The sequence below is a fragment of the Aulonocara stuartgranti genome (genome assembly GCF_965226115.1).
Source record: "Aulonocara stuartgranti genome assembly, chromosome: 12".
Classification (NCBI taxonomy): domain Eukaryota; kingdom Metazoa; phylum Chordata; class Actinopteri; order Cichliformes; family Cichlidae; genus Aulonocara; species Aulonocara stuartgranti.
The window spans coordinates 30,828,166-30,900,254 of NC_138948.1; the positions used below are offsets into that span (position 1 = coordinate 30,828,166).

The window sequence follows — 72,089 nt, forward strand, 5'->3', positions numbered from 1 at the left end:
CGTTTTTTTATTATGTTGCTCTTTGTTGTTTGCTTTCTCTTCTGTTTTTTTTCTCCATACAGGTGACCCAGGTGTTTTGTTTTTTTTGTTTGTTTTTCTTTCTTTCTTCTCCCCCTTCTCACCGTCTCTTCTCCCCTTTGGTTTTCTTTCTCTCCCTCTCTTTCTTTCATTCTCTCTCCCTGTCCTATCCCCCAGTCATGTCTGTCCCGTTTGTAGCAACTGAAAATAAAATAAATTCATAATTATAATAAAGGTCAGTCAAATGGACCAATATGGCAAGGCCATGATGATCCACTTGGTAAAATAAATCCGCTTGGCATCTTTCTTGGCCTTAAGACAACAATTCTGATGGCTAAAGATCCAAACGGGACACAAAAAAAGAAAAAAAAATCTCAAGACTGATTTTTCTAAGGTTTTATGGACTGATGAAATGAGAGTGAGTCTTGATGGGCCAGATGGATGGGCCCGTGGCTGGATTGGTAAAGGGCAGAGAGCTCCAGTCCGACTCAGACGCCAGCAAGGTGGAGGTGGAGTACTGGTTTGGGCTGGTATCATCAAAGATGAGCTTGTGGGGCCTTTTCGGGTTGAGGATGGAGTCAAGCTCAACTCCCAGTCCTACTGCCAGTTTCTGGAAGACACCTTCTTCAAGCAGTGGTACAGGAAGAAGTCTGCATCCTTCAAGAAAAACATGATTTTCATGCAGGACAATGCTCCATCACACGTGTCCAAGTACTCCACAGCGTGGCTGGCAAGAAAGGGTATAAAAGAAGAAAAACTAATGACATGGCCTCCTTGTTCACCTGATCTGAACCCCATTGAGAATCTGTGGTCCATCATCAAATGTGAGATTTACAAGGAAGGAAAACAGTACACCTCTCTGAACAGTGTCTGGGAGGCTGTGGTTGCTGCTGCACGCAATGTTGATGGTGAACAGATCAAAACACTGACAGAATCCATGGATGGCAGGCTTTTGAGTGTCCTTGCAAAGAAAGGTGGCTATATTGGTCGCTGATTTGTTTTTGTTTTGTTTTTGAATGTCACAAATGTATATTTGTGAATGTGGAGATGTTATATTGGTTTCACTGGTAAAAATAAATGATTGAAATGGGTATATATTTGTTTTTTGTTAAGTTGCCTAATAATTATGCACAGTAATAGTCACCTGCACACACAGATATCCCCCTAAAATAGCTAAAACTAAAAACAAACTAAAAACTACTTCCAAAAACATTCAGCTTTGATATTAATGTGTTTTTTGGGTTCATTGAGAACATGGTTGTTGTTCAATAATAAAATTATTCCTCAAAAATACAACTTGCCTAATAATTCTGCACTCCCTGTATAGTGCAACATGTTAATAATGTGACACAGCTGTTTTAACTTTGTAGAGATTTAGGGAAAGGACATGTCTTTGGATAAAATTATTGTTGCGTCCACTTCAGTTGAATTACAGATAGAAATGAAAATCATGTGTATTTGGATAAATATAACATTGTTTTGCTTCTACGGTAAATTGTTTTTACTTGTTTGAACAAATAATTGCATAATTTTTCATGAATAGTACGAGACTGTGTCACAAACTATAACCTTGAGTGAGCTCTAAAAAAGCTTTGTTTTCCCGGTATTATGGGGAAATGAAGAGGACATTGATTAAGTTGACACTGAATGAGGAAGATAAGATAGAGGAAAAAAGAAAGAGGACAGAACTTTAGTAGTTGGTGCGTTAAAAGGCTGTGAAACACCTTACTGGCCTTGTGGATTTAGAATACTTGTTATGTTTTATGCTCTTTCCCTTGCTTGCTGATGGGCTGTGTTATCTATGCCAGTAAAGTACACCAAAACACAAGCCAACATTTCAAGGCACTTCCTTAATCTTATCTAAGTAACATAGCTTTTACATCTATTTTGATTGTACTATCGTCAGATGAAGCCACTTTGAGCATGACAACCATCATTTTTTGCTTACATGAAGCCCACTGCCATCCATCCCCACAAAGACACTTTCAAACATGCACATTCTTGCCGCCTGTGTTTCTGACTCAATACTTTACAGAAGGTAAAGTTTCTCAAGCACCTCATTAATTTGTTTGCCACATTGTTAGGATACATTTTTCTTGTCCCAACAAATGACACACTGGTCAGGTTCAGGTGAAATCGTAGAAGAGGCAGCTTTGGAGGTAATTCCAGGATGAACCGGGATGTTCGACTCCTCCTCAACACCGCCTTTAGGTCAGGAGTTGCACACGCCTACAGTACAGCCAGGGCTAATCTAAAGAAGGGCATCAAAAAAGCCAAACACCATTACAAAAAGAAGGTAGAAGAACACTTCTCCAACTCCAACCCCCGACGCATGTGGCAAGGACTCCAGACCATCATAGACTACAGGACCACCAAACCCTCCCCCGCATCCTCTGATGTTTCCTTCCTCAACGAGCTCAACAACTTCCAATCCTGGTGAACTTCTATCATTGCAACATCGAGAGCATCCTGACCAACTGTATAACAGTCTGGTACGGGAACTGCTCTGCCTCGGACCGGAAGGCGTTGCAGAGGGTCGTGAAAACTGCCCAGCGCATCGCCGGAGCACCACTTCCTGTTATAAAAGACATCTACAGGAAGCGGTGTCTGAAAAGGGCTGGGAAAATCATCAGAGACCCCAGTCACCCATCACATGGACTCTTCACCCTCCTGCCCTCTGGGAGGCGCTACAGGAGCCTCCGGACTAAGACCACCAGGTACCGGAACAGCTTCTTCCCCACAGCCGTCAGACTCCTGAACTCTGCCTCCTGACATCTGACCCACGTTAACTCATGGACTGGACATACACACACCCACAATGGACAACTGTACCCTCAAACACACAATAATAACATGGACTGAACCACCACTCACAACCACTAGCACTTTATATAGTCTCTGTAGAAATTATCCACATATGGTAAATGGTAAATGGCCTGTATTTGTATAGCGCTTTTCTAGTCCCTAAGGACCCCAAAGCGCTTTACACAACCTGTCATCCACCCATTCACACACACATTCACACACACACATATCTCACTTATCTTAACTGCACTGCTGTATAGTTCTGTGTAAATAATCATTCTGTACATACGATAATTTTTAACCCTACAACTGTTTACAACTTGCATAGTTCCCATTTCTGTATAACTGTATATCTCAGATTTCTGTAAAGTTATTTATTTCATATTCTGTATAGTTTTTCATATTTATATCCTGTTCATAGCCTGTACATACTTATAGTTATAGAATATTCACAACATACTTCATACCGTGTACATTATAACATACCATAATAGACCCATTTTTGTAATATACTTACATATCTATATTATTGCTAATATATATTGTAATATATCTATATCACTAAAGCACTTCTGGATGGATGCAAACTGCATTTCGTTGCCCTGTACCTGTGCATGTGCAATGACAATAAAGTTGAATTCTATTCTATTCTATTCTATTCTATTCTATTCTATTCTATTCTAATTCAACCTGATTTTTCTTTGTTTGTTTGTTTTTCCTGTATCTTTAAGTTGTTTTATATTTTTCAGGGCATTTGATGTGCAAAGTTACAGTCCTAATGTCCTAAATCCCAAAGAACGTCTGGACTTGCCAAGTATACTTTATATATCATTATACTGAGCTTCTTATTATAGTTAGTGTGCCTCAATGCAAGCACTGAACTATGTTGACACCTAGCTACAGTGTAAAAACTGTGACTAGAGGTTACTTAACCCTTTAAGACCTAGCATAGAACCAAGTCCGCCAGAGCTTATATTATATTTTTACATGGTGTGGAGCCATTTTTGGAAGCATTTCAAGTTGCTATACATCAATACAACAATTATAGCCCAGATTTTAATAATATGTATTCATTAAGTGCATAGTAATTACATAAATTGCAAAAAAGTGCAACAAACTACAAAAAAAGTTGAAAATCGTTTTTGCTTTTTTAACATATATTTCTAGTTAGAGAAATTTAAGAGGCTTATCCCTCAAAACTGTAAATACAAAAAAGTTGCACAAAATATTTTCCTACCACAGGAAATTTATTTTGAGTGTCTTCATAGTTTTATTTTTGAAATACACCAATTTTTATACACTGCAGGAAAAACGAAAATAAATATTATAGTGCAAAATTGCAAAAAAGCAGCATATGCATCAAAATTAACTATTTCCAGCAGTGCAATATGAGTCCTAAGCATCCCAGAAATGACACAGAAAGTCATAAAGTCAAACATAACTTTTAAAAAGACCAGCATAGGCCCTGAGGCCCTGATGGTAAAAAAGACTACATTTCCGCGAAAATGACGTCACTTCCGGTTTCGGGCAGGTAATGGCGGACATGCAAAAGTTCGCGCTGACGTCTATTCCAACGTAGGAAGTGTTATGAACAGCTGATCGGATCAGCAAAGCGTGTTTCTGGAATATTATGTTTTTGTTCCTGCAAGCGCTTTTTATGCAGTTTTTGCAAAGCTTTATGTGGAAGGAAACCGTGACCGAGGACAAGCTGATGGCATAAGATGTAAGTACAACTCCTCCGGTTTCATATGCAAAAAAAATTATTGCGCTAGCTTACGTGGTTGCAGAGCTACCGGGATTTAAAAATAGTTATGCAAAACAGAGCGCGCCCGCTCCGACCGGCTCTAAAGGGTTAAAAAACCTATGGCAACAAAGTGACACTTAATTTACAAAAGCAGATTTTAATTTCCAGCGATTTCTGTAAAATGTATATGAAATGCTAATTAAATTTAAACAAAAAACAAAAGTAGATATTAATAAAATTCAATTGTAAATATGTGTTGGATTTAGGGAGAAAATCTCAAATTGAAGGTTAAAATTGCCTAATTGTAACAAAAAATAAATTCGTTTGAAATAAATCTCTGAGAAAAATTACTTCGAATTCACTAACAATCTGGCAAAGGTTTAGTAAGAAATTACTAAAATATCCATTACAAAGAAATGAAATTTTTGTCAATTTTTTTATTAACTTTATAAAAAATGAATGAAATTAATTTAACTTCTTTTCTGAGTAAAATTAATCAATTTCAGAAAGAGAACATTCAAACAGTAATTGGTTTTATTGTGGAATATAAAACGTATAAAAAATGTATCATATAATATTTTTCTGCTTAATTTACGTTGTATGCACTGAAAATCTTCACTAGTGCTTGCCCCAAAATAATAGGAAGAATAGTCCATAATTGAAAATACAGTTTCAGCCAACTTCTCGAGAATATCAGCCTTTTCTTTGGAGGTGGGCAGAAGATTTCCTTTCTTTTTATACTCTCAGTGGCTCTTTCCAGTTACATTTCAGTTTCGTATGCAGACTGTGGAATGGGGAACAGCTTCGGCCAGGGCTCACAACGTTCTCTGAACTTCTGCCTTTTGAGAATAATGGTGTCCTGAGAAGATGTGATTGCAGCAGAGTCTGCATTGAATACAACTGGATTGGATGATGAGTCATAGTCAGTTGGCAATTGATCAGAGGGGCTGCCGAAAACTGGCAGAATGACCAGGGTGATGCCAACAACCTTCACAGCGTATTTGTGTTTTATCTGGTCACTTCTGCGAATAGTGAAGTAATCCTGAAATTCTGGGTCAAAACAGTGAAGACTGAAGTCGTTTGAAATCCCAAAGGTGTTCTTCACAACACTTTGCAGCTCCTCTACTGTTGGTGGGATCCCTGATGGAAGAACCAACTTCTCGATTTGGTTATGAATAATTACACAGAACTTTGCCTCCATCTTGTTCAACCTAGAATAAAATGTAAATGGGCAGAGTTAAGTTAGATTAAGTAGGGTCAACTTGGTCATTTTCTGCTGCTTTCAAAACTAGTAGTTTAATTTAATACAATCATCCATCACAACCTATTTAAAATGCGTAGTCTACATACTGATCAGCTGAATTTAATTTGAGGGATCTTCCAACAACTGAAAAGAACACAACATTAATAACAATCGCACTCTCTGAAGTAAAAATTTTACACACACAAATTGTTAAAGACAAATTAGAATTAATGCTAACATTTTTAAAGGTGAGGTTCACATATAAAACAATGAAACTCTTTATTAGATTAAAAAGGGGATAGACCCTATTTTCTGATCGTGACAGATCATAACATGAAATAACACTATTTATGTATTTATATACTGTATATATCTTCCCATACTTGAAAAGAGGTTCTTTAATCTACACAATGTCATCTCTGTATCCAAACACCATTGGGTGTTAAACATAGAAATTACGAAAGACTTATGTTAGATTAAAAACGTATTACTATATTATTTCCTGAATGTACCTTTGTCTTGAAGATCGTTCTACAGAAACATAAACATCGTGACTGAGCATGGGTCTCACTGATACACGACCAAGTTTAACTGAAAACTCGCATCATCCCTCTATGTGAGCTGTGCCTGCACTAAAGTCACAGGGCTCTGACAGCATGAAAATGAAAACCAGTTATGTCGCTCGACTGAGCTACTTTAGCTTAATTACCACAACTGAAAAACTGCATGGAGACAAAAGCTTCGAAAAACTGTGACTGACAAAATCCCACACAAATGATTTTAACTACATCACTCCACTGAGTGCGAAACTTTTTCATAAAATTAAGTAAATGAGGTTGACGAAGCTGGCATCTGTGTGCCCTGGCACGAAGCACGTAATCTCACTGACTTGGACTTCGCAGATGACATTGCCCTACTGGGCTCGACTCAGGAAGACCTCCAAAAGTTGACCGCGGCCCTGCAGAGGGAGGCGACAAAAGTTGGATTAAGAATCAGCGCCAAAAAATACAAGGTAATCCGAGTTGGCTATGCACGTGCCCGCATTCCTGTCATGATCAACCAACAACATGCTCCCTGAAGACCAACACAGAGAGACTGAGGAGGAGCTTCTTCCCGCAGGCGATACGGTCTCTCAATCACACCACCACACAGTACTGACCCACACATATGGTTCTTACACACACACTGGACTTTCTGGACATTGTTTTTGCACACATTGTTTTTTTGCACAACACTGGTCACTATATTCTTCATTTCCGGTTAATACTTGTACAGCTGCTGTTATTGTGTATATATTTATTTATATTTAGATTTCTTCATACATTCTTATATAGTTCTATATTGTGTATTTTGTTGTACAGTTATTTTATTTTCAACTTTAATTTATATATTTTATCTTATTCCTTCCCAGTTAAATTTACCCTTCATTCTAATTTGTGTTGTACAGTTATTTCATTTTTAACCTTAATTTATATTTTATTCCTTCTTAGTTAAATTTACCCTTTTTAATTGTTCATATTTATTTCCTATCTTATTCATAGCCTTTTCCTTTTTTGTTTTCTTTAGGTCACGAGCAGTTGTCCAAGCATTTCACTACATATCGTACTGTGTATGACTGTGTACGTGACAAATAAAATTTGAATTTGAATTTGAATTTGAATAGGTGGAGAATTTTACATATCTTGGCAGCATCATCTCGAATGACGGGGTCTCTGCCTGCGACGTCTCCAACCTATTTGGAACCCTGACTGTTAGGGTCAAGATCAGACTATTGAACTCTATCGTCTTCCCTACTGCACTTTACGCTAGTGAAACCTGGCGCTCAACAAGTGCAATTATTTAACACCTGAACGTGCTTCAACAACGTGGCCTGCGGCGAATCCTGAGAATTTCCTACCGGGACCGAATAACAAATGAGGAGGTCCTACGAAGAGCAGGCACCTGCCCATTAGCCGATGTTGTTGCAGAAAGGCGCTTCCGCTTTGCAGGCCATATTTTACGCCTACCTCCTCATCGCCCAGCTAAGATTGCCATGACATGGCTTCCACGCACTGACAAGCGAAAGCAAGGCCGACCAAAGACCACATGGCTTTGAACATTCATGGACGATCTGAGAACTGTCGACATTGCCTGGCACGAAGCTGAAGCAGTCGCTGCTGACCGACATCGATGGAGATCACTAGCTGCCCGATGTGCCGCCCAGCGTAGGAGGAACTAAGTGCTAAGTGCTAAGTAATCCTATTAAAACACTGAACCACTGCAAATCAGCTCACTTTAAAAGAAATCTTGATTGCCTGCATATGCTTTGTATTGTGGCTCCCCTGTGGTGCTCTGATCAGAATCAGAATCAGAATCAGAAAGGGTTTTATTGCCAAATGTTCGAGCAGGTTTACAACATTAGGAAATTGCTGCGGTGCTTCAGTGCAAACATGCTGTCATAAATTGCGCTTAAATAGACATGAAAAAATAGAAGTAAGAATAAGAATTAAAAGTGCTACATAGAAAGATATATGCATGAGATATACATGAGATATATACATGAGAATAAGAATTAAAAGTGCTACGTAGAAAGATATATACATGAGTGCAGGTGGTGATCAGTGCCAAAACATGGAATCATGCAGTGAACACAGCGTAGGGTCATGAGCTAGTGGTGGGAACAGTCATACGGTTATTGTTCATGTGACCAACAGCAGAGGGGAAGAAACTGTTCTTATGGCGAGAGGTTCTGGTGCGAATGGACCGGAGCCTCCTGCCTGAGGGTAGCAGGTCAAACAGACTGTGTCCAGGGTGAGAAGGGTCAGCTGAGATCTGAGCTGCACGCCGCAATGTCCTGGAGGTGTACAGGTCCTGCAGAGATGGGAGTCTGCAGCCAATCACCTTCTCAGCAGAGCGCACAACACGCTGCAGTCTCTGTTTGTCCCTGATAGTGGCTCCAGCGTACCACACGGTGATGGAGGAGGTGAGGATGGACTCGATGATTGTGGTGTAGAACTGCATCATCGTCCGTGTTGGCAGGTTGAATTTCTTCAGCTGCCTCAGGAAGTACATCCTCTGCTGGGCTTTCTTGATGACGGAGGTGATGGTGGGCTCCCACTTCAGGTCCTGAGTGATGGTGGTACCCAGGAAGCGGAATGAGTCCACAGAGGTGATGGGGGTGTCAGTCAGGATGATGGGGGGGAGTGGGGCTGTGTGCTTCCTGAAGTCCACAATAATCTCCACTGTCTTCTGGGCATTCAGCACCAGGTTGTTGTGGCTGCACCAAGACACCAGACGTTCAACCTCCCTCCTGTAGGCAGACTCATCCCCGTCTGAGATGAGCCCAATAACGGTAACGGTGATAGGAATACGCCTACAAATAATGTAATGAGGTCAACAGCAAAAATAAATGCCAATGGGCCAGATTTACTAATGCTTTGCCACAGAGCAAAACCTTCTTTGGCTACTGTCAAGATCTTCTAAAGTGTCACAGTGTCAGTGTTGTGACTGAAAGGGACACAGGTATTTTCTGTGGCTGGCCTTATACATATGTGTATTTGTAGGAGTTTCCCTTTCCTGCTACAAAACATTGGGAGAATATTTAAAATAATCATAGAAGCACAATTTAGTAAGGTTTGCATAATGACATTTAATGCTAAATTTAATAGCAGAAAGAATCATGATTTGTTTTGGCTGTGATAGCTAGTATAATTGAAATAGTTCAGGTGTTCGTTTTTTGGGACTTAGTGGGGGATTTGTTATCAGAACGAGTGTATAATTGTTACAGGTGGACAAATTGCTCTAACTTCCTCCCTATTCCTCTTTATTGAGTGCTAACCCTGAATGTTGAGTGCTGAGCCCCTTTCAAGTCTTTAATATGCTTCTGTTATTTTATTTAAACTGAACTGTGTTTCAGTTTTTTAGTCTCATTTTCACATTGACATAGGTACATAATTAAAACATCTCTCCACATCTTTCTCAGCAGTGTACACAGAGAGCTACGCTGAGTTATTTTCATGCAGCTATTAATAAGACTATGACAGAGTAACATATTAATGTCTGAATCTTAAAATATGTAATATCAACTTTAATGAAAACCTGCAGCCTCATGTAGCCTGCAGGGAAAACGAAAAACACAACAGCAATGTGCACGTTTACACACAAGGCACACACATAACACAGAAACAGCTCAGCCTCTAAAAGTAAATAATATTTAATGTTCTTGTACACAACACACAGATCAGCTGTTACATGGAGATTCTAGGTTTATACTGTGGAATAATTTGTGACTGAAAGGCAGCTTTCCTGGGGAATTCTGTGCTCCACCAAGGTTTGTAGTTCTGGGGACCACAGACAGCCTTCTTTTATTGATCTAGCTGTCAGGACATTACTCTTCTTGGACTTTCTCATTAAGTGTGCTGGTTTTTGAACCACTAATTTACACTACTCTGTGTAGGTAATTATTCAAATAAACTAGCTACATCTTTATACACAAATTACAGCACTGTAAGTATGCTAACTTGCTCTGTTGCTTTAAGTCGTGAAAATGGCACCAACCTCCAAAATAGCATTTTGATATGGTCCTAAATTTCATGATGATAGCTCTAACTCTTTGTTTTGTCTTTATAAGTTTTCTTGCATGAACTACCATTAAAGTGACATTTGTGTCAAAAAACAAGTATGATAGACTGACGTTAAACTTTATTTCTTATCACTAGCCTCTAAACTGCAGTCTAGACCTATCTACATGCATCATGGCTAACCAAAGTACTTCTGTATAGTTAAAATTATTCACTATTCTGTGGCTGCAGCCACTTACACCTTCACATACTGAAAGTTCTCTGTGCTTTCTGAGTGCTTTGAGCTAATACTAGCTTTTTTGTTAGGGTGTGTTACTGTGCCTCGACTCACAGGTGTGTCTAACGTTTGTGGATGGCATGAATCACTGGTTTAGCTTCATGATAGTTAGCATTCAAACTCTGGATTTTTTTTATGTTAGTGATAATATTTTTTGTGCTTTTTGCGTTGTTAAAGATGATTTGAAACAGTCTTTTTAAAGTAGTTTTTAACAGTTTAAATGTCTTTATATATTTGATTGATGCTGTTTTATTCTGGTAATCATATTTATAGATTTGATTTGACAGCTGTAACCACCACAACCCTTAACCCAGACTGCCTTTACATCAAACCTCTTGTTCCTCAAACATTGCAACAAATAAAATGAAAGATAATCATTGCAAATACTTATTGTTTAAAAAGTTAACACAAATATGAAAAGTTATCAATAAATAGTATATTTTCAAATCAAATCAAATCAAATCACTTTTATTGTCACATCACATGTGCAGGCACACTGGCACAGCACATGCGAGTGAAATTCTTGTGTGCGAGCCCCACAAGCAACAGAGATGTGCAAACACAACAACACAAACGAGCAAAATACAAGAATGGCCAACCTGAAACTAATAAATATATGTACAATATATAATAGTGTATGCATTTCTGGATGTGTATACTAAATATTTTCCTACGTGTGTGTGTGTGTGTGTGTGTGTGTGTGTGTGTGTGTGTGTGTGTGTGTGTGTGTATACACATTTTTACAAATTAAATAGTAAAATAAATAAATAAATAAATAATAATAATAATAATAATAATAAAATGTATAAAATATACAGAGTTGAATATGTGCAAAACAAGTGGCATTTATATACAGTGTGGAGTGCATAATGTTGAAGTTCCAGTAGTGAAGCTGAGGTGTCTATGACGTGTTCAGCAGTCTGATGGCCTGATGGAAAAAGCTGTCTCTCAGTCTGCTGGTACGGGACCGGATGCTGCAGAACCTCCTTCCTGATGGAAGCAGTCTGAACAGTTTATGGCTGGGGTGACTGGAGTCCTTGATGATCCTCCCCGCTTTCCTCAGGCAGCGCTTCCTGTAGATGTCTTGGAGGGAGGGAAGCTCACCTCCAATTATCCGTTCAGAGCACCGCACTACTCGCTGGAGAGCTTTGCAGTTGTAGGCGGTGCTGTTGCCATACCAGGTGGTGATGCATCCAGTGAGGATGCTCTCAATGGCACAGTGATAGAAGGTCCTGAGGATGCGGGGGCTCATGCCGAATCTTTTCAGTCTCCTGAGAAAGAAGAGGCGCTGCTGCGCCTTCTTCACTGTTTTGTTTGTGTGTACTGACCACGTAAGATCCTCAGCCAGATGTACTCCAAGGAACCGGAAGCTGCTCACTCTCTCCACAGCAGCGCCGTTGATGGTGATGGGGGTGTGTACTTCTCTGCACCTCCGGAAGTCCACTATCAACTCCTTTGTCTTTGCGACGTTGAGGGTATTTTAAAAAGAAAACAACCTTTGAAAGAAAAATCCAAATCTTGCCGTATTTTTCTGTAATACTAATAACAGAAGATTGTGCAACAAACCAATATAACTTTTTTTTTCAGAGTAAATGTCTTAAATAATTGTGGGTATAGCTAAAATTAAGTATTAAAAAGTAATAGCAACCACACATACATGAAGACATTTCCACACACAGTAGTAAAACGATGCCCCTGGTGGCAAAATTTGGGTATTCACACAACTTAATTACTTTTTGGTATCCCTTATTTCCCAATGAGTCGGTTCACCAGATGCAACTCGTACTTTGATTTGGCATTCGATTTATGCCAGATGCCCCTCATGACACATCCCAAGGACTTTAACTAGCTTGACCTCCTAAGCTGCTGTGTGTGCTTTATATTACAGTTACTGTCCTTTGGTGACATTAATCATGTAGTGAAAACCTGATAGCATAACACTTTAATTCCTGGACTTTTTTTTCTTATTTGTATTTAAGGTGAACTGGGGTTGTGCTGCTGGAACCATAATTTCTCTGAGGGGACCTCCCCACGGGATTAAGTTCTATTCTATTCTAACAACCCCAAAGTTTTACCAAAGTTTTTAGCTTTTATGACATTGTACAAGATGTGGTGTAACTTCTACTATGAATATAAAATTCCTCTGTTAAATCTGTTGCCACAAAGCTGCATGCTCACCTGCCTCAGAACAGCTTCTGGCCTTTGAGCTTGTATGTTGCCACTGAGGTAACAACAGTGAGTAACAGAACATTGTCTCATATCTCCAAGGGCTTCTGTGCTGTGGCTGATTACTGCCTTGAGGATCACGAGCCCAGCTGTTCTAATGTTACTATTCCTCAAAGGAAAGTGTGCTACTTGACTAAATGCATATATTAAACGTGTTAAAAATGGGAGCAATTATTCTAAAGAGCCATTTAGCTATCCAGGGGGGATTTCCTCAAACACATTTCATGGTGACAGCAGTGTGTTGATGCATATCTGTGAGATATTAGTGCGCTAGTGGAGTGGACTGGATGGCTAAGGTAGTGAGATTGCTCTGAAATGAACCTTTTGTTTTACTGACGCTGGATGTTGTGTTTTCCAGGTGATGGGGCATGCTCCCCTCAGAACAAATGCAGAACCATTCAAACATCTTATTTTTGTGCTCACAGGCCAATGTGTTACAGCTAAATGCAAAAAAATACATTTTCAAAATTCAGTCCTCTTGTCTGCTGCTACGAAGGTCAGACTTAACCAAAAAAGGACGCCTTAGATTGCCAGAAATTGAACTGCAGCTTTGTCCCCAGTTCAGGGAAAAGCGATCAGATGCTGACGGCATGTTTTGAAAGGGCATATGCATAAGCGTGCACTTGTCACTTAAGCTGGGGCTCATAAATGCAATCTCGATTCCCCTAAGATCCCCTGAGGACGACACCGAGCATACAATTCACCTCTCAGCAGACGAGGCGGCAAAGAACAATGGAGATGCAGAGGTGTGAAAAAAGATGGTGCTGACTCTCTGACAGGTGAGACAGTGGTGTCACACCGAGCATGCCCACACTGTGGAAACACTGATACTCATTGTAAGTACACTGTTTCTGTCATACAGTACATCTTTACAGAAAGCGGCTTTATTTTCTCACGGTGCTGTGGGCTCAAACACTATATCTGCTTTGTGAGATTAAAAGCACAAACCTACCAGGCTTTGGGGATTAACTTGTTTGAATAGATTAGGAGGCTACATCGGAATTGTTTTACACACTACTACTTCTTTTAACTCTGCATACTCATATCCAGAGTTAGCATCAGTAGTATAAATTATTCAGAGGTAGATTATCAGTCACAAGATTTTTCACAGTGGGGACCAAACCTAAAAACACAGTGTTTAAAAAGAACATATAACGAATTATGTAATCCAGTTTATATTAAGTATTTTATATTCTTCAATGTAAACACTTCTTACCTCAGCAATAGCTCTGCACACTGAAATGGGCTGGGAGGGGGTGGGGATTATGCTCTGTTGTAGGTGAGTAGTCGGTGCACGCATTGATTTATAATAGTTTTGAAAAAAGTTAATAACTTTTTTAATAATAACTTTTAATAATGCTTTTAATAATAACTTTCTTTCCGTAGTCATGGCAAAGTCTTAACATGACCATCAAAGCTTCATAGAAAGTGTTGGTTTTTTTTAACTTAAATTGTTTTTTGTTTTTTAGTTTTTAGGTTTTTTTATTTAATATTTACACAGCAGCACTGACTTTATTGTGCTCCTGTTTGCTTCTTATAACTACATATAGAATGCATTTAGTCCTTAAAGTAACCACTAAATTATGACAAGTAGAAGCATGAAGTACAATTACAATGCTGACAATACTGGAAATTTTATATAAACACAGGAAAGTAAAGTTGTTCAGCAAGCTTTTTTTTCTCTACACAGTCCAAGAAGAAAGTATCCTTGCTGCTTCCATAGGATGCATAATGATTAACTGATAATGAGCAAAAGTGAGGAACACTAGAAAAACAGAAGTTCTGCCAGTTTGCTGGTGTGGAGCATTCAGGGATATGCCTCAGTCTATAGTGCTCCACCCCAAGAGCTATATCTCAGACTCTGCAGGCCTCAGTTAACATTTTACATTTATTATTTAATTAGAAAAAGACTGAACAAGTATGGCTTGTTTGAAAGCTACCAGTCTACTGAACTGATATTATTTTGTCATATCTAGTGAAACCAAACCTGTTAATTAATTTGGTTTATTAGGTTTTTTTGTTCCCCCAAAACAGTACTATTATCCTGTTGGCATTAAAAAAAAGAGGTTGATTAATGTTCGTCTGTTCTTGTGGATACAAGCCTAGTATAAGTGACTTTGGGTCTCATGAAATGTCTTTGGTGATGGTTCTTACATGTCATTCTGACAGACCTAACATGCTCTCATATAACTGCACAACAGAACACAGTGAAACAAAGATCCAGCACACTGGTTACTTATCACCAGAACCCCCTCCTACCAGCACATCACCCCTGTTCTTCAGGAACTTCACTGGCTCCCTGTGAAATTCCGGATAATTTTCAAACTTCTTCTGCTCACCTTCAAGGCCATTCATAACCTCGCTCCTTCTTACCTTTCTGATCTGTTAACCACCACTTGTTCTGCCCGTTCACTTCGTTCTTCTTCTATCCAGCTTACTGTACCTTCCTTCCGCCTCACCACCATGTGAAGCAGAGCTTTCAGCTGCTCTGCTCCCAGGCTGTGGAACTCTCTGCCGCCAGAAATAAGAAATATTGGTTCTCTCCCCCAGTTTAAATCCCAACTCAAAACTCATCTGTTCAAATCTGCATATTCACTGTGAATCCACTGTTTGTTCATTTTATCTTGTGCTTTTGTTTTATTGTTCTTATATTCTGCCATTGTTTTACTAAGTGTTTTATCCTATTGTAAAGTGTCCTTGGGTGACTTGAAAGGCGCTCATAAATAAAATTTATTACTATTATTATTATTACTGAAAACTGTTAAAAAAGTAAGAAATCATGCAAGCATATGTAACCACTGAAACGTTAAAATAAAAATATACTAGACACATGTATTTACCGCACCCAGGGAGAAAGTACTCATAATAATTGGTTTCACAATAATACCTCCGCAAAGGTTGTATTTTTCTTCAACTGCAAAGGCTGCATCATTTTTATTCTTCAGAACACAGAGCAGTGTTCATTATACAGGGTGGGCCATTTATATGGATACACCGTAATAACATGGGAATGGTTGGTGATATTAAAGTCCTGTTTGTGGCACATTAGCATAAGTGAGGGGGCAAACTCCTCAAGATGGGTGGTGACCATGGTGGCCATTTAGAAGTCGGCCATCTTGGATACAACTTTTTTTTTTTTTTTCAATAGGAAGAGGGCCATGTGACACATCAAACTTATTGTCACGGCTGGGGCGGCAGTCGTGTGGAGGGTGAGAAAGGAGGATCCAATAGCAGACAATGGCGGAGGTGCAAGTGGGTTTATTTACAGTGCACAAAACCAAGGTGTGAGCAGAACCGAACATAAACCTAAACTGGGAAAACTAATGCAAAAGGGAGGACATGAAACGAGGAGCAGAGAGACACTAAGAAACATGGAATAATGCAGACTACATGGCCCTCCTGGTGCAAAACAGACGACGCGACAGAGAGCACAGGAAAACACAGGGCTTAAATACACGGGGAGTAATCAGGGAATGGGCCACAGGAGGGAGACACTGGGAAAACTAATGCAAAACTAATGCAAAAGGGAGGACATGAAACGAGGAGCAGAGAGACACTAAGAAACATGGAATAATGCAGACTACATGGCCCTCCTGGTGCAAAACAGACGACGCGACAGAGAGCACAGGAAAACACAGGGCTTAAATACACGGGGAGTAATCAGGGAATGGGCCACAGGAGGGAGACACAGCTGGGAGCAATAAGGCTAACGAGACAGGGGAGAGGTAAAACTGAACACACTGACATGAGACATGAACTTTCAGAATAAAACAGGAAACTAACAGACACAGAGAATCAGACAGGACACTGAACATGACAGGCAGACTCATGAGCAGACACAATAACACCATGGACAGACAGAAGGAACACAGAGAAGTGGGAGCAGGCAGGCAAAGAACAGAAACCTAACAAATGGCAAAATCACAACAGAATACACACTCGGAATGAACAAAAGCATAAGGAAACACAAAACACTGAGTCCTCAGACTCAGGACCATGACACTTATTGGTAATGTCACAAGAAAAAGAATGGTGTGCTTGGTTTCAACATAACTTTATTCTTTCATGAGTTATTTACAAGTTTCTCTTTGTTCACAGCCATTGACATGTCGAAGAGGTTAACACGTGAGGAGCGGATCAAAATTGTGTTGATATCTGGTGAACGCAGTAACCGGGTCATTGCAGCAGATTTCAATGCAAGACACCCTACGAGACCACCCATCGCCCATGCTACAGTTAGCAAACTGCTTGCTATGTTTCGTGAAACTGGTTCAGTGTTGGATTTGCCAAAATATGGACGCAAAAAAACTGTCACTAATGAAGAAACATCAGTGGCTGTCCTTCATTCAGCAAGAGCCCACAGCGTAGCACTCGCCGCATGTCACTGGAGAGTGGCATTAGTTGAACATCCCTTCAGTGGATATTAGCTACTCACAAATGGCACCCTTACAAACTCCAGATACTGCAGCATCTCAACGAGGATGACCCAGATCGGCGCACAGAATTTGCAGAATGGGCAAAACAAAAATTGGAACAGGACCCTCAGTTCATGCAGAAGATTTTGTTCAGTGATGAGGCAAACTTTTATGTGAATGGTGAAGTTAACAAACAAAACCAGCGCTATTGGTCTGACACTAACCCACATTGGATGGATCCCTCCAAGACTGTTGGAACAACAAAAGTCACGGTTTGGTGTGGTATATGGGGTACAACGATAGTGGGTCCATTCTTCATCAATGGAAACCTCAAGGCCACTGGATATTTGAAATTGCTACATGATGATGTGTTTCCTCTTTATGCACTGAAGCTGGCACTGAGTTTTTCCAGCAGGATGGTGCACCACCACATTATGGGTGCCAGGTCCGAGCATTCCTAGATGAACAGTTTCCTGGAAAGTGGATTGGTCGTCGTGGGCCAGTTGAATGGCCCCGAAGGTCTCCCGATCTGACCCCCTTAGACTTTTATCTTGGGGTCATCTGAAGGCAATTGTCTATGGTGTGAAGATACGAGATGTGCAGCACCTGAAACTACGGATACTGGATGGCTGTGCTGGCATTTCTCCTGCGGTGTTGCTATCAGTGTGTGAAGAGTGGGAGAAGAGGGTTGCATTGACAATCCAACACAATGGGCAGTACATTGAACACATTTTATCAGTGGTCAGAAACTTGTAAATAACTCATGAAAGAATAAAGTTACATTGAAACCAAGCACACCATTGTTTTTCTTGTGACATTACCAATAAGTTGGATGTGTCACATGACCCTCTTCGTATTGAAAAAAACCATAGTTGCATCCAAGATGGCCGACTTCTAAATGGCCCCCATGGTCACCACCCATCTTGAGGAGTTTGCCCCCTCACATATACCAATGTGCCACAAACAGGACTTTAATATCACCAACCATTCCCATGTTATTACGGTGTATCCATATAAATGGCCCACCCTGTACAATAATAATAATATGTTAAAAAAACTGACCAAGGTTGGACTGTACACTGGAACAGTACACTGGCACTTTTGTAAAACCACATCAGGCTAGGTCAAATTGGGCAAGGTTATTTTTTTAAGGACCTGAAATTCAAATTATAAAAAAGAATGCCTACATTTTCAGCCAAGTTGAAGTTCATGGAACTTCACAGGCATAAATCACTTAGTGTGATATAATTATTAAATTTTATATTATTCAGAAGCAGGAATGGGTTTGGCTCCTCGTACAAGTTCAAGCAGAGCACAAAAGACTGAGAAACCAAAAGCAATCAACCCCCTGAAGACTTTATAGAATGCTGCACCTGACTTTCAATACTATATGTGAACAAATACAGACTCCTTTAAAGAAGTCAGAAGTAGAAATCTCGCCTGAGAATTTATTACTGGAATTGTCATAATCACTATGCTACACATTTAGTGGGAAGCAAAGGGATAATATTAACCTTCAAAATGAACAAAGTTATCCTGTTTTGATGTGTTGATATTCACACCAGATAACATTAACGTGTTTGAATGCTTCCCTGAGCTGTCTGTCATGTTACATCCGTCTTTCATCTTCTGAGTTTCTCATACACCTGTAAATCCCATAAGCCTCACATGTGTACAAGTGTTATTTGGAGAGTGGCTGACATTTTAAACAAACTGTCACCTAATCTGTCTGGGTAAGGGCAGCACTTGATAGGTGAACTTGGAACTTTGAGGGAGATAGCTTTTGAAATGTCAGCCACAATGAAAAATAACACAATGGCTCCCAGATAAAGGAAAATATGCTTTGTGTTCCCAAGGGCTCAATGCACAGTCTGGCGCTGCCATGAATTAAATGCAGTAACTACATCACAGCCCTGGAATCTGAGAGATTCATGCTCAGTGAAACCGAAGTGGTTTTGAAACCAGATCCCATTTCTGTGCAAATTCCCTTTCCAATCTAGTGTGTGTGTGTGTGTAATATCTGACAAAAATAATCACATCATCTGCAGTTTGAAATTAGTGTGCACAATATTTTTCTTATGACTCTGCCAGATGTACAGCTCAACTATGGCAACAGTAATAGAAGTAAGAGGGATGAGACCATCCAAAGACTGATAATATACTGGCAAGTGGCCTCACTCTGGGACAGAAAGAAGAGCTGGCTGGTAATCTACTTCAAAAGTGGCTTGCACTGAGAAGCGAGACACGCCGAGTTAAAAGCAGGAACAAATCCACCCGCCCAATGACTGACAGTTGTTGCAGTGAAATACTGGGCTCCAGGCACTGCCAGAAGGAATAAAACCTCCACTGATTCTGATCCAATTTGTGCTAGCCAGGTTACAGACCGGCGCATTCATTGAGAAAGACAAGAGTTTTGGAATTGGCATTCTGTGAGGTGCTCTTGGATTGTGCAGGCGGGCAGTGTTGCATTTGGGAGATCGATGGCATTTTCTGGCAAGGAACACTCGTCAGTCAGCAGCTCTCCTGATTGTGGACCCTTTACTGAAGATGAAATCCAGCAGTCCACTGTAAAGCCACCGCCCTCCTGAAAATGCTCTGTTTTCACAAGTTCCTGCAGTAATTGGGATGGAAAGAGACCTCTGGGTGGTGGTTTGCACTGTTCTGCTGGGGAAAGTAATTTGCTGTTTCCACTGTGAACAAGAATATAGTGATGTAATTCAGGTCCAATTCCTCAATCATTTTACACCTTCTGTCTTCAGTGACTCTCCTCCTGACTGTAATTATTGCAGCAATGATGCAACATATACATAAGTGTAGCTGCTTATGCCACATAAAGCAGACGCTGAATACAGGCTATACTCACACTGTAAAAGGTTGTTGTAAATTTTACTGAGAGCTGGTAAATTGCTGTAAAATAACAACATTAATGTTGTATTTTCATGTATAGTATTACAACCATGTTTTTAATTACAACACAATAGCTGTTTTCGCTTTTTTAACCTTACAACTTTTTCTCATGTAAAGGATTATTACTGTATGCACTGTAATTAATACACATATTTAAGTAAAAAATACTCCTATCCTGTATCTCAATGTATAAGTACCTTTTGAATATGTGAATGAGCAGCAGTGACTGAATCCATCTCACACTGCTGCTTTTGCCAAAGCCAGTGGCACTTTCACCTGCTAATAAGAAGTCACAGCCAAGTACATCTACTGCATCTGAATCTCGAGGTTCAACATCATGAAAAAGAAATCATGATGTGGACAGGACAGGACAGGTTTTTTTTCCCACCCTGTCCTGTCATTGCTTAATTACAGAATTAAAAAGGAAGACCCTCTTCCCCTCATGCAGACGTGTATTTCATGCACTCTAACGATTTCTGGAGGATTCTTTCAAATGTCAGTAGTTTGTCAGGGTTAACACGTAGCAAAGTATATTTTATATTGCACATTGTCAGAAGCAGGTGTGGACTCAGCCCTACCCACAGGCAGGCATGTTCCACACAGTCAAATGACTTCTCGTATGTGCACATATCACATTTATCTTTTGCTGTATTTTTACCCACAAACTCACCGCTGACCTTTCAGGAAGCACCGACCCAGTCAGTAGCTGCTGCTGTGCCTGTTGAACAAACAAAAAAACAGAAAAGAAATGTAAAAGGGCCACATTTGCCATTCCTCTCATTTCTAGCCAGTGGCCACAGTTTTGCAAGCTGAGATGACAGCTGTTACTTTTACATATTTTATCAGCCAGACAGGTTATGCTGGCTGATAGTTTTCAGGCACCTCTCTGTTTTAGTGAGGTGGCCACCAGCAACTTTATACATTCTAGCCAGTTTTGTCATACTAGGATAATGCTCATTAGGATGATCTAAGCAGACAAAAACAAGCCACACTGGGATTTAATCACAAAGAAAGACACTTTAATTACCACTAAAATAGAGAAAAACGAGACAACACTGAGCTCGGTCAAAAATAACCAGAAAAAAGTCTACCTGAGACACAAAGATGATACAGGAACAACACGGAGACTTGACGTCAATATGTCACAGGAAATTACATGGTGGTTCAGAAAAAATATAAATATCTTTAAGCTTGGTCCTAATGCTTCTAATTCTTTTTTTCCCCTACTGCTGGAATTGTAGCTAATTTAGCACAGACTGGAAAATTGATCAGGGACAATTGTAGGCTATTTTTCCACAGAAAATACTTATTCAGTCAAAGCAGATGAAAAGAATATGAAGGAAGCAAGAAGTAAAGATTTCCAAACAAAATCATGAATCAACACAAAGCCCATAAAACCTCTTCTTTAAAAAACAAGAGAGTCTTAATTGTGACTGACTGAGATGTACTTCCTGTTATGATTTCAGATATGATCTGCATCATATAGATTAAAATGGGAATGCAAGCAGTTTGGATGCACCATGCTGGTATGCTTGGTAAGTGGTTTCTTGGTGATGTCCGCCTGCATATTTGGAATCAAATATATTAACATTAGTGATGTGCGATACCACTGATTTCCTTTACGATCCAATACCAAGTAATATTCAGGGTGGTATCGACGATACTGATCCGATACCGATAATTTGTACATAAACGTATTTAATTTATTGTATATCAAATTATAGCATCATAATGATTACAGGACATCAGATTACTTGTTCTTATAACTTAATAATGCAGAGTTCATCATATAGAAATAAAAAAACTGAAATTGTGCACTATTTGAACACCTTGCCTGCCTGCAGCACTAAAGGACTCCGTGAGAGACGTCTGTCTCGCCCTAGCAGCACCTGTCCCTGTCCTCCTCTTCAGTTCACCTCAACATATGCTCGTCATATTCTGTGATATGATTTACTCTGAGGTGTTTGACAAGGTTAGTGATGTTGCCACAACCTGAATTTCAGTGCCCCTCCCGAAAATCTCCCAGAGCCACCATTCTCCCAAATTTCTCCCGATTGTCCACCCGGACAACAAAATTGAAAATCCATATTGCAGAATTCATAGCGCGGCCCAGCCAATTCCAGTTTCCAACAATGGCGGAAACGACTTAATATTACTCTTATTTCTCTTTCTGGGTCGCAAAAAAACTTTTAACATATTTTCAGGTGAGAATGTAGCTGTGTAAACTTCAAATATCTGAGCCGACCGACACATGGAGTCATTGGAGTCACACAAACCACCTGCAACTCAACACCTCAAAGACTAAGGAACTGGTTGTGGACTTCGGGAGGTCCAGAGAAGGTCCACTGCCGGTTCAGATAGAGGGGGAGGAGGTGGAGGTGGTCAACAAGTACAAGTACCTCAGGCTGTGGGTGGACAATAAACTGGACTGGTCATGCAACACAGAGCACCTGTATAAAAAAGCCCAAAGCCGACTGTACTTCCTCAGGAGGCTGAGGTCTTTTAACATCTGCAGGAAGCTCCTGAGGATGTTTTACCAGTCAGTGGTTGCTGGAGTACTTTTCTATGCTGTGGTGTGCTGGGGGAGCAGCACAGCAAAGAAGGACTCATCCAGGCTGGAGAAACTGATCAGGAAGGGCTCTGTGGTCGGCATGAAGCTGGACACTCTGGTGACAGTGGCAGAGAAAAGGACACTAAAAATACTGCTGGACATTATGAACAATGCTGGGCGTCCTCTGCACACGGCCATTAACAACCAGAAGAGTCTGTTCAGTGACAGGTTGCTTCTCCCCAAGACAAGAACTAACAGACTTAAAAACTCCTTTGTCCCACATGCCATCAAACTGTTTAACTCCTCTCTGGAGGGGAGAGGGAGGGGAAACAGGTGGACAAAGGAGGGGGGAACAACTAAGCTGTAGTGCCTCTTCACCTCACTGTGCAATACCTTTTGTGCAATACTTTTGTTAATAGTCAATGGTGCAAATAGACCTCAATACTTGAAATGTGCAATTCACTTGTATTTTTATTTTTATTCCTATTTATTCTATTTATCCCCTTCGTATATTTTATTTATATATGTCTCTGTATTTATATATGTGTGTGTGTGTGTGTGTGTGTGTGTGTGTGTGTGTGTGTGTGTGTGTGTGTGTGTATATATATATATAATATTCTGTAACTGTAACTTCTGTCGGTGCTGTGCTTTTGGAAACCGAATTTCCCAGAGGAACCCACCCGAGGGATTAATAAAGTTTTATCTTATCTCTTATCTTACATCGTCTTCAAACCCCCGTGGTCTTTCACTACTCGGGTTAAACATGATATATAAGTCACTTTGATAACTTAAAAATTTTATTGTTTGGCTTTTTCAGTGTTTTATTTGTTCGTGAGTAAATCGTTTTGGCTGAGATTAAAGTTATTAGATTAGATTAAATTAAATTTAACTTTATTAATCCCAGAGAGGATTAAAAATAGCCTGTTTCATTCTGACGATGAACTGAAGAGATACATAAATGACAGTGTGAGACAATCTAACTTTTGAACACTAAATCATGCAAAGAAATGCCATTTGAGCCCAAAAATAAAAAATAAGAATATACACCAAGTAATATTATGTCTCCTTTTTAAATATATAACAGTCAGCATCCTCACAAGCTGATGACTCCTGTAGAAATTATGGAAATAGAGGAAGAGTATTCATGTATTGCAGAGTGAACAGGCATTTTTCTAACCTTTAACCACAAATAATAATAGAAGAGGTAGTTGATACCAAGTCTCTCTCCTGGTTGGGAAGATTTATTTCCTGTTTAGAATGCTGGCGTCCTCCATGCTATTACTCCGGTCTTTCTTGTCTGATTTTTCTTGAGATGAAAACTGAATTTGTGCTTGTTCAGCCATCCTAACTGAACCCAGTTTTCTTCTGTTTATTCCAAAAAACAATGGGCTGTCACTTCCATTAAGGTAGGTGGCCTATCCACAGAAACAGCATTTGCCTTGTGAATTTGGAAGTGTATTTTCTTAAAATAAGCTTAAAATACTCTGAAGAATAATGGATTGTATTTATATAGCGCTTTTCAAGGCACCCAAAGCGCTTTACAATGCCACTATAAGAAATCCAAATGCAGCTATAATGTCTTATACTCATGGACCTACTGGTATGTTTATCAGTCTCACGTGTTTCTGTTTTGTTGTCAAACAAAAATGACAAAAATGAACCAGTCTAAACGGAGTGACGCATAATCGAGCTCCACTTGCTGTGTTTATTATTTGTAAGTGTTTTGTGAAAGATGGCTGAGAGCCTACTCACCCCTGCCTGTAACTTAGACTTCTGGCGGCCCACCTTCTCATAAACATTGGTCATATTAGACGACATGCATCATATTAAAGGGACGGCATTGGTTCACTGGACATGTAAATATGAAGATAGTGAAGAATAACATCCTTGTGGCTGCAGTTTACCACAGGCTGAACTGCAGTGCAGAATGGGGTTAGGCTTATTCGCCGCAACTAATACCTCTTAAGGGTAGAATTATCCCTGTCATCTATTATCAATATCAATAATCCTCAATAATCCTTTTAGAAATCATAGAAAAAGAAGCTGACAATCTGACACTCATCTGGTTTAATTTTTTCTGTCTGCATGGCAACTTTGCAGACAGGTAAAGCTAGCTAATACATTAGCATTTGTCTACTTATAATAGCTTTAATTTGCCAAAGAATCTGAACAAATACAGGTATTAAAAAACCCATAGTAGTTTCAGATTTCCTCAGTTTGTCAGATTAACAAAAATATAAAAAATTACTTCATCCACAGTCAAGTAACAGTAAAATTTCACACTGGTCACATCAGAACAAAGCTGAACTGCAAGGATGCTGACACGGTGAGAGCAGAGAGTTCACAGAAAAACAATAAGTAATTGAGGTGGTAATTCTTTTGAGTTGCGGGTGAAAAAGTAGTCACCTGCGTCAATGCCACTTCCCCTTAAAGGCATTCACATGGTGTGAATTTGACTTAAGGTGCTTTAAGTATAAAGCTGAATCCTAAAAGCATAAAGCATAAAGAATGGAAGAGAATAGCATCTAATTATCTTACACCACACTTTTATTTCTGTACAGAATAAAAAAAAATCTGATTTGTTTAACCAGTGTTGTGATTACTCTTTCCTCACCACAAAAATGCTGTGATATTAATAAATCCATACTGTGTAAGCATTGTCTTTTACATCATGTCAAGTTCTGCAGCTGTAGTAGATGTCAAATGTAATGTTTAATTTAATGTAATCAAAATATTTTTGTCTGAGCCTAACCCATATTGTTACACCCAATTTCCAAAAACCTTGGAGCACTGCAGATTTGAAAAAAAAAAAAATATGGATATTATCAGTATTGTAAATGATAAAATATTCATATTTACAATTCTACGGTTCTTTGCAGATTCATGAATCTCTGTTCACATATGTTAAATCAGTCTTTAACACGCTTTTTTAAAGGGATAACTTGATAGGGTGCCAGAGAGGAATCCAATCCAATCCAATTTTATTTATAAAGCACTTTAAAATACCCAGCACAGGAACAAAGTGCTGTACAGAAAATAAGTTAAAACAATAGAATAAAACACATAAAACATAAAATTAAAACAGCCCTATATTAAAACAAAAACAAGATAAAACAGCATCGAATCACCTAAAAACAACTAAAATAAAAAATAAAAAACCAACATCTCACGTGGTGTCAAAGGCCAGGGTAAAGAGGTGGGTTTTCAAGAGTGAGTTAAAAACAGATAAAGAACTGGCCTGTCTAATCTCTAAAGGAAGCTCGTTCCACAGTTTTGGATCTCCTCTAAGTTTATGCCCAGTCCTGGGTATCTTCAGGAGCAGCTGATCAGCTGACCTGAGAGAGAGGGTGGGTGTATAAGGCTGTAGCAGCTCAGAGAGATAAGATGGGGCTAGGCCATGGAGAGCTTTAAAAGTAAATAAAAGAATTTTAAAATGAATCCTAAAAGAAATGGGCAGCCAGTGAAGTGAAGCTAAAACAGGGGAAATGTGCTCAAACTTTCGAGTGCCAGTTAAAAGACGAGCTGCGGCATTTTGCACCCTCTGTAGATGACTAATATATAATGCACTGACCCCAATATAAAGTGCATTGGTGTAATCCAGCCGAGTGCTAACAAAGGCGTGGATCACTGTCTCAAAGTGCTGCCGTGAAAGAATTGGCTTTATTTTTGCCAGCTGCCTGAGGTGAAAGCTAGATTTTACCACTGCCTTAATTTGATTATCAAACTTCCGATCACAGTCCACTTTGACCCCCAGGTTTGTGACAGTTGGCTTAACATACTGTGTCAGGGAATCTACATACACATTGGGGGTCTCAGTGGGGCCACCAAAAACCATCACCTCTGTCGTCAAAGGAGCTTGCAAAGAAAAGCGTCTGGACTTCTTTAAGTTGCTTGAAGACGTTTCACCTCTCATCCGAGAAGCTTCTTCAGTTCTAAGGTCAAATGGTGGAGAGTCCCAGATATAAACCTAGTGGGAGTAACCCCCCACAGAGGGACAAAAGGACCCCCTGATGATCCTCTAATCGCCTGAGCCAAGGTGTGAAACTGGGTGTGGGTCCCAATCAGCCAGAATTTCGGGTGTGTTCATTGTGAAACCTGGCCCCACCTTATCATGCGAATTCCTGAGGTCAGATGGCCCAGGATGTGTGTGGGCGTTAAGGCGTCTGGGAAGGGATCTCAAAACTGGATTATAGATGGCAGAGAGTTGGTGTCGTAAACCACCGCCTCTGTTCAAAGATGGTCGCTCACAGTGGACATACAGTGGGGCAAAAAAGTATTTAGTCAGCCACCGATTGTGCAAGTTCCCCCACCTAAAATGATGACAGAGGTCAGTAATTTGCACCAGAGGTACACTTCAACTGTGAGAGACAGAATGTGAAAAAAAAATCCATGAATCCACATGGTAGGATTTGTAAAGAATTTATTCGTAAATCAGGGTGGAAAATAAGTATTTGGTCAATAACAAAAATACAACTCAATACTTTGTAACATAACCTTTGTTGGCAATAACAGAGGTCAAACGTTTACTATAGGTCTTTACCAGGTTTGCACACACAGTAGCTGGTATTTTGGCCCATTCCTCCATGCAGATCTTCTCGAGAGCAGTGATGTTTTGGGGCTGTCGCCGAGCAACACGGACTTTCAACTCCCGCCACAGATTTTCTATGGGGTTGAGGTCTGGAGACTGACTAGGCCACTCCAGGACTTTCAAATGCTTCTTACGGAGCCACTCCTTTGTTGCCCGGGCGGTGTGTTTTGGATCATTGTCATGTTGGAAGACCCAGCCTCGTTTCATCTTCAAAGTTCTCACTGATGGAAGGAGGTTTTGGCTCAAAATCTCACGATACATGGCCCCATTCATTCTGTCCTTAACACGGATCAGTCGTTCTGAGATTTTCCTTGTTTGAGGTGACCAAATACTTATTTTCCACCCTAATTTACGAATAAATTCTTTACAAATCCTACCATGTGAATTCATGGATTTCTTTTTCACATTCTGTCTCTCACAGTTGAAGTGTACCTCTGGTGCAAATTACTGACCTCTGTCATCATTTTAAGTGGGGGAACTTGCACAATCGGTGGCTGACTAAATACTTTTTTGCCCCACTGTAGATGGCTTCTTTCACTCCTCTTTCAAACCATCTGTCCTCTCTGTCCAAAATGTGAACATTGGCATCCTCGAAAGAGTGTCCTTTATCCTTAAGATGCAGATGGACTGCTGAGTCTTGTCCTGTGGAGGTGGCTCTTCTGTGTTGTGTCATGCGCTTGTGAAGTGGCTGTTTGGTCTCTCCAATGTAGAGGTCTGAGCATTCCTCGCTGCACTGTACAGCATACACCACATTGTTAAGTCTGTGTTTTGGCGTTTTGTCTTTCAGGTGAACCAGTTTTTGTCTGAGCGTTTTGCTCGGTCTGAAATGCACCGGGATGTCATGCTTGGAGAAAACTCTCCTGAGTTTTTCTGATACACCGGCTACATAGTGTTACGGCCGAGAGGGCCAGGCAGTGGGTGTGGACTCAAATGCAGACACAGAGGGAGGCAAAACGGGCGTGAGCACAGAGTTTATTTACAGAGCTGAGCGAAGTTACAAAACAGAAAACTAAGAATGCTATAACCTATGCATGCTATGAACTGTGAAAGCTATGAGCGGAAAACTGTGAGGCAAAACTGTGAACGAGAAACTCTGAGGGCTGGATTCCACAGAGGGATCCGGGGAATGGAGAAAGGGGGCAGCGGCTTGGAGGGAGGTGTGAAGTCACTATGATGAGAGGAGGAAAGTAGTCAGTGGTAGTCTCAATGAATCACAGCTGGAGAATTAGGCTATGGTGGTTTGGGCTTACGCGTTGCAGATTTGAAGTGTCAATCGAGGAGGGAGTGTCCAGGGGGTTCCGGGTGAGGAGTGTCCAAAGCAGATCCAGAATAGGCTTGGAGTGGGGAGCTGAGCAGGGAGGCAGGCAGATGGGTCCTATGGCGAAAAAGGAAAGAAAACACGGTGAGGAGAAAAAACAGTAATCCAGAGTTCTCGCAAGGGCTTGGCGGCCTAGCACTAACATGTGTTAGCAGAAGATCTGGCAGGGGTCTGTCGTGAACGCTGGTCTTATATGCAGGTGACTTGATTGGAACCAGGTGTGGAAGCTGATTGGAGTCTCCGTCTGAAGGTGGAGCCCAGCAGAGTGGAAACACCCCGTATTCACCCGGACCATGACACATAGGGGATGACAATGTTGTTGCGTCTGTCCTTCTTATCCTCCCTCGCTGGTGTCTGATCTTCTTTTCTGTGCCTCTTTGCTGACTTTAAGAACGCCCATTTAGGATAGCCGCACGTTTTGAGTGCTTCCTTTACATGTGTGTGTTCCTTCTTTTTTCCTTCAGGCTTAGAGGGAACACGTTCTGCCCAGTGGTGTAGGGTCCTAATTACTCCAAGTTTGTGTTCCAAAGGGTGATGGGAGTCAAAGAGGAGGTACTGGTCCGTGTGTGTGGGCTTCCGGTAAACTTCGATGTTGAGTTTGCCGTTCTCTTCAATGTGCACAACGCAGTCCAGGAAAGGCAAACAGTTGTCCTTTGTGTCTTCCCTGGTGAACTTGATGTTTTTATCCACAGCGTTAATGTGCGCAGTGAAGGATTCCACTTCTTGTGTCTTGATTTTGATCCAGGTGTCGTCCACATATCTGTACCAGTGGCTGGGTACTCTTCCTTTGAAAGAGCCAAGAGCCTTCCTTTCCACTTCCTCCATGTAAAGGTTGGCTACAATAGGTGACACGGGGGAGCCCATGGCACAGACATGTTTTTGTCTGTAAAAGCCTTCGTTGTATTTTAAATATGTAGTGGTGAGGCAGAGGTCTAACAGTGTGCAGATCTGATCGGGTGTGAAGTTGGTCCTGTCCTCCAAGGAGCTGTCTTCTTGTAGTCGTTTTCTGACAGTCTCCACGGCCTCCGTGGTGGGTATGCAAGTGAAGAGAGAGACTACATCAAAGGACACCATGGTTTCATCTGGATCCAGGGTAAGTTTCTGGACCTTGTCGGTGAAGTCGGTGGAGTTCTTGATGTGGTGTGGGGTGTTCCCCACAAGAGGAGCAAGGATGGTAGCAAGGTGTTTAGCAATGTTATAAGTGGCTGAGTTTATGCTACTGACTATGGGTCTGAGTGGGACAGCTTCCTTGTGGGTTTTAGGAAGTCCATAGATGCAGGGTATGGCATCCCCTGGGTAAAGGCGGTGATATGTCGATTAGAGGATCATCAGGGGGTCCTTTTGTCCCTCTGTGGGGGGATTCTCCCACTAGGTTTATATCTGGGACTCTCCACCGTTTGACCTTAGAACTGAAGAAGCTTCTCGGATGAGAGGTGAAACGTCTTCAAGCAACTTAAAGAAGTCCAGACGCTTTTCTTTGCAAGCTCCTTTGACTACGATGACCTGGATGACTGAGAACCTTCACAGACCCATCACCTCTGTCTTTTTATCATTGAATTTTAAAAAGTTAACAGACATCCAAGTCTTAATGTCATCAAGACACTGAAGTAATGGCTGTGTAAGGTATCTGCCTTTTTTCTTTAGAGGGACATAGATCTGACAGTCATCAGCATAAAAGTGGAAAGGAATGCCGTGCTTTCTTAGTACAGAACCAAGAGGAAGCAGATATAAAGAGAAGAGGAAGGGGCCTAGAACTGAGCCCTGTGGGACACCACACAAGAGGGGAGCAGAGGACGACACATAGTCACCAAGGCTGAAACAAAAAGTTCGCCCCGTCAAGTAGGACCTGAACCACTCCAGTGCTGTGCCCCTAATGCCCACCCAGTGCTCCAAACGAGAGAACAAAATGGTATAATCCAGGGTATCAAACGCAGCTGTCAAATCTAAAAGCACAAGAACAACACAGTCCCCAGCATCAGTCGCTAAAAATATGTCATTAAAAACTTTTAAAAGGGCTGATTCAGTGCTATGAAAGGGTTTAAAACCAGATTGGAAAACCTCTAAAACATTTTGCTTTTCCAGGAAGGCCATTATTTGGCTGTAAAGAAAAGGTAGTTTGGAGATAGGCCTGTAATTTGTAAGAACCGTAGGATCAAGAGCAGGTTTTTTAATCAGGGGTTTGACTACTGCATGTTTAAAATCTTTGGGGACAACACCTGACATCAGACTATGGTTTACCAGCTCAAGAACCAAAGGACCAACTGTAGGTAACACCTCTTTTAAAAGTCGAGGAGGGACAGCATCATTTGGAGACCCTGCAGGCTTAAGATGACCAACAGTCTCCTTTAAAAAGGACAGAGTCACAGGCTCAAACCTGTCAAAGACAGCAGAGCAGGAAACAGAGACTGAGAGGTCATGAGCACAAGGAGAGATTTGAGCCCTTGTGGAGGAGACCTTCTCAATAAAAAAGTGTATAAAAATTTTCACAGGCTTCTGATGAGGGCTCAATACAGTCAGTATACGGTGCATTAAGAACAGTTAATAGTTTTAAATATAACACGCGGGTTTGACAAAATAATGTCAGATAAGTGTTTTCTTTTGGCATCTTTTACAGTTCTTTGATATTGACGCCAACAGTCCTTCAGCATCTGGAATGACACTTGTAGTTTGTCCTTTTTCCACTTGCGCTCAGCTCGACGGCAGTCGCGTCTGACAGCTCGGGTCATGTCGTTCAGCCAGGGCTCAGATTTAGTTTTAGGCAGTCTGGTTTTTAATGGAGCCACAGTGTCCAAAGCAGTCCGACAGGTAGAATAAAACCATGAGCTCAGTTCCTCAGTCTGGCTGCATAAAAAATCCGGGATCTTACAGATCTGGTCAAAGACTGTTGAATAGTGTTCAGCAGTGGAGGAGTTAAAAACACGACAGCGCTGAGCAGCAGCGCGAGGTTTAACTGAGGCACAGGCAAGAGGAACTTCAAACATCACAGGACTGTGGTCAGAAAACACAGCATCACAAATCTCTATGTTAAAAACAGAAAAACCATGAGATAAAACAAGATCAAGTGTGTGTCCACGTTCATGTGTGGGACCTGTCACACATTGCACCAGATTAAACGAATCAATAAGGTTTAAAAAGCCCTTCGCCATGGGCATATCAGGACAACACGTGAATATTAAAATCCCCAACAATAAGAACACGATCATATTTTGGCATGAATTCAGCCAAGAAGTCAGCAAAGTCACTCACAAAGTCCTTATTGTATTTTGGAGGCTGATAAACCACCGCACACAACACTGTGTGAGAGCAGCCCAGCTCAAACACAGACAGTTCAAAGCTGGTGAATGATGGGGTTGATAGCTGCTTACATTTAAAATGACTTTTAAAGATCGTAGCTATTCCTCCTCCTCGGCCCAACATACGTGGGGAATTAAAATAGCAGCAATCGCCAGGTAGAAGATCTGAGAAGATGCTGCACTCACCGGCGCCCAGCCACGTCTCGCACACACAGAGAAAATCCAGTCCTCGGGATGTGAAAAAATCCTTCAGGATAAACGTTTTGTTCGCTAGGGACCTAGCATTTACCAGGCCAATCCTAGCGGTAAGCAGTGGATCCCGGTCGCTAGCCGTCCTAGAAGCCCGACACAGAGGCCGCAGGTTCCGCAGATTCACACCATGCCGGCGGGAGCGAGGAGAGCAGGGTTTTCGGGACTGGAACATCCCATCCAGGCCGATGACAGGTACACAGGTGCTGCCGTTTGCCCTTTCTTCCTTGCCTTTCTTGTCCCTGAGTCTGCTTCGGCAGTAGGTTTCTCCTTGCTAAAGGGAGTTTTTCCTTCCCACTATTGTCAGTCTGCCCCAGGGCAGCTGTGGCTACAACTGTAGCTTGCCTTCACCAGTGTATGAATGTGAGAGTGAATGAATAGTGGTATTGTAAAGCGCTTTGAGGGGTCCCGAAAAGCGCTATATAAATGCAATCCATTATCATTATTATTATTATTATTATTGCCAAGTCCTTGAACTGAAGGGTAAGGGTGACATTACTTTGGCTCTGAGCCCATTCTTGTTTGCAGTGCTGACGGACAGATTGGCAGATGAGGTCTCTGTTGTGTTTTCTCTGTGTATGTTCACAGATGACCTTGCGAGCTGTACAGAGAGTAGGAAGCAGATAGAAGAGAGCCTGGGAAAGTGGAGGTATGCTCTGGAGAGAAAAGGAATGGACATCAGGGGAAAAAGACAGAATACGTGTGTGAATAGGAGAGAGGTGGGTGAAATATCAAGGGTCAACTGCCCAAAGCCATGTATAGTACACAAAAGCTGTATAGAAGCTGTATAATGTAGTGGTAGTGAGATCTGCTATGATGTATGGTTTAGAGATGATGGCACTGACAAAAAGACAAGAGGCTAAACTGGAAGTGTTAGAGTTGAAGATGTTAAGATCAGAATCTGAATCAGAATCTTTATTGTCATTGTCAGAGGTACAACGAAATTAAAAATGGTCCCTGATCATTGCATCATCCCTAACGATATCAAAATATAAATAAAACAATAAAATTCAATAATAAAATAAATAGAATACTTAAAGTATAAGAGGTATCAACAAACATTCACATACGTTCCCTCATACATGCTTCAGTCAGCGCATAGATTAATACAAGAGTGGCATTTGTTTTGTAGCAGTATTCAGACGTATTATTGCAGTTAGATAAAAGCTGTGTGTGAGTCTATTACTCCTTACACTAATTGCTCTGTACCGTCTGCCTGAGGGCAACAGTTCAAACAGGGAGTGGCCAGGATGTGAGGTATCTTTTATGATGTTTTGGGCCTTTTTAAGAAGCGGGTTGCAATAGGTTAGAACACTCTCAATGGTGGCTTTATAGAAGGACACCAGCAGTCTCTGTGTGATGTTATTCCTCCTGAGAATTCTCAGGAAGTACAGTCTCTGTTGTGCCTTTTTCAGTAGCTCGGAGGTGTTCCCACTCCAGGAAAGGTTCTCCTCTATGTTGACTCCCACACTGAAAAAATGGGAATTGGCAGGCTTTTGAATTTGCACAAATGAATTTAGTTAATGCTACACAAGCCTCTCATGTTTCTCTTATTTACATGATTAAATAAAGTACCATTTACTTGATTATAAACAATACTGAGACTACTCATTTTTCTTGCATTGATTTAAAGTGACTAAATTAGAATACTAAAACCATTGTAATCATGTTTGACCACAACCGGAAATGATGCAATATATTCAAAGACAACAACTAAATGCGATTGGATAATAAGACCTAGAGTCTTATCCAATAAGACAACAACATAATTTAAGGAGAGCGCAATTGACTGCCAGATTCTGGAAGACTGTTCAGCCACATGCAACCTTTGGCACTGAGTCAGGCATAGTGAGAAGGTAAGTAATTTAAATACATTTGTTTTAGTTGGGTACGTTTTCACAGAATTGTTGTAGTGCATGCTATATGAAACGTAATCTGTAATGCATCTACATGTTGTTTTTACAGTGCTAGCTAAAGTTGGTATTAGCTTTGTGGCTAAAGCTGAAAAATATTAACAAATTGCACATAGTCGGGAGAAAGCAGCTGTTGTCGGTCAGATATGGAATTTATGCATGTGACAGAGAGCACTGACGTTTTTGATGGCTTAGCAAGTTAAAACGTCACTGAGAGCGCAATAGTGTTTGTGTTACTCGTGCTAGCTATGGCTACATTGGCTAATTAGTCCGGCTGTAACCGTCAGAGTTTCAGAAGCTGGGAGGGCCACAGTGCCATACCTTAATTCTTGCTGATGACATGCACTAAGTTATAAGGAGGATCCTGCCACCATGCCCAAATAATACAGCAGCTATCTACAAGGAGATAAGTTTGTTCAACAGACTATGTCTTATTAAGTGATGTATAGTGAATTTTCCAAAATCGGCCCAAAACAAATTAGGACCCTTCCCCCCCCCCTCTTTTTTTCTAGTTTGTGTAGAACATATGTGAGCTGCTTCTCAAAACATTATGTATAAATGAGGGAAAGACTGGTACTTTAAAGAAACCATTGATGCTCTTCTGGACTGGAATACCCTTTTTCAATTAAAATTAATGTTTTTTGTGATGGTGGAATTTTTACCTTTATGATTACAGAAGTCAAAACATCAGATGATTATAGCTTACCATCTAAACTCCCCATCTCTTGGCAAGTCTGAATTAGAGAGCTCAGCTGTATCGGCCTTTCTAGTGGATTTGCTTAAAGAGGAGATAGCTTAAGTCATTAGGTACATATTCCCTGACATTCTAGAGGTCAACCTTGCACAGTGTGTGACATAAAGAGTATAACTTATAGAAATGGAATGATACTGGCCCAAAGGGCAGCAGGTGGATTGCCAGAATACTGAAAAACCATATCTGCATTGTACCACAGCATATTCTACATTGTCAGAGAGCTTGATGGCTGGTACAGAGAGCACGACAGAGCTTTTGAGCTCCGCCCAGTATCCACAAGAATATTCACTCTCGCTTCACTCTGTGAACTCCTTGATACTTATCCATTGGTTGACTATGAGATTGGATCAGTCCACATTGTGACTTTAAAAAGGCATATAGAAATAAAAGGTGTTCATATAAGTGTAATAGGTTCAGTCGCATGTATTTCATTAGATAAATTCTACTTTTTTATGTCTGATCTTTATAACTTTGAGTATTGGGTATGGATAGCTTTATGAAAACTAAACTGAAAGGATTCTTTCTGAATGTCTGATATTTAATTCTTTTTTTCCTACAGAGTCCTATGGGGAGTCCTATGGTCCTAAAGACTGTTTTGGCTGACGGAACCTGTCGAAGGCTCACTCTCTAATGAAGCGCCTGAATCAACTGAGGATCTCATCGTTGAAGTCAAGAGACAGTGTTGTCTTCAGGGCAGCTTCAGTTTATGGATTCCTTGTTTGGGAATGAGTTTCTTAACCTTACCTCAGTTTCAGAAGTAGCAGACAAGGGGACTCTTAAAGCTATTGACATGTCAAAGCCCACCACATGGACATAAAAAAGAGTAACAGAGTTGGTGAAACTCAAGATGGAAAAGACTTTTTCATACAGAAGACATGAAGTTGTTCGTGCTGCACCAATGGTGGAGGCTTTCATGGCAAGATGGCCTGGTCTATTTGATTTCCATGAGGTAAGGTTTGCCTCATACACGGTGTTCTTGTGGTATTAGCCTAAAATGGTTAAGGCACAGTTGTTATTTGACAGCCCATTTCTTCAGCATGAGTGATTGCGGCCTTCTTCCAGGTATTAAACCTTTGAAGCTCATTTCTCTGTGCTCATGTTTTCAGATCAACGCTGAGTTTAAGAGAATTGCCACTATCCCCCCTCAAACAAAGTTCCTGGCTCAGCTGGATCTCCACTTGGACAACCTGGTGAAGTTGGTCAACAGAAGAGGAGAGCTTGGACTAATACTGAAAAGAATTGTGGCATAAATGGATAATGTAAGTGATAAAGCCTCAACATTCACTTAACATGATCCTCTTTGGATGAAATTTTATAATTGTGGAAGATTTCAAATGTTTCCCATGATAAATTCTCTCATTTTGTATTTTTACATCTACTTGTTTTTTTAACCTTCACTTTGTCAACTTATTATTAATTGCCAGTAAACCTATTATTAATTTGTGTGCCTTTACTTTAAAAACATTCATGTAAAGTACACTATTAAAACTTAAATGAAGGACAAGAGCTGAATGAAGATGCTAATTACATACATTTCATTTCAGTGTGAAGATGTTGATGCTGAGTGTGTTAAGGGAGTGTGTATCTACATGGGTGAAGACCCTGGCATGCTTATCCAGGAGTATGTGGTATGTACTTGTCTTTTTTTTTTTTTTTTTTTGGACTTTCCACAGTGTGTCATATTACTTACTTGGAAATGACTAACATGGCTTCTTTTTTACAGGGCATGGAAGAACGTGCCATCAGTGAGACTGTTGAAGACACCACTGTTTGAATTTATCTTCTTAAAGAGCAAGCTTCAGCAGATGAACAAGAGTTGTCCTTGCAGGCATCAGGGTGGCGAAGACTTTGGATAATGTAGCAGTTGCTGTGATAATGCTATTTGGACTCATGTATGCATTAAACCTTGCCTACCCTGCTGACCTTTGCTACAACTTTGACGTTTTCCAGAAGGTTTTCATGGAACTGGATGGAGCTAAACTCTCTAAAGTTCTTGCTTTCAAAAACCATCTGTTTCATTGAGAAGTCAAAGACTGCACTTCTGCAATTCTTTGCAGTTTTTCATTTTGTGTTCAGTAATGTTATACTGCTTATGTTTTTATTGCTTTCCCCTCATGTGACTGCAATGCAGGATAATTTTTCCTTTTGGTATCATGTTGTAAGAAATTTTTACTGACGATTTTTAGCAATATGTTCTAAGTCAACCTTAATGTCCTGCTTACATGTTTAAAATGAAGATTAAAATTCATGTAGGTGTTTGGTATTAGTTATGTAACAATGTCATTTAAGGCTCAACTTAGTTGAAATCTTATACAGGTAAATACTTGTACAGAAGCTGAAACTGTTGTCAAATAACACACAAGTTATATTTGGGTAAATCTGTTTATTCATAAAAGCGTGTTGCTTTTTTTCAGGTAGTCTTAATTTAGTTTACATTTTCAATTGTGTAATTAATACAAATGTTTTATATGTAAGAGATGACAGGATCATCTATAAGCACTTTCTTTTATTTGCTGCTAAGGTCAGTTTTTTGTGAAATATTTGCAAATATATTCCCAAACTAACTTTTTCTTTTAGTTATTTCTGCAGGCTATCTTTAAAAATGTGTTAACAAGTTTACATGGATGTGATTTTGGACTTGTTCATGGCAGAATTGCTGCTTTCACTGCTGTTACAGTTTAATAAAGGTGAATTGTTCAGTAGCACTCACAGTCTTTGCCTTTTTTGTCAATAATAATCAGTTAATATTTCAATTGAAAAAATTAAGTAGGATTTAAAGCCATAATTTGTGTTGCAGGAACATAATTGCAATGTGTTTACATTACATAATATCATTGCGTACCACTGGCAAATAAAAATAAGTTGGTGTTAAACATTAAAATATATTGACATTATGCAATACATTGATATTATGATAATAGATTAATATTAGTACATCAAACATGATTTTTTAAAGTAATCTGATATAAATAAAATACTTTGATCTGACAAGCATTAATTACTTGAGGGAAAGTGGAAAATTAAGTCAGTCATACTTATTCATATTATGTGGGACCGATGTACACAATAAAATCAAGTAAATTGAAAGAACTTTTTTTTTCAGTGTAGGAAGCAGAAGCCTGCCACCCTTTCTACACACACATTAATGAATAGTGGTTGGATCTCTGCCTTTTTCCTTTTCTATTATGAGGTCTTTGGTTTTTGAAGTGTTGAGGAGGAGGTTATTGGCATTACACCATAATGACAGCTGCTCCTCCTCGTCTCTGTATGCAGACTTGTCACCCCTGGAAATGAGCCCCATCACGGTGGTGTCGTCTCACAAAGATGTTGCTCCGGTGGAGAGGAGTGCAGTCGTGTGTGTAAAGAGCGTAGCGCAGTGGATTAAGCATTGTCATGTTGGAAGACCCAGCCTCGTTTCATCTTCAGAGTTCTCACTGATGGAAGGAGGTTTTGGCTCAAAATCTCACGATACATGGCCCCATTCATTCTGTCCTTAACACGGATCAGTCGTCCTGTCCCCTTGGCAGAAAAACAGCCCCATAGCATGATGTTTCCACCCCCATGCTTCACAGTAGGTATGGTGTTCTTGGGATGCAACTCAGTATTCTTCTTCCTCCAAACACGACGAGTTGAGTTTATACCAAAAAGTTCTACTTTGGTTTCATCTGACCACATGACATTCTCCCAATCCTCTGCTGTATCATCCATGTGCTCTCTGGCAAACTTCAGACGGGCCTGGACATGCACTGGCTTCAGCAGCGGAACACGTCTGGCACTGCGGGATTTGATTCCCTGCCGTTGTAGTGTGTTACTGATGGTGACCTTTGTTACTTTGGTCCCAGCTCTCTGCAGGTCATTCACCACGTCCCCCCGTGTGGTTCTGGGATCTTTGCTCACCGTTCTCATGATCATTTTGCGTGCAATAATCCTTTCTGTCATCGTTGTATTTTTACTCAGTTGTATATAGTATTTGTATTTGTATTCTATTTTTATCTTATTGTATATTTATTTTATTTTATTCTACTGTATATAGTATTTTATTTTATTCTATTCTGTACAGTTGTGTACTGTATTTATTCTTATTGTATTCTAATTTTTGCCTCATAACTTTTGCACTGTCCACTTCCTGCTGTGACAAAACAAATTTCCCACGTGTGGGACTAATAAAGGTTATCTTATCTTATCTTATCTTATTTTGACCCCACGGGATGAGATCTTGCGTGGAGCCCCAGATCGAGGGAAATTATCAGTGGTCTTGTATGTCTTCCATTTTCTGATGATTGCTCCCACAGTTGATTTTTTCACACCAAGCTGCTTGCCTATTGTAGATTCACTCTTCCCAGTCTGGTGCAGGTCTACAATACTTTTCCTGGTGTCCTTCGAAAGCTCTTTGGTCTTGGCCATGGCGGAGTTTGGAGTCTGACTGTTTGAGGCTGTGGACAGGTGTCTTTTATACAGATGAGTAGTTCAAACAGGTGCCATTCATACAGGTAACGAGTGGGGGACAGAAAAGCTTCTTACAGAAGACGTTACAGGTCTGTGAGAGCCAGAGATTTTCCTTGTTTGAGGTGACCAAATACTTATTTTCCACCCTAATTTACGAATAAATTCTTTACAAATCCTACCATGTGGATTCATGGATTTTTTTTTCACATTCTGTCTCTCACAGTTGAAGTGTACCTCTGGTGCAAATTACTGACCTCTGTCATCATTTTAGGTGGGGGAACTTGCACAATCGGTGGCTGACTAAATACTTTTTTGCCCCACTGTAGCTCCCATGCTCATCCAGGTGTGTTACGGCAGCATTCCATGCTGCCGTAACACTGGTGAGGATCCAGGCTGCGGGGCAAGGCTGCTGTAATGTGTCTGCGGACCAGCTTCTCAACGCATTTCATTACCACTGGGGTGAGTGGCATTGGTCTATAGTCATTCAGGCTGGTGATATGGGACATCTTAGGCAAGGGGACTATGGTGGAGGACTTCAGGCAGAGTGGGACAGTCGCCTGTGCGAGGGATTTGTTGGGGATCCTGGTGAAGATCCCATCCAGCTGTTCTGCACAATCCCTCAATATTCAATCTGGCACACCATCACGACCCGCCGCCTTCCTCGAGTTAACGGGCTGCAGCGTGCGCCTCACCTTTTGCTCTTCCAGGGTGAGGGTGGTGCTGCTGTGGGCGGCATGTTGCTGCTGTGGCTCCAGCAGCACCTCCAGTACCATGGCCTCAAAACAGGCGAAGGAGATATTCCGCTCCTCCGCCTGCGCCAGGTCACCTTCCGCAGCTCCGAGATTGGGCTTATAGTTGGTTAGATGCTGGATGCCCTGCCACACCTGCCGGTTATTGTTACTCTCCAGATGGTCCTCAATCCTCCTCCTATTCTCCCCCTTCGCCTCTCTGATGCATCTCTTCAGGTTGGATCGGGCTGCGGTGTAGTGGCCCCTGTTGCCAGACCTGAACGCGATGTTCCTCTCCTTCAGCAGCTGCTTGACCTCCCAGGTCATCCAGGGCTTTTGGTTGGGATAAGCCCGGATACATTTGTCTACTGTAACAGTGTCTATGCAGTGTCCAGGTCCTGATGTTCAAAGATATCCTAGTTCTGTCAAAACAGTCCTGCAGCTGCTGAGGGGCACCTTCTGGCCATATGGTAATATTCTTTGTGTGTTATTCTGTGTGAGCTTTTCTTGAGGGGGGCATATGCAGGTTTTAGAAACAGTGACAAGTGGTCAGACTGACCCAGATGTGGCAGAGGTCTGGCCCTGTAGCCCATTTTGATGTTGGAATAAACTTTGTCCAGAATCTTGTCACCCCAAGTGGCACACTTGACGTGCTGGTGGAATTTGGGGATTGCTGCTTTTAAGTCTGCATGATTAAAGTCCCCTGCTACGATAAGTAAAGCGTCAGGGTAAATGCTCTTTTTATTATTGATGTTTGCGTGCAGAAGTGCGATCGCCAACTTAGCATTAGCATCTGGTGGTATGTAAACAGCTGTTATTATGACAACGGTGAACTTCCTAGGTAGGTAGATGGGCCTGCATTTGACAGTCAGATATTCATGTCTGGTGAATAGTGACGGTCTGTTATCACTGTGTTTGTACACCAGCTGTTGTTCACATACATACTCCTTTGCACTTACCGGAGTCCACTGTTCGGTTATGTCTCTGTGAGGTGTAGCCTGCTAGCTCAATTGCAGAGTCCGGAATGGATTGGTGTAGCCAGGATTCGGTGATAAGAAGGATGCATGAGTCTTTGATGTAGTTATTTGCTCCTATTTGCAACCTCAGTTCATCCCACTTGTTCGCGAGGGATCTAGCATTTGCGATGAATAGACTGGGGAGCGGTGGTTTAAGTGGCTGCCTCCATAGCCTGGCTAGCGCGCTGGCCCTGCATCCTCGCCTTCTCCTTCTCTCACGACGCCACCTGCGCCTCCACCCCGAAGGGATAACAATCCATGGGGAGCCTGGACTCCTCGCTATTTCCACCAGTATCTTGTGTAAGCGGACAAATTTGCTAGTCACACTCTCGCGGTAACTTACTCCAATCTTGAGGAGACCATGTCGGCTATAGATGTTATTTGCTTGGCTGGTAGAACACAAAAACAAATACAAGGTGTACAAAATTATCCAAACATAGCATCGATCGGTGGGACACTGAGCTGCTGCAACTACATGCGCCGCCATCTTGGTTCTGTCCAAGATGATTTTCAGTGGAGTGACCAGGAGGGACAGGATTATTAAGAAGTGCATCTGAGGGACAGCTCAGGTTCAGCAGGTTGGTGTTAAAGAGGCATGGCTGAGATAATTTGGACATGTGCAGTGGAGAAATTGTGGATATACTTGACAAAGAATGTCAAAGATGGAGCTGCCCGGCACAAAAAAAGAGGAAGACCCCAGAGAAGATTCAGAGGGTTGGTGTGATGCTGTGTCACACCAGGTAAGATGGAGGCAGATGATCCGCTGTGGTGACTCCTAATGGCAGCAACCAAAATAAAATAATTTTTTTTTTACATTTTTTCCTAAACAAAAGCACCCAGTGATACAACTTATTGCAAATTCCTGTGTATAAAGATAGTTTAAATCTTTCTAAAATTAACTAAAGCCTCCAACAAAATGTGACGGAACAACGAGTCTAAGTTTATATTGAAAATGTCTTTATATTGAGATGAGGTGATATGAGTTAAAGTTTAAATTTCCTCACTTTCATGCCGTAAGATTAAAACAGCCTTTGAAAGGCGCAACACTTGTGACCAATTGCTTGGGAGTTGCAGATTTAAGCCCCTGTCAATAACATAGACCTCATAAATATTTCCACATCAGCGTCACCACTGTAGGCACTAATTGAACCACTTATGTACTAAAATATATTCAGAAATCACTGGAGATGCATGTCTCCAAAACAAATCTCAAGCCTGGTTTTATAAATTGTTTAAATGTGCTGCAGTGGAAAGGTCGAGGGAGAAGACAGACACGAGGCCTGTTTGATCCCGCTAGTGTCTCCCCTCTCAGGGCTCACACCTGGTTGATGGAAGCTGTCATGTGCTACACAGATCTTTTTTTGGCCTGCCGCTTCATATGCTAAGGTTAGACTGTAGCCAAACATGCTATTGACATACTGTGCTCTAGACATCGACAGCCCCTACCCACCCGACCCCTCACCCACAGTTCCCTCCCTCCCATCACTTCATCTGACCCTTGATCTGCTGGAAGAACCTTGTTTTCTTTCATCGATTTTTTCTCCCCAATGAAAATGCATGTTGCTATTAGCACAAAATGGACAGCTAACTGCAAAAACTGAGCTTTCTGATGTGTGCTGCATACATCACTGCTGTGAACAGGATATGGTGTTAAATATTAAATAGGAGAACCTTGACAGAAGGCCCTGACTGCTCCTCTGGGAAAGGCCATTTGCTTCAATACTTGTGCTTCTATTCTACCCATTTGGCTCAAATTAGTGCGTTAGAGCTCTATTAAATGGAGGACAGAAAATGAAGATTTGATAAAGCCTGTGCCAGTGTCTCAACAGGGGCATGTTATATGGATGTGTGGTACAGCAGCTGAATTCCACCCTGCATTTCACTTTCTCTCCCTTTCTGGTTTATTCATGGCAGCCTGATGTTTTGCTGCTTTGCTTGCTGCTTACCTTTTTATTAGGGTGTTAATCTCTCCAAAGTGGAATGGCAGCATAAAACCAGTTAATTTGGTCCATGCAGGATGACACACTCTTTAGGCTTAGGCCTCATTTTACTTAATGTCTCAGAAAACAATGCAATATCATTATGGGCACAGACTAAGGTACAAACATTTGGAAATAAAAACAAAAGTGGCATTGAGGTTGATTCTCTGAGGGTGTAAGGCAAAATATAAACAGTAGGAATAGTTCAGTTCAGTTGTTGTTTGAACAACACCACTTTGCTTTCAAATTGCATAGTTGTTGTAGACCTGTGATATACTTTACCTGGTCGAATTTGCACGCGACCAGTTTTCATTTATTTTTCCTGAAATATCTGGCTCTTGAATTGACTGGCTTTCTGTTTCTACATGCTTTATCAGTCCTGTGCATAGACTGTAGATGAAAGATCGGTGTTGTCAGTCGTCCTCATTTTGAAGTGAAGCAACTGCTGCCATGTTTGTTTTTTGGGGATGGAAGAGAACATATTGGGATTTCAGGGCAGAGTTCAAAGTTATCAGCAAGCTGCTTCCATTAGCTTGCATATGTGGGTAAGTAGTGCAAACTAATAGAGTAGTAAAACACTAGACTGGCATGTGCTTTATTTTTGAAAATAAAGCACGCATTTTGAAAATAAAGCACTTTATTTTTGAAAATAAAGCACATACCATATGACAGGGCAAGATTATTTGCCATTAAAAATGTTTCAAAAGGGACCAATGTGGTGAACAAGATGAGTTCAATGACTTTAGATGGTGAAAGAAGAGTCATAAAACAATTCACTGAGTGTAATCAAAGGACTGGCATTTATTTAGTACTTTTCTAGTAATATTGAACACAGGATGAAGGTTTTCCAAAGGAGTTGGAGAAGTTTTATTAGTTGTACAAAGTTTCACCCCAGCAACAAAAAAACATCAGATGTGATATTTAATGTCTTAAAAAATCTTTTGAATATTTCACCTGCTGACGATACAGTGGCAAGGTGAATTATGCAAACCACCTGGAATGACTTGGGTTTCTTCATTAATTGGTGTTAAAGCGTGATGTGATCTTCGACACAGACTAACAAAGTTGAAATGTTTCCAGTGTTAGTCATTATCCCGCCACATTATCCCAGCTCCTAATGAGCTTCAGCTGGACAGTCACCCTGACACATTTCCCCCTCGTGCACCCTTTTTACACCATATGTAGCACCACAAGTTCTTTCTCAAACAATTCAACATTAGTTTCATGTGTGCATAAAACACTTTCTCCCACAGGCCCAGAGCAGCCGTGTGGTGTCCTGAGATAGACTCCATGCTGCATGCATGATTTGTGTATTACAGCCTGATAAGCACAGATTTCCTTAGCTGTTACTCTGGGCTTCCTTCACACCTCATTGAGCATTCTGTGTTGTGCTTTCAGAGTCTTATTAGATGGGCTTGAGAGAGCAACAACTAAATAGTCTCCATTTATAGATAAACTGTCTATAAATGGAGAGTTTATCTATAAATGTCCTTTTGTGGACTGAAGAATAAATCTAAATTCCATGAATGACTTTGTAAACATTTCAAGATTTATGTAAATCAACTTTCATTAACTGCAAGTCTTGACACATCTTCCATGTTGGACTTGTGTTACGATGTTTTCATAACTCAGAGACATCATGATACTGCGCCTGTCCCAGGGTTTTGAGTTCTTTGAAATTCTGAATTCATTGTGATGCCGTGTTCTTAGTTTTGTATTTTTAGGTTTTACTTCCTGTTGCTGTTTCCACTTCCCTGATTAACCTGCATGAATAAATATTCCTGTCCTTTCTTCATTCTCCTTGTCATTGGCATGTATCTACTCCCATGTGCTGTTTGTCTGTCTCCTTGTGAAGACTTGGATTTCTGTTTATTCCCTTTTGGACTTGGCTCACCCTAATAAAGATTAATGTTATGTTTGTTTAATTCTTGTTTTGGACCCATTCCTGTACAACACAAGACATAAGAAGCAGTAGCCCAAACTGATTTCAATGACTGTCCTTCAGAAGCCTGTACTATCTGGAGCTTGGCACAGTAACATAAGGTTTAACCTTGGATTTTCAGTCTTATGAAGGTGGTCCATTTCTTACTGGGGTATATTGCCATGGTAACTCGTGCTGCAGATATAACTTGCACCAGAGCAGGTCCTAGAGAAGCAATCAATATGTATAAAAGCCAGAGTTTACTAAAATGGTAAATGGCCTGTATTTGTATAGCGCTCTACTTAGTCCCTAAGACACTACATTCAGTCATTCACCCATTCATTCACACACTGGTGATGGCAAGCTACATTGTAGCCACAGCTGCCCTGGGGCGCACTGACAGAGGCAAGGCTGCTGGACACTGGCGCCACCGGGTCCTCTGACCACCATCAGTAGGCAACGGGTGAAGTGTCTTGCCCAAGGACACAACGACTGAGACTGAACCGGAGCTCAAACCTTCCTCAACCTTCCTATTACAATACGAACTCCCTAGATGGTTGAGCTGGTCTCCAGAGTGAAGGAAAAAGTAGCCAAGCTCTTTCAAGACTGATGAAAAATATCTAGGTGATGGTTTCATGAAGCTGGTTGAGAGAATGCCAACTATGTTGAAAGCCAAGTTGTTGTTTTTTTGTTCTCTTTGAAGAATCTAACATCCATTCGTCCATTCGCTTATCCTTTTCAGGGTCGCGGGGGGCGCTGGAGCCTATCCCAGCTGTCATAGGGCGAAAGGCGGGGTACACCCTGGACAGGTCACCAGTCTGTCGTAGGGCTAACACACAGGGACAGACAACCATTCACACTCACATTCACTCGCACATTCACACCTAGTGGCAATTTGGATTATCCAATTAACCTATCCCCACAAGCTGCATGTCTTTGGACGGTGGGAGGAAGCCGGAGTACCCGGAGAGAACCCACGCAAACACGGGGAGAACATGCAAACTCCACACAGAAAGACCCCGGCCTGATGGTGGAATTGAACTCAGGACCTTCTTGCTGTGAGGCAACAGTGCTAACCACTGTGCCACCGTGCTGCCCAGATTTAGACTTTTATTGTCGCTTTTGTTTTTCTGAGAGTAGATGAGAAAACTTAAAATTTACATTTTTAAAGTTTATTAAATGGTTCAAGTTACACAACGCCATGGTCTGACTGGGACTGGATAGACCATTAACTCCATTCCCTTGTGAACCAAGTTTTTAAATATCATACAAACAAGACATGAATATGATTGGTTAAAAACCTAATGAGAAGCCACAGTTTAGACTGGTGTTCGGTCCAGTTTCCGCTTTTCTCTGCTCCAATCAGATGCTTTCTCCCTGTAAAAATAAACTCTTCTTTATCGCCCTGATGCTATGCAGGTTAATTTTCCACAGCTGCTTCACCCTGACTGTCCATGCTTATGGGTTCTTCCCAGCACCCATCTCAACACCCAACACAATGCACAAATGTGTAAAATAAAGATTAAAAAAAAAAGTAAAACCTTAACAGCGTTACATTTTCAGCTGGGAGCACACTTATCCTTTTCACACCCCTGTGCAAAACTCACCATCTGCCTAATGAAAAGATGAGACTCTGAGGCAAAAAATAAAAATAACAAGTAACTGGTTCATGGCTTATTTTTACTAACTACTTTAGTTTAGTTTATTTTAGTTTTTTAATCATTGTTATCGTGGCTGCACTGAACGAGAGGCACAGCCTGAGGGGGCCACAGCCAATATGCTGTTTGTTGTTAGAATTAATCTACCTAAGTTCTCTGGTAAAGGTGTTAGAGTTAACTAAACATGAGTACAATATTTCAAATAAAGCAGAGTATTAAATGGACAGTATGTAAATTCATTACAGGCCATATTATTTCTCAGATCATGTCAGAAGTTTAGGTGACTCCTAACCTGCAGGGACATTTCTTATTATAAGCTACCAAATCAGTAACTCTAGTATCCACATGGAATTGTCAATGACCCCCATGAAGGGGGACATTACCAGTGGGAGGCCGAGGGGGGAAAAGTTCTTTAGTAGTGTAGCCTTGCGAAGAGGGGGCCGCTCTTTTGAAATTAAGACACCAGTTGCATATCTCCAGTTCAAGCACTGCTACAAGCAGCTTTATTAACTATTCCCAAAAAAATGTCATTAAAAATAGCGCACATGTTGGTTGAACTAAAAAACTCAGTTAAGAAACAAGGAAACAAACAGAGGTCGGAGCACGGTGTGGAGCACTATTGAGTTACTACTCTCTAGTTCTGTGATCACACACTGAAACCACTGCACACAATTCAGTTAGCTCACCCGGTGCCACCAAAAACCTGACTCCCTGTGTGAACACTGGCTGCTACCAGGAAACCCTACAAGGGACGGCCAGGGTTAAAGCACCACTGACACAATTTCTAAAATAAAACCGGAAACAAAAAAAAAAAAAATGAAGTTTAAAACTTGCAGGATGATAATCAGCACTTGACAAACACTTAAAGAAAACAGTTCAGGCAGCTACAGATTAAGATTCTTGAGCATGCAGTTCATTATCAGAAGTTATCAGTTAATCAGTTATAGTAACTCATTAGCTGATAATACATTTGCTGCACATAGCTTACCATGGCAAAAAGGCCTACCACAAAGGGTGCACGACCTTTTGCTACCTACAAATCTCCCACTATTTTCAGTCAATCTCCTATACACTACACCAGCTTTGTGGTGAGGGTTTTTACATGGGTGTATATGAGGACTGACTGAATTTTTGTATTCAGGGACGATTGTGGCTCAAGAGTTGGGAGTTTGCCTTATAGTTGGAAGGTTGCTGGTTCGAGCCCCGGCTTGGACAGTCTCGGTCGTTGTGTCCTTGGGCAAGACACTTCACCCGTTGCCTACTTGTGGTAGTCAGAGGGCCCAGTGGCGCCAGTGTCCGGCAGCCTCGCATCTGTCAGTGCGCCCCAGGGTGGCTGTGGCTACAATGTATCTTGCCATCACCAGTGTGTGGATGACTGGATATGTAAAGCGCTTTGGGGTCCTTAGGGACTAGTAAATCGCTATACAAATACAGACCATTTACCAGCTTCTTGTGGACTGTTTTTTGAACTGCCTTGCTATTTAGTCCATCCTCACTTCAACGACCACTTTGCCTAAATCTGCCGATGATGTAAATGGTAAATGGACTGATTCTTATATAGCGTTTTTCTACTCTCCTGGAGTACTCAAAGTGCTGTATACAACATGCCACATTTACCCAATCACACACATTCTCACAAGCACTGACTCTAACGACATTCACACACATTCACACTCCGATGAAGGCTGCTCTAACATGAACCAAACCTAGCTGTATGTCATAAATGTATGGGGGACTGTAGTTAGATAAAAGATGATTAATTACTGCTGGAATGAGGATGGGATTTTGAGCCGGAGCTGTGTGTGTATGACTGAATACATGGAGAACTGTTGACTATTTTGAGCAGCAGGGTAACGGTAGCTGAACTGAGCAGAGTCTAGACTGTGGTGCACTATGCCTTGCAAATAAAGAGTGAAATCCAAAGCAGTGCAGTCAAGCTGAGGAGGTGAAGCAGTGGGGACAGTCGATGAGAAGCTGCAGGGTTGATCTGGATGAGAAGTTATTGTTCTACTTTTACCAAAAATTATTTAAAATGTGTTTCTCTCTTTCACAGTGGCTGTGTGATTATGCCATCTTTATTGCGGGGCAGCTAATGTTACACATTATTCAAAATTAATTTTTAACTTTTTACAATGTTTTTATTTATTTTATAATCATTCATTATAATTATTTATTTTTATTATATTATTTGTTATAACTTTTTTTATTAGTTTGTGATTTGATAGCATTTATAAACCCACTAAAAGTTAGCCTTAAAAATGTCTTAATTCAAATATGAAACATTAGATGACAATAAAAGCTTTTTCAAGAAGTAATTTATTTCTCAAAATGTAAAAATACACCTTACATTCTGATCTGTTCCATTCAATTTTGTGATGTTTGCTGTTCACTTTGACACATTTCTGACACATGGCCTTGGTCGCTAAGAGAGCTACTATAGCATGGAGGAAGTCAAAGGCTCAGTGGTGCTAAAAGCTTTTCTTTGTATGTGTGCAAAAGTTTTTGATCTAACCACAAAAAGTAAGCGACGGTACTTCCCCTTACTGGCTTCTCGCTACCTCTTACTCTTGTTTTGTGGAGTACAACACTTGTTGGGTACCTTTTATTAAAAAGTTGAAATGGTGCATCCCAACAGTAAATACTCTGCTAAAGCATTGCTAGAGTCGAACATCAAAGATAACGCAGCTACTGACTTGATTTTTTATTACAGCTATCATCATGCTAATAATGTCCCCCGCCATTACCACCACTTCTGAAGCCAAAACTATGCCCTTGCATCCAGTGCATAATATATCATTCTGAATGTGTCCATTAAACTTAATGAGGTTAAATTTGGCTTCTAGTGGCGAGGCTACCTTTACTGTAGGAAATGTTGTGAGCCCCGCACCCCTACCACCACCACACACACAGATACAGTAGTGTGATAATGTGATTTTTAAAACAGTCATTAATAACAATCTAAGAACTATGCAAAACACAGAATCCTACAGTGAGGCATTAGGATTTATTAAGACAATACGAGGTCATGAATTTCTGTGTGTAGGCTTTCATTTCAGGAACTCGATAATGACCTTGATTCAGAGACAAATCTTGTGATGCAGCCATGAATAATTTTGTGCAGCACTAAATCTGAGAGCACTACATTTCCTGCTGGCAAATAATAAAACGCTTCTCACCTCATATATTATAATCTCACCTTCCATAATCTGGTTGATGCATCATCATTTCAGGGGAGGAAGTAAGTCTTCTGAGGTGTCTATTTTAGTTAATCATGCCAACTCTCACAATATGTTGCTACACACTCTTAAATGCATTATTCATCAGAGAATTATCACTCGTTTTTAGACTGGTCCCCCGCACGCTGTGGAAATCATGTTTCTGTAAGAATAAAAATCTCATTTAGCTGTACATACATGTTGAGGATGTAATTTAGGAAAGCCCGAGTTGCATATTTGTAGAGGACTCTCATCTTGTTTGTGCTGGATTAGCATCTGAACCCCAAATGTCATTATACTGAAGTAAACAATGAACTTTGCAAATAAAGATATTGACCTTTTGTTATCGATCTTCAAATACATCCCTCTGTTGAAATTAGATTTAATTAGATGCTCAAAATAACCTGGACTTTAATTAACTAGATCTTCTTAATTGACACAGTACACAAACATCTTAATTAAAATCGTTTTATCTATAGCGCTAAGATGACCGTTAATACTTCCTCCTCCACCACCTAATCGTCATTAAAAAGCAATACTGCAGTGAAAAGGGAAGCAGAGCAAAACACAAATGAAGAAAAGGGGCAAATATTGGAGAGAGGAGGGTTTGTTTGGTTGACTTGTAATGAGGATGGTGCTGCTGATGGGGGTGCGGTGTGCAATATGTTATGGATTAGTGTCATACAAGACAGCATTTCTGGCCTGCAAACATTCACACTGCATATTCAGTCGAGATGATGTCTTAATGATTTCACAATTGCTCATAGCCTCAGGCTCCCTCACTTCACTCGATTTATAGCTGTGGGCGTTCCAGCCTGTATATAAAACTGCGTTCAAGTTCAGTGTGGTTTATGGGTAACAAAGTCATCCAGCAAAAGTAAATAATATGTAAATCTCCATGACAGGAAGATATATGATCATTACTCCAAAATAAGAGCCCTACCCTGTCACGAAATCATTTAGAGTGGATTTATAGCATTTGAAAACATGATGGTGTGGAGTTTCAAAGAAAAAAAAAGAATATCAAGATAATTTTCGAACAGCTGATGGCCTTGTTAACTGGAAAAACAAAGATGCTGAAGATGTTTCTGAGAAAGGGGCTTACTTGTAGGTGATCATGATGTTTATACATGCACCTGGAAAAACCTGCTTATATATATATATATATATATAAGCAGGTTTTTCCAGGTGCATGTATAAACATCATATATATATATATATATATATATATATATGTTATTTAGATTTCACTACAATATTCATTCATGCAATTTTATATTTCATTTATTTTTATTACTTCTGTTACCTTTTGGTATTTTGAAGTATGCAAGATTTAATTAGTGTGACTTTTTTCAGGAGATCTACTAACAACAGTGCCAGTTCCTTTTAATAATGACCAGGCCAAGGGAAACACCGATTAGTGGGTCAGAAATGAGCAGACCTGATAAAGGAGCAAGTAATCTACAAACAAAAAAAGTATAAAAGTATAAGAGAAGGAAGCAGCATGGCAATTAAGAAATGAGCTGGTGAATGTGTGTAGATAAATGTGTGAGATCTCTGGATAAAGTTACAGTTCAGGTGGAGTGCATGAATCATTCGAAGGAGGGCTGTGTTATTACAAACAACTCCACCATATAAACCTGAAACATAACTTTTAGAATCTGTAGAAGAAAAAAAGATTGTGACACAAAGGACTCGCATGTACACACTGACCCAGTTAAAGCACTGCACTGTTCCAAAAAATAGTAATGTCAAATTATTTTTCTGTGTATTTTACAGTTGTGTACTGTTTTTCTAGAATATCATTACATTTACATAAGTAGACTGTGATCTGATGTAAAATAACATAACATCACTGTAAATGTAATAAAACACAATTTACCTGTTTTCTAATATATTTTTTTGTACATATGCATATTTAGATTGTAAAAATACATCCAGAAATGTATCATAATTTCATGAATATTTGTCTGTTATGTGAGAGAATGATCTGTTAAAGTCAAATGTAATACTATGGAAAAATATATAAAATGATCGAAAATTAATGAGAATAATCAATCATTAAAGGAGTATTTGAATTATAATTTTGCTGAAAATTTCATGTCACCTAGGTCTGATTCAATAATTCAGAGGTAACAAGTGAAAATATAATTAATAGGAATAAAAACTAAAAAAAACATATTGTGGTGTGTTGGGGGAACAGCTAGTTCTCTCCCATCATGCCTTGGGACATGTGCTGCTGTTTAGATGTTCTTGTTTTATTGTTTATGGTTACGTTACTTTTAACTGTTATCTTGAATGTTGTGTTTACGCCGTGGTGCAGCGTCACTGACAGTTGTTGTTTTGTAGAGAGAGTGCTGTACCATGAGTGACTTCTGTTGTGCTGTTGTTGAACCTTGAGGCACATTATAGCACTGGCAAGTGTTTTAATAAGGAGCTCCCCCTACCAGCTTGGGGTTGAACAACAAGCTCTATCTTTCTCTGTGAGCTTCTTTGTTAAGATTCCTCTGCATGCCACAATGTGCTAATTACATATTTTGAAAAAGAAATATAGAAGTAGGAATTGCAATTAATATAAATAACGCTAAGCATCGGCCAATGAATGTGAACTAACAACAACAAGGTCGTGGGTATGGCTGCGACCGTAGGAAAAAACCCTAATATGAAGGTATTTTACTGTGAATTTGACAGTAATGTTCTGTTCTTGTAGAATATCATTAAAGTTACGTAAATAGACTTTGACTTCACATTTTGAATGTAAATTAACGTTAAATCACTGTAATGTAATACAACATAATTGTCTTGATTATTAAATGTATCTGTCTGTACATATGCATATTTAGATTGTTAAAATACATTCACAAATGTATCATGATTTCACAAATATCTGTCCATTATTTGAAAGATTGAACTGTTGAATTCAAATGTAATGCTATGGAAAAGCATATAACATGATCCCTATGAGCTTGTGTTACATCACATAAGTATTATTATCATTGCTAGTAGAGCGATCGTGGCTCAAGAGTTGGCAGTTCGCCTTGTGATCAGAAGGTTGCTGGTTCGCGCCCCGGCTTGGACACTCTCCGTCATTGTGTCCGTGGTCAAGACTCTTCACCTACCTACTAGTGATGGCCAAAGGGGCCGATGGTGCGATATGGCAGCCTCGCCTCTGTCCCAGGGCATGCAATCCATTATTATTTAAACCAGCTGTTAACTGTATATTTCTGTACATTTACGTATTATGATTCATATTTCCACATTCAGTGACCTTGTTTATAGGTAATTTCATTGTTTGATCACGTTAAAATGTTCCTAATTTAATGTCTAAAAGCACTTGGAAAAGGCAGAATCCCATGTAAAATTATCGCAACAAACTCTATTTTCATTACTGAAAATGACCGTATTTTTCTGGGACAGTTATTTTCTGTTATTTTACGGTCGTATTTTGGCACCCCAGCTGCCGGAATATTACCGTTTTTTAAGATGTCTTTTTTTTCCTATTTATAGATGATTTCATTGTTTAATGACATCAACATGTTCCTAATTTAATGTTTAGCGGCACTTGAAAAAGGCGAGATCCCATGTCAAATTAGCGCAACTAATTGTATTTTCATTACTGGAAATGACCGTATTTTTATGCGGGAGTTACTTTCTGTAATTATATGGTCGTATTTTGGCGCCCCAGCTGCCGGGATATCACCGTTTTTTCAAGATGCTTTTTCTAACAGTGTGGTTTATGTTTTATTTGCAGCCTTTTCCAAGTTCGCTCTGAGCAGCTTTTCAGCTGACTTTTTCATCATGGAACCTTCCCCTCCAGCAGGTAACTGAAATAGCAAGACTGATCACACAAATCAGTCCAAGCTGCTCTGCCCACCAAACCCACTGCCCCACCACTTCTCTGCAGACCACACCCTTGCCACATACCCCTGCCACAGTCATCTGCACCCTTGAACTTAAAAGGCTGGAGGGCCAGATACCACTGGGTGATCCAGGCGTTCGCATCCTTCATGCAGTGGAGCTATTGCAGAGGTGCATAGTTTGAACAGAGGTTGAATGAGGATCCCAGGAGGTAATAACAAAGAGAATTGACTTCCCACCGGATGGTCAGACACTCCTTCTCCCCTTTCGGATGAGATCGGTCAAGGGGCTGGTCACTTCCGCATAGCCAGGCACAAACCGGCGGTAGTAACTAGCCAATGCTCACCTCTTTCTTGGTCTTGGGACGTGGCCAGGATGCAACGGCTGTTGTTTTCTCCACCTGTGGGCACACCTGCCTCCCTCCCAAGTGTTACCCCAGATGCTGTATGTCCCTCTGTCCAACCACACACTTCTTCCAGTTGGCCGTGAGCCACGCCTGCCTCAGATACTCCAGGACTGCAGCCACCTACTGCACATGCTCCACCCAGGTGTCACTATGGACGTCATACAACTAGGAGGTAGCATTTGCAGCTTGTGGATGCAGAGCCGGGTCCATGAGGCGTTGAAAAGTGGCTGGGGCCTCAAGCAAGTTGAATGGAAGTGTAACAAATTGGTACAAACCATATGGAATGGAAAAGGCCGTTTTTTCGTTGGACTTACATTGCATATAAAGGAATCTGCCAGTAGCCTTTGGTTAAATCCAGTGTCATGAAAACCGGTCCAGGAGCTCGTCATCCCGGGTCATGGAATAAGCATCAATTCACAAGCATCATAGCGGTAGTCAGCACAGAAACGTATAGACTCACCTTTCTTCACTACAAGAATTATAGGGCTACACCACGTATAGTACAATTCTTCTATTACACCTTGTCTATTGCTGAAAATTGCCTAAGGGGGGTGTGGCTTCCTGCTGAACAAAAACTGCCTTCACACTATGGATTTTGCCCTTGTATTGTTATTTGCAGTGGCACTATGGGATATTTGTGTATGTCCCCATGCACACACCTGACCTTCACCCACTCTGCCTCCAACAATGCCTCGGGCTGTACCAGGGTATGGTGGACCATGGTCTCTGTGCTGCCCAAGTCCACCATAGCCTTGCATACACCCGCTTGACAGCTTACTGCAGGGGTCGGCAACTCTGGGCAATAGTGATGGGTCGGTTGCAAACGAAATGGCTCTTAGAGCCGGATATTTGAGGTGAACGATGCGAGCCGTGGGTTTTTTCTTTTTCTTTCTCTTGCCCTCTCTTTCACTTTTTTTCGCTTCACGCTGCAAGTCACCCTTGTGTTTGCGCTGAGCAGAGCCTTGCGTTTGCGCCCCTCCCCCCTCTGCTCAGCGCTGAGCTGAGGGGGTGGGGCGGTAGTTACACTCGCAACAGCAGTAGCACACAACAAGAGCAGGAGGGAGATTGAAAGAAAGAGACAACACCATCACATTGGAAAGGTACAGTAAAGAAAATGAGTGACACCAAGAAAAGAAGCAAAGTCTGGAACCATTTCAATCTTATTGACAAAACAAAGGCAGAGTGTAGAGTCTACAAGAAAAGGATATCATATAGAGGCGGCTCCACATCAACATGCACAGGCACCTGAGAACTATCTACCCAACAGTGCAATGGGAAGATAAAATGCAGTCAGTTGAGTGTGATATTAATATTTCTAAATGCCAACTTTTCCCTTAATTAAAGACCTGGGCATTCTTTCCCCCCCCCCCCCCATATTTTAATTTATATTTTATTGTGTTGTGGTTTGCAGTGTTTTGTGTTGTTTCACTTTAATTTGTTTAAAAGGAAAAAGCTGAACATTTAAGTAGTTAAAAGTTGAAATGTATTAAATGTAAATAGTTTTTGTATTTTATAATTTATAATTTATTTATTACATTTTATGTGGAGTGAATAAATAAGAGTATATTTACAGTGTCCCCTAGAGACAAAGCATGTATAAACTCCAAAACACGTTCAAACTCCAAAACACAATGGAAGTGCTCCAGGATGCTAGGGGCAGTGATGAGCTTTTGTTACCTGGTGATTACACAAGCCAGGAAGTACCAACAATCGGATTGGGTGTGTGGTAGTAACAGATAAATTAAAGTTTTTTTTTAATTATTTGAATATATATATATATATATATATATATATATATATATATATATATATATATATATCCATGTACCTCCTGTACATGGATGACATCAAGCTGTATGCCAAGAGTGAACGAGACATCGATTCACTGATCCACACTACCAGGCTATACAGCAATGACATTGGAATGTCGTTCGGACTGGAGAAGTGTAGTCGGATGGTAACAAAGAGAGGGAAGGTAGTCAGAACTGAGGGGATTGAACTACCAGAAGGCAACATTGCAGACATAGAGGACAGTTACAAGTACTTGGGGATCCCACAGGCGAATGGGAACCATGAAGAGGCCGCTAGAAAAGCTGCAACCACCAAGTACCTGCAGAGGGTCAGGCAAGTCCTGAGGAGTCAGCTGAATGGTAAGAACAAGATCCGGGCCATCAACACGTACGCCCTGCCCATGATCAGGTACCCTGCTGGGGTAATAGGCTGGCCAAAGGAGGAGATAGAAGCCACTGACATAAAGACAAGAAAGCTCCTTACCATGCATGGAGGGTTTCACCCCAAATCCAGCACCCTGAGGCTGTACGCTAAGCGGAAGGAAGGGGGCCGGGGACTGGTGAGTGTCAGCACCACAGTCCAGGATGAGACAACGAACTACCAAGAATACATTGGGAAGATGGCCCCAACTGACCGAGTGCTCAGTGAATACCTCAGGCAGCAGAAACCCAAGAAAGAGGAGGGAGACGAGGAACCATCATGGAAGGACAGGCCCCTGCACGGTATGTACCACCGGCAGATAGAGGAGGTGGCTGATATCCAGAAATCCTACCAGTGGCTGGACAAAGCTGGACTGAAAGACAGCACAGAAGCACTAATCATGGCAGCACAAGAACAAGCTCTGAGCACAAGATCCATAGAGGCTGGGGTCTATCACACCAGGCAAGACCCCAGGTGCAGGCTGTGTAAAGATGCCCCAGAGACAATCCAGCACATAACAGCAGGGTGCAAGATGCTAGCAGGCAAGGCATACATGGAACGCCATAACCAAGTGGCCGGCATAGTGTACAGGAACATCTGTGCCGAGTATAACCTGGAAGTCCCGAGGTCAAAATGGGAGATGCCCCCAAGGGTGGTGGAGAATGACCGAGCTAAGATCCTGTGGGACTTCCAGATACAGACGGACAAAATGGTGGTGGCTAACCAACCGGACATAGTGGTGGTAGACAAACAGAAGAAGACGGCCGTAGTGATCGATGTAGCAGTTCCGAATGACAGCAATATCAGGAAGAAGGAACACGAGAAGCTGGAGAAATACCAAGGGCTCAGAGAAGAGCTCGAGAGGATGTGGAGGGTGAAGGTAACGGTGGTCCCCGTGGTAATCGGAGCACTAGGTGCGGTGACTCCCAAGCTAGGCGAGTGGCTCCAGCAGATCCCGGGAACAACATCGGAGATCTCTGTCCAGAAGAGCACAGTCCTGGGAACAGCTAAGATACTGCGCAGGACCCTCAAGCTCCCAGGCCTCTGGTAGAGGACCCGAGCTTGAAGGATAAACCGCCCGCAGGGGCGTGCTGGGTGTTTTTATATATATATATATATATATATATATATATATATATATATGAGTGTTTGTGTATTAATACAAAAACAATAGAAATGCTTTCGATTGTGTAATTTAAGTGATCTAGGTAGCTCTGTTTTGGAAGTTCAGTTAACGTGAAATGTGTTTTGCAGTTTGTACGTGTTTCATCTCTAGGGGCCCCCATAAATATTTACATAAAGAAAACCACTTTTTTTTTACATTACTAATTCCTTTTGTGCATAATTTTATATTTTTGTTGATAATTAATTAATTAAAGCAACCAAACAACCTGAAGAGCCGGTTGGGAGCCGAAAGAGCCAGCTCTTTTTAGTGAGCTGAGCCGGTTCTCTAAAAAGAGCCGTAAATCCCATCACTACTGGGCAAGCGTGCCACAGCTGGCACGCAAAGGGTTAACTGATGGCACAACCATAGCTGGACTGGCCATCGGGCCTACCGGGCATTTTTTTATTATTCAACATTTTTTTGTAAAAGTATAAACAAAGAAAGGTTATGGATTGGCCAGATGTTGGTCGATGTGTAAAAATAACTCAGTTGTTTGGTGGTGGCTATGGCGGAGCTTCCACAGAGGCCAGCAGGTGGATGAGGCAAAGGGGAGGCAGGAGGAGGAGAGACCCGCCGGTTCGTATTGAGCTGAAAAGGAGCACAGTTTGTCCCGTATTTCAGCTAGAATGGAAAAAGTTTTTCTGTGTCTTTACGCTGCAGCTGTTTCTTCTTCTCTCATTCTCTTCCCCTCCCTCTCCTGTTGCTACTTCAATCATGAAACTGATTAATGATCGGCTGATCGGCTTTCCTCTCTTGTTTGTTTATCGCCCACTTTACGCCAGAAAGAGGAAACCGGCGAATGTCGCGCTAAACAACAGGTTGATAAGGTTGATCAGCTGTTGTTAGAATTTATTTAATATTAATTTCTAGTGTCAGCTGATGTTTGCTGGAGCCACAGCTCTAAAAGCTGCTGGTCATGATATCGGTTTGGATATGAGGTGAGAGGGAAACATAAAGATGAAACCAGGAGATGTCCTTACTGAATCATCAGAGCTGAACAGGTGATGGAGAAACAGGTTTACCTTTTAGGTGACATGAATGAGTTGAAGTTATGAGCCGTTTCTGAGAGACAAATAACACCAGGATCCTTTTCTAAGTAGCTGACAGCTGGTAACTGTGCAAGGGCGGGTCTAGCAAAGTTTTGCCAGGGGGGCCAGGTAGGGCATTAACAGGGAAAGGGGGGCACAAAGAAATACGTTTCTTTCTTATTCTCATTCAAAATGTCTCGCTTTTATTAAATAATTATCTCAATCTTACACATTAAGTTTTTATCTGATGTAAAATGTATAGAAATCATACATATACCAACAAGACTGTACATCACTGTCACAACAGCGTTTGTTTTCATTCAAAGGCTTTATGGCTTTTCCCATAATACCTGGTGGACCGGTCTCTAGTCAAAATGCCCGGGCCGATTTTTTGTCCCAGTCCAGCCCTGGGCACAACACGCAGTGAATTAATCTGAGAAGGTGCATTAAAAAATAAAAGGCCGGGTCAGTGGTGCACATCGCAAATTAGCTCGCATAGACACATTAGTTGTGCCGCTTCTTAATGACGATATCTTAGCTAACAACCCCAACTACCAGATTCAACTTGTAATTGGCTAAAAATAACTTAACCTACCGGTGAGAGGGACGTTGCTAGCTGGCAGTTTTTTCAAGCGATGTTGAAATTTCCACATTCCGACACTTCAAATGCTTCAGGAGCTCTCCGCTCAGCGCAGCATCAGCACTACGGAAATACATGGATACATCGGTAGATTCACGACTGATCAAACCAGAAAGCTTTAATGAGCAGCTGGATTTGTCTCGCATTAACTGGCTGGACACAGAGGACATCGAAATCCAGCTGATTGAAATAAAAAGCTCGACTCTGTGGGGGTCAAAGTTTGCAGAACTACGAACGCAGCTGGAATCCACAGCTGTGCATGTTCATGGAGCTTGCATTTTCAGCTGCTGGACATCACTACCTGACAAGTTTAACTGTCTTCAGAACATTGTGGAGGCCTTATTGACAGTATTTGGCTCTCAGTATTTTTTTTTCAGTATTCAGTATTTTTCTCTCACACGAAGAGTGTCCTCAGGTAGCCGTCTGAATGTTGGCCACTCGGAGACCTGTGTCTCTGAGTGGGAGACCAGAGATCACATTAACATTTGTATCCCTGTATTAACAAACATGCCATATTGGTTCAGTTTATTTTTCCTATCATTGTTGTGAGGAGACCATAAATAGTAGGGGTGCAACGATACACAAAATTCACGGTTCGGTTCGATACTTTGGTGTCACGGTTCGATATTTTTTCGATACAAAATAAAATGTTCATGCCTTTTTAATTTGTCATTTATTAAAATTATAAATATATATTTTAACTCAAAAGTACAGTTTTTAAATTTAACCCTAACCCTTGTGCGTGTTTTTTATTTTGACAGCGAATGCGCACCTGCGGACCACTTATGTGCACCCCTGGTTATTTAGCTCATCATATCGCAGCCACAGAAACTTTTTTGTCCATGAAACCATAAAGCTGCACTTTCTTTTTGCCTTATAGTCTGATTTGTCATAACTTTTCCGTTTTGCGGTAAGCTTTTCTTTGGCTGTCACTTCTTCACCCTGACCTGTCTTATTTGGCTCAGCAGAACTGAAATATAAATCCTGCTGCTTTTACACACACACTCACATAAGCTCAGCGATTCTCTGCGCGATCAACCTCTCACATGTTTAAGCTTGCTGCTGGAGATTTCACTTGTCATGTTTGCATAGTAAGCTAACGATTGATAAGACGATGTCAGAGGAATTGGTGCGCAAATTATCATCACTCACCAATCAGTACTGTCGCTCTCTATACACAGTTCACGCGATTGCAAAGTGAAAGCAAAAAAACAAGCGCAAATTCAAACGCGATTTCAATATGTCACATATTGACAGTGGCTCACCGATGCCAATGACATAATTACCCAGCTACATTTCCGAAAGAATGCAAAAGCATTGACATATATTTTTCCTTCCTACAATAGCCGGACGGGCAGAGATAGATTTTGGTAGCCCGACTGGAAAAATCGCTAGCCCCAGGACGTCGGGCTAGCGATTTTGCGAGCCCTGTATCTGATTGAGGAATCACTCATCTTTGGAAAAGAGAGTTTATTACAGAGAAATGTCTCTTTCCAAAATAAAAGCTATACTATCTGCTTCTTCTGGGCTATATTCTCAACAGCATATTAAACATATCAGGTCCCCATAAGGAGAATCATGTGCTAACGGCTGTCTAAATGACTCGGGTAAAGTTTGTAGCATGCATGCTTGTTGTTTTTGTCTTTGCACTAGGATGATGTCGGCGTAAATGTGCAGTCATATTCGTTGTGTTCCCACTAGTGCTTTCAGGTTAATCTCGTTGAAATGACCTTAACGCCACAACACGGCAAATCTCCGTTAACGAGCTACCCCTGATAGCCCCGTGCATGGGGCTAGACGGCCAACACGTTAACGAGCTAACTGCGCTAACACACTAGCTCCCACCCATGTAATTGAGCATTGCGTGGCACATCCAACATACTGTTTTACTTTAGTCCATGACGCGCTTACCTTCAGGGTCATACGTCACATGAAAACCAAAATAATTCCAAACGCCAGATCTGAATGAGGGTGGGAGAGGTTCAATTTGCCATGTTGCAAGGAGAGCTTAACTTCTGTCTCGCTAGCTTGCCCTGCGCTCTTCCTTCTGACTATGCTGTCTGTGTGGAGCGCTCAGTGGATCTGCGCTCGACAGTGCAACCTAGGCGGAGTAGTCGAACGCAGATTCACTGAGCGCTCCACACAGACAGCATCGTCAGAAGGAAAGTTGATAAAATAAATTACAAATGTTGTATTGTTCGATACATATGCATACCGAACCAAAAGCACTGTATCGAACGGTTCAATATCGATACAAATATCGTTGCACCCCTAATAAATAGCATTTGCATTTTCTGTTGTACAGTTCATTTGCTGTTATGGAGTTCTTGTTATGGATAAAATGTCTCTTTATTTTGTTTCAAAATAGCTCATAACTATTCACTGATAGCTGCCAACATCTGCGAACAAATCTAATTGTATAAAGTTGTTCTATATAGTGTGTAACTGTTGATATAGAGCGTTATTAAATTTATTGCTAATGCAATCATATGGCACATTGACTTCTGAGGAAACTTTAGATGGCACTCATCATCAAAAAGGTTGCCTACCCCTGGCTTACTGGTATGCTGTACATCCCTCCCTGACTGGGGAAAGGCTGTGGCTGGGACTCCTGCCGGTGTTCCAGCCACAGTGTTGGGAGGGTTTAAAGGTTTAAAATGTAGACTTCCACTACAGATTACAGAATACATGCCTCAAAATGTGTTTTGTCACGTATTCTGTTACGTTACTCAATGTGAGTAACGTATTCTGAATACATTGGATTACTTAATGTATTATCATGCTTTTTACAACTGCATGAATGTACTATTGCTGTGTGATTTATTATTATTACTGAAGGTTAGTCGTCATACCAATACCAACCAGATTTTTAAATCTTAATATAAAATGAGTAACAGTAGGGTGGACATTAGGTAAGGCTGCACAGCCTAACATATGAAACAGGAAAAGACCGCTGTGTAATCAATTTATTTTAACAACTGTATTCTGAATACCACCTTTTCAAACAGTAACTGTAATGAAATACATTTACTCATATTTTGTATTTTAACCTCCTAAGACCTGGCGTCCACATATGTGGACATCACATTTTGGGTATTTAGACCAAAATACAGAATTTTGCTCTACAAGGGCCTGATATCCACTTACGAGGACATTATACTGCCACTGTTCAATTAAAAATTTAAACGAATTTCCTCATATGTGGCTCTTATTTTTCTTAAAAACAAAAATAAGGTAAAAAATCTGGTAATTCTTTGTTTTTACATTCATCGGGCCCCAATGTGACCAAATATCAAAGAGATATTAAAAATGCATGCCATCGAAGAGTACGGGTCTTAGGAGGTTAAATACGTAACACCGGTAGATGTATTCCGTTACTCCCCAACACTGCATAGCCACCTCCAACATACCCGCCTCAGCTTTTGCAGAGCTTCCTGTGAGTTGGGGGCAGGCATATAGTGCGAAGAAATGATAACTAAAAACTAAATGTCTTAAACCAAAAGTGACAAAACTGTTTGTTTACTATAAAGACACCTCCTGTGTTGTACCAGTGCCAAAGACTTCACACCCCAAGGACCTCAACAGCTACAGGCCGGTGGCTCTGACATCCCACCTGATGAAGACCCTGGAGCGGTTGGTCCTGGCTCAGCTTCGGCGCCTAATAAGCTCATCACTGGACCCACTTCAGTTTGCCTACCAGCCTGGCATTGGAGCGGATGATGCCGTCATTCACCTCCTACATCGTTCCCTCGCTCACCTGGAGACCACTGGAAGCACTGTGAGAATCATGTTCTTTGATTTCTCCAGTGCCTTCAACACTATTCTTCCCTCGGTTCTAAAGGACAAGCTGGTGAACTCTGGAGTGGACCATCACCTCACTACCTGGATCCTGGACTACCTCACCGACCGACCACAGTATGTGAGGACTCAGGGCTGTGTGTCGGACAGGGTCGTCTGCAGTACGGGGGCCCCACAGGGAACGGTTCTGGCTCCGTTCCTCTTCACCATCTACACTGCAGATTTCTCCCACAATTCCACCCAGTGCTTCCTGCAGAAGTTCTCTGATGACTCTGCAATAGTCGGCCTCATCACTGATGGGGACGACAAGGAGTACAGAGGTCTGACCCAAGACTTTGTGGACTGGTGCCAGCTGAACTACCTCCAGATCAACGCCAGTAAAACCAAGGAACTGGTGGTAGACTTCCGCAGGCACAAGCATTCTCCACTGCAACCACTGAACATCCAAGGTATGGACATTGAGGCTGTGGACAGCTACAGGTACCTTGGTGTTCATCTGAACAATAGACTGGACTGGACTCATAACTCAGACGCCCTCTACAGGAAAGGGCAGAGCAGGCTGTACCTGCTGCGGAGACTCAAGTCGTTTGGAGTGGAGGGCCCACTCCTGAAGACCTTCTATGACTCTGTTGTGGCTTCTGCTATCTTTTATGGTGTGGTCTGCTGGGGCGGCAGCATCTCTGCTGGGGACAGGAAGAGACTGAACAGGGTGATCCGAAGGGCCAGCTCTGTTCTAGGATGCCCTCTGGACCCAGTGGAGGTGGTGAGTGACAGGAGAACGGCGGCTAAGCTGTCATCCCTGATGGACAACATCTCCCACCCCATGCAGCAGACTGTGACAGCACTGAGCAGCTCCTTCAGTGGGAGACTGCGGCACCCACGGTGTGGGACGGAGAGATTTCGCAGGTCTTTCCTCCCCACTGCTGTCAGACTCCATAATAAAGACTTTAACTGATCAAGCACACACATCCATACATATGCAATAATACTAAGTGCAATAATCCTTTCTGTCATCGTTGTATTTTTACTCAGTTGTATATAGTATTTGTATTTGTATTCTATTTTTATCTTATTGTATATTTATTTTATTTTATTCTATTCTGTACAGTTGTGTACTGTATTTATTCTTATTGTATTCTAATTTTTGCCTCATAACTTTTGCACTGTCCACTCCTGCTGTGACAAAACAAATTTCCCACGTGTGGGACTAATAAAGGTTATCTTATCTTATCTTATCTTAAAAAGAAGCAGACAAAAAATACTATACTGTACAATGCAGCTGAAAATTCTACAGTAACAAACCACCTACCTCTGATGTTAATATGATGATAGTGAAAATAGATATATACATGTGATGTTTAACTATCAGCTGAACCCAGATTATAGAGGTGTCACTTTGTATAACAGATTACACTTTAGGACCAGATTGCGGCATGATTCAGCAAATTGTGTGTTAGTTTAAGAACAGTGCACCATAGCATTAATATATCAAATATAGCAAACAGTATAAACTAGCAGAGACACACTATCAGACAGATGCAGTGATATTGCCGACTATACTCACCTGTCAAGTAGCTCAGTAACATGATGTCACTGTAAAAAAAAAAAGGGGGAAGGCGATGATTTCTACACCTGTTAACATGTCCTGTGAATGTTCTATATCTGTCACCTTGTGACATGCTACTGAAATAGAGTTGGAGAATGTTTCACAATGCTGATATGACAGTCCTGTGGATATTAAAATATTCACCCAATTTTGCTCTGGATGCTTCCTTTTCCCCTCCAGCACTCAGGAAATGTGAGCTGTAATGTAATATCTGACCTTTGAAGAAATCAAATCTATATCACATTTTATGCAAAGACTGGTATTATTGTATATGCCAGGCAGAGATAAGGTTCACATGATATGAGGCCCCAAATTTATTTGCTTTTACAATTTTTTATGAGGGATAGAATCAATCCATGCGGCATCCTTTCTCATCAAAATGTGAATAAAATTGTAACAAAACGAAAAATTTGTAGAAAAACATTGTAAATTAAAAATAATTATAAAGCAGTATGTAGTATTCATAAGTATGGGGTCATGGCAGTTCATGAACTACAAATTTGAATTCTGTTATAGAGATGGATTTTCCTTCCCTTTTTGGTTTCTGCAGGTTGGCATTCATTCAGCTTTAACATCACTTTGGGTTTTTGGCTAGCTTCATGTTAGCAAGCTGTCTGTGCAGGTGCTTGCAAAGAGTTGATGTTGTAATAACATAATGCAGCTGTTTCTGTCCTGCAGTTTGCACTTAACATTGCACTCTTATCCTTTTGTGCAATAAAAATAAAAGTAATGTCCATATCAATGCTGTAGACAGCCTTGGAGACATGAACTGAAATAAGCTAATTGTAGTGCAAGTGCAACCGATAAGGTGGGATCAACAGACAGGCTAACAATTCCAAGGGAAGTGAATTACTGGAAACCAGTTGTCCACAGGAACTCATGCATTTCTCTCCTTAACAACATACCTACCCAGCATATCATCATTTCTTTTTCATTTACCTGTCCTGAAAAAAATCCAAATAAAGATTTGACCTCACCATTAAAGTTACAACACTATAAATTCACATCAAGTGCTCAAGTGCCCTCCTACGTCGTCGCCTGCACCATCATATCAGCCAGCTCTCTCCCTTTACAGTTATAGTCCCTACATTTAGATTCCCTACTCTCACCTCCACCTCTCTCGCTGCCTCCGAACATGCCTTCCCTTCTTTGTCCAACACTAGCACAGCTGACACAGCACAGGAGTGTGGGAGGCAGCTATTGTTAACCCCGGCCCTGGCTAATCCAGTACGGAAAGCTCGTTCTTTATGATCCACTTGATCTGGCTAAGATTTTATACTGAATGCCCTTCCTGACTCAACCATATCTATCCAATGGTAGTTGTGGCGCACAGAGTCAGGAAGGGCATCCATCCACGCTGAGTTGTGGCCCCCTGTGGCTGCATTAGCTAATGTTAATACACTAATTTAACTGAAATACAATGGGTACTATGGGAATTGTAGAAAGAAGATGAGTAGTAGTGTAGGCACAGTAGTTGTATTTCAGTTCAATTAACATATTACTATTAGCTAATATTAATACACTAATTGAACAGAAATACAACTAACATACCCACACTACTCCTAATACTCCTACTAATCTTCTCTCTACAGGTCCCAGAGAGCCCGTTCACTTATCTGGATCATTTAATCTCATCTCTCCAAAAGACCTGCTTGATTAGATTTTTGATTAACATCATGCTAGAGTGGCCCTTGGTGCTTGTGATAGCAGCTCCATCCCTGAGCGTTAACTGCCCTACTATGGCTTGGATGCATTGTGTCAGTGCTATAGTGATTACAGGCCTTCTGCCGGGCAGTATGAGGCTATTGGCGGCAACAATTACTTAGCTCTAGACTTGCTCCACACACTTCAAACAGAATGCCATGATTGGTGATGATTTTACAGCTATTTGAAACTATAAAATAGGCACTGTGATAAATTGACACATCTGTGCTTAAGGGTTAAGACTCCAGCATGTCAGGATTCAGTAAGCAGCAGCAGTTTGCATATTCCTGTTGTACCGTGTTTCTTAAATGCTATCATCTCATCAGGAGAGCCACTGATCTCTCTGTTGTTATTTTGTTTTGGTTTTTGGGGAAAAAGTGGATGGGGGGACCAAGTCTGGCCCCCTGCTGTTCCTGGCGCTGCTGTAATTATTCTCGTTTGAGGAATATTTGGCCTGACATTTTGTGTTCCCTTTGCAAGCCAGGGAGATTGGAACAAAAGCAAGCATTACGGTTTGCCATGTGGCAAGCTTATTGCTTTGGATGTATATGTCTTCGTTTTTACTGAGCTGGATTGCACTGTTAGATCATTGTTGACACAATGCTGTGTTTATTAGTTTTTATGTGCATCTTCTTTCCAGCTATGTGCAATGATTTGAAAAAGCTTCAGGCATTTCTTTCTATGTTTGTCTGTACATACGTGAAATCATAGTCACCAGCCTTTGAATTTGCTTTATATTTAAATATAATTATCAGTATTTAACAAAAAGCTATGTATTGTAAGTATATATGGTCCAAATGTTGATGAACCCTCATTCTTCCACGGATTTTTTTAGTGCACTCTCTGAACACCTTGATTGCACAATTATTCTTGGAGGCAACCTCAACCTTGGACTAAAGGAAGAAATGGATAGGCTCAACACAACAGGAACTCAGCGCAATTGGCAGTCCACAAATATAATCAAAAAGTATATGAGTGACTATGGCCTTTGCAATGCATGGCACTCCCTTCACCCCAACAGTAAGGAATATTCTTTCTTCTCACATGTCCATCACTCTTACTCTCGTCTGGATTATTTCCTAGTCAGCAGCTCACTGCTGAGTGATATTTCAGACACTGAGATTCACCCTATAGCTGTCAGCGATCATACACCTGTATCTTTAACACTAATACATAAGAAGAACGCTACACCAAGTAAAAACTGGAGATTCAATACAACGCTGCTCAAAGATGAAGACTTTGAGATGAAGAGTGGACTTCATATTTAGACTTTAATGACACTCTCGGAACATCAGCTTCTGTTCTATGGGAAGCAGGGAAAGCTGTGATGAGAGGTAAAATAATTTCTTTCTCATCACACAAAAAGAAAGAAGAAAACAAAAATATTCAGGAACTAGAAAAAACCGTCAAATCCTTAGAAGAAGCCTACACGTGCGACCAAGATAAAGAAATAATGAACAAAATATGCAAAACAAAACTAGAATTAAATGAAATTATTAATTAAAAAAACACAATTCCTGGTACAAAGACTTTGCTTGCAGAATTTTGAACACAGTAACAAATCAGGTCGATTTCTAGCTAACCAGTTAAAAATAAATAAAGAAAAAACAACTATATGTGCTGCTAAAGATTTATCGGGGAACACAATATATGACCCTGGAAGAATAAACAAGATTTTTAGGGATTTCTATGAAACTCTATATTCACCATAAATAAACCCGTCTAAAAATGAAATTGATCAGTTTCTTGACAACGTAACTCTTCCAAAATTACTGGCGCCGGTGCCCACCTCTCAATTTTAAATCCATGTAGACATTGAGGGTTCTCGGGAGGGGCCGTGCTAACACCTGCTGCTCTCTGGCAGCAGCACCATGCTCTCCCGTGTTTTAAATGCACCTTAGAACAACACGCAGCAACACTACACATGAGCGAGAGGAGGGAGGTTTGGGGTCTTCACACACCTCAGTTCTCTGCTGGCCATCGGGGCGGGGGGGCTGGAAGGAGGTGTTGGCCGTCCGATTGGGATCTGGGATGCGGGGCCTCCCTGCTGCTGTGGAGCCTGGGGCGGTCTGCTTGCCTCCACCCCGGGGGAAAGGGTAACATCTCCTGGGTCTAGGTGCCGTTTCCTCCTCCAGGGGCGAGGGTACCTGGACCCGGGGTATAGAGTTTGTTTGGGGAGTGTGATTGTGTGTACAGTGTCCATGTATGTCTATCCCTATGTTGGTTGAGTGCTGAGTATTTGTATATGTGTGCATGAGGGTGGGAATGCATGTTTGTGTCTGTGTGTGCCTGTTTGTCTGTGTCTATATGTCAGGTCGGGTCTTACACTCCACCTCTCTGGGAACTCCCAGGCCCTCCAAAGGTCTAACTCCTCTCACCACACTCCCTGCCGGTAACTGATGCCCTCAGGGGTCGGTGCGTTGGTAGTTCTTGGTGTCCGGGGCTGGGCGCTCAGGTATGTACCAGCTCACTCCCGGTGACTGATTGACGGGGCCTGGTGCCTGTTGCTCGGTCAGGCCTCTTCTGGGGCAAAGAGGGCCCTCGGGCCTCCGGCCTCTGGGCCTGCGGCTCGGTTCACCCTGGCACAGCTGGCTGTCGGCAGAGCCGGCGGGCACGCCACTGCAGCCCCCTCTGGCTTCTGCTCCGTGGCTACTGGGTGAGCCCTCATCTGGGGCTCTCCTCAGCTCTTCCCAGGAGGGTGGCACGGATGCCCCTCCGATGGTCCTCCTTGGGCTCTCGCACTCTGGGGCCTCTGGATGTCTGGAGCCTGGATCTCCTCCATGCCTGCTTCATGCCCTGGGGGACAGGGCTATGGCTCTACATCCTCTAGCCTCTAGCAGACCATTACATGGGGAAACCTTTTGAATACAAGCGCGCTGATCCACACAGGTGTGCACACGGGTGTTCACTGTTCATAGACATAAACTACACCTTTATTGGCTGCTATTTCCAAGCACATTGTGCGCTGTCGGTCCTACGTGCTGCACAACAACATTCAATATTTAGTATTTACTGCTGTTTACACTTAGCTAGATTAATGTGATGGTGTTGTGTTTAGTTTGTTGCTCTGTTTTTTTCTTGTTTTCTGTTCTTTTTCGCTCAACAGGTGATCCAGGAGATTTTATTTCTTCTTTCACTTTTTAAGTGCCCTTTCTCTCTGTCCCTCTTCCCTTCTGTTTTTCTTTTCCTCCATCTTTCTTTCTCCCTTCTGTATCCCTCAGTCATGTCTGTCCCGCCTGTAACAACAGAAAATAAAATAAATAATAACAACAAAGGTTGATCAAATGGACCAATACGGCCGTGATAATCCATTTGGCAAAGTAAATCCATTGGGTATCCTTGTTGGTCCTCAGACAACAATTCTGACGGCTAAAGAACCAAATGGGACAGGCAAAAAATAAATAAATAAATAAATATAAAGGCTCAAAGGATACAGTGTTTCTCACTATGATATCCTGTTAAGACCTTTTGTCAGATTTGATGGGAGCAAAGAATTGAGAGTTCTTCCATTGGTATAGATGGCATAAATGAAGGAGAACCTTCTATACCAGACCTGCCCTCTTGAATATCAAGGTTTTATGGTTTGCTAAACTGGAAAAAGGTTTTTGCATCAATAAATTCACCAAGCAGAAAAGTGCAACAGAAGTCGACCTAGTGACAAAATTATTACAGCCATGAAATTACTGACAAGTCCACCAAAAACAGGATTCAGCCTGGTGTCACTGATAGCACGTTCATCTGTCTAAGTTTCATGCTGTGCAGTGATTGTTGACCAGTGTTGTACATGCCTTTTTTTCCTCCCTGTGGATCATTTGAAAATATTGTAGGAAGTAGTTAGTAATGTGCAGCCGAAGATAAAAAGCTGCTCCACAGCAAGGCTTCCTGTGCTGTGATCTGCCGTTTGTACGCTGTATGTACAAAATTAAATGAGGTCTCTGTTCCAATTATTTTGCTACTGACATCATGTTCTTCTTTTTTTCTTTAAATCATCTTGGGTTAGCTTGGCTATGGTGCAAAGAGAAACGCCAGCTGCTCTTCTGCTGGATTCCTTACAGAATGGCTCTAAATGAGCATTTGCTGCCATGTTAAACTACATTCCCAAATCAACTAAGACTGAAATTTTGGAGAAAACAACTAAAGTTGGCCCACACATAACAACTGTTGAATTTTTTAGCAGTTAAGATTAAAGACAATTCTTTTTACCGTGTACAGTGCAAGCTATCTGTGTTTGGGAATGAGGAATTATTGGATGCTTTACACCTAGTAAATCCTGTTTTTCCTAATCAGTTTTTTCTAGTGCTTAGTCTAGAACAAGAATCCTTCATAAGAATTCTACCCTGACTGTCAGAGGGGTTTAAGGTGAACCCCAAGCTTTACATTAACTCAAACAATTATTTTTAGACTTTCTTTTGAGGTGTTTTATGTTCTTAGTTTATTAGTTTCTATAAAAGGCGCACCTGTTTGCCAAAGACAAGGAGGTAACAGCAAGACCTCTCAAGTAAGCTTTATCTCAAATATTAAGCATTTAAGGAATGATTTATATTGATGAAGGGACCGCATGGGGACATATACAGTAAATATCTTTTTGGCCAATGAAAGGTACATATCAATACCTTGGGGTTCATTTATTTGCACTTCATCTAGATTGCACCTGTAGGGACAGAAATGGACTTTTACTGTACCCCTGTTGTTATAAGTATGTATATAATATTTTACCCAATACAAGATTTAATGGCAAATTTGTTAAAATCCTTTGTTACATAGCTACTAGACTCGAGTTTTGATCTTAATCAAGGTTTTTAGATTTTGTTTTGTAACTTTTAGTAAAAATCTCTTTAGTTCACATAAGTCAAACAGCTTATTCTTAGTAGGTTTATTATTTTATTTTCATTATTTTAATGAGGTTCAAAGTCAATATCTACCGGTAATTTCTGTTTTATTAGAATCTTTTTCATAACTATATAAAGGAGGTGAACTTCCTGACAAAATAGTCTACAGGTAGCCTAGCAACAATAAGGACACATTTAAATATACCACAATTAGCTGTAATTAAAAAAGATTATATTATAACACTTGGCTAGAACTTGCTGTGTTTTTTTAAGTAATAAAAAAAAGGAAATGAAGCTTTTAATTAACTTATATAAAATATAAGTAAGCACGACAGAGAGCAGTTTGGGTTGATGCTTATTGTTACATTATAATGGGTTGTTACTGTCTTGGTTCTCTGAAGATAGATACAAATAAGCAATACCTATGATCAATTCAGTTTTCATTGTTAGAACCACTTGGGCTAACTGGACCAAGCCACTCAGAGTAAACTGAACCTATTTGAAACAAGACTCTTGGAGAAAGAGAAACTAACAGAGCAGAGAGCTGTGTGGTGTACTGAGAGCAAACTGTCTGTCTCGTAACAAATTAAATGGGAAGAACAAAACAGTCTGTGAAGATAAAGTGACGAGCTGAGACAAGGACAGAGGACACCTGTGTGCTGTGCTCTGCTGCTGTGGTCCATGATGGTGTTGAGTAGGACATGAAGTGATTAAACTCTCACTTGAGAATATGCTAAAATTACACAACCATGTAATTAGCTGCTCTGTTTAAATCCCTCAGTTTTTATTATTTGTTCTGATCTTTCAGAATTATAATTATTTATAATTACTTATTTTCCAATATCTTGGATCTGCTAAGAATGCCCTCACAGTGCCAGTACTGGACCCTGACAGAAGCAGTACTAATTCCAATGAGGCAGACCTTTCAAAGCAAGCCTCTCAGATTGAAAACTGGAAACTGACCTGATTTTAAGAATTTCAGGGGAGCCAATCAGAGCGTGTCCAGCAGTGATGATTTCTG

The 72,089-nt window shown here is 41.0% G+C and overlaps 1 long non-coding RNA gene across 1 annotated transcript; it reads left to right on the forward strand.

The window, feature by feature from the left end:
• The first annotated feature begins 33,972 nt into the window (after positions 1-33,972).
• On the forward strand, positions 33,973-37,603 carry LOC309719102. The gene is made up of 5 exons (XR_014280146.1): positions 33,973-34,049; positions 35,420-35,809; positions 35,967-36,119; positions 36,405-36,488; positions 36,584-37,603. It is a non-coding gene; the product is annotated as an uncharacterized lncRNA (long non-coding RNA).
• The last annotated feature ends 34,486 nt before the right edge of the window (positions 37,604-72,089 follow it).